This window comes from Salvelinus namaycush, chromosome 5 (assembly GCF_016432855.1).
Source record: "Salvelinus namaycush isolate Seneca chromosome 5, SaNama_1.0, whole genome shotgun sequence".
Taxonomy (NCBI): domain Eukaryota; kingdom Metazoa; phylum Chordata; class Actinopteri; order Salmoniformes; family Salmonidae; genus Salvelinus; species Salvelinus namaycush.
This window is the reverse complement of record NC_052311.1, coordinates 58,561,584-58,633,672: the sequence shown is the minus strand read 5'-3', so window position 1 is coordinate 58,633,672 and position 72,089 is coordinate 58,561,584. Positions and strand designations below refer to the sequence as shown.

General features: G+C 44.4%; 1 protein-coding gene across 1 annotated transcript; it reads right to left on the bottom strand.

Annotated features, from left to right (window-relative positions):
- Positions 1-24,091: 24,091 nt before the first annotated feature.
- Positions 24,092-67,235, bottom strand: LOC120047213 (IgGFc-binding protein-like). The gene is made up of 35 exons (XM_038992744.1): positions 67,209-67,235; positions 63,194-63,326; positions 52,265-53,299; positions 51,561-51,901; positions 50,871-51,444; positions 50,174-50,712; positions 49,441-50,011; positions 48,751-49,286; positions 48,149-48,596; positions 47,695-47,891; positions 47,309-47,447; positions 46,835-47,160; positions 46,143-46,716; positions 45,446-46,050; positions 44,713-45,283; positions 44,023-44,558; positions 43,422-43,869; positions 42,968-43,164; positions 42,582-42,720; positions 42,108-42,433; positions 41,416-41,989; positions 40,719-41,257; positions 39,986-40,556; positions 39,296-39,831; positions 38,695-39,142; positions 38,241-38,437; positions 37,436-37,574; positions 36,960-37,288; positions 36,264-36,837; positions 35,529-36,130; positions 34,854-35,415; positions 34,346-34,665; positions 24,800-25,046; positions 24,500-24,590; positions 24,092-24,146 (listed from the first exon to the last, which is right to left on the bottom strand). Exons 1-35 carry the CDS (start codon positions 67,233-67,235, stop codon positions 24,092-24,094), a joined length of 14,046 nt encoding a protein of 4,681 aa, XP_038848672.1.
- Between the last annotated feature and the right edge of the window lie 4,854 nt (positions 67,236-72,089).

Here is a 72,089-nt window from a genome sequence, read left to right as displayed (position 1 = left end):
TGGAGCGTCGTACTGGTCAGGCACCGTGTTATGCGGTGGAGCGCACGGTGTCTCCAGTACATGTTCATAGCCCGGTGCGCTACATCGCAGCTCCTCGCATCGGCCGGGCTAGAGTGGGCATCGAGCCAGGACGGGTTGTGCAGGCTCGTTGCTCGAGAACTCCAGTGCGCCTCCACGGCCCAGTGCATCCGGTGCCTCGGCCAAGGACAAGGCCTCCTGCATGTCTCCCCATCCTGGTGAGTCCTGTGCCTGTGCTAAGCCCTAACCCTCCTGTCCGGAGCAGCCAGAGTCTCCCTCCTGTCCGGAGCAGCCAGAGTCTCCCTCCTGTCCGGAGCAGCCAGAGTCTCCCTCCTGTTCGAGGCCGCTGCAAGGGTCCCCAGTCCGGGGTCGGCAGCGAGGATCGCCACTCCAGAGGCGCCACCTAAGTGGGTCAAGACTAAGGTGGAGTGGGGTCCACGTCCCGCACCAGAGCCGCCACCTCGGATAGATGCCCACCCAGACCCTCCCCTATAGGTTTAGGTTTTTGCGTCCGGAGTCCGCACCTTTGGGGGGGGTACTGTCACGCCCTGACCTTAGAGATCCTTTTTATGTCTCTATTTTGGTTTGGTCAGGGCGTGAGTTGGGGTGGGCATTCTATGTTTTGTTCTATGTTGTCCTTTTCTATGTGTTTGGCCTGGTATGGTTCCCAATCAGAGGCAGCTGTCAATCGTTGTCTCTGATTGAGAACCATACTTAGGTAGCCTGTTCCCACATGTGTTTGTGGGTAGTTGTTTTCTGTTTTGTGTGTCTTCACCTTACAGAACTGTTTCATTTCGTTCACTCTCTTTGTTTATTTTTGTTATTGCAGTGTTCAGTTTATTTATTAAAATTAACATGGACACTTACCACGCTGCGTTTTGGTCCGATCCTTCCTATTCCTCATCAGACGAAGAGGAGGAGCGTTACAGTGACAATGCAAATTCCTCCCATAAAATGAAAAGTTCCTATTAGTAACCTTTTCCTGCTGGGTCAATGTACGGATCTAGAAAACGAATATACTTAAGGTGGGGATGGAGGAGTACTCTAGGTGTGTTGTATTTGTACATGTACCTTCTGTGGGTGGCTCAAGGTTAGTTGAGCATGCCTTGTTACAACTTGTAACAACTATTTGTTGATGTGCTTGAACAGTTGCTTTTCAAAATGCCTGCATTGCAGCAACGGTAAAATGTTAATGTAATGAACTGTCTCACAGAGTGACTCCAAGTGCCATGTAATGAAATTTGAAATATTTCTGTAATATGCCCCAGACGTTACATCCACCTCGTGGTGTAGGATCAACTTTTCAACCAGTCCAACTGTAACGTGGATAGTACCTTTCCCACAGTTGTTGGGAAACCTTTGACAATAACATTGGGCAAAATGTATGTCCATAAATATCGATTAGAGTAAACATACTCTACATTTCAGTTATGTAAAAACATTTTGTGATCTGACTGCTTACTGTTCACCAGCATACTGTAGTTGTTATGGGGTTGCAAGCCTACGTCTCTCCACATGGTGAAGTTAGAGCAGCTCTTACCATCTAAAATGTGTGAGAGCGATAGTGGGAGAGTGTGGGTGTGGTACTGAGTGCACACAGTTATAGTAATTCCCTTGTCCCATCATGCAAATCATATCAGAAAAGTAATCCTTTCAGTGGGTATCGTAAGTATTCATCCCCCTTGGATTTTTTCAAATTTTGTTGTGTTACAAAGTGGGTTTGAAATAGATTTAATTTAGGACATTTTTCATTGATCTACACAAAATACTCCATAATGTCAAAGTGAAAAGAAAATTCAACAAATTAGTAAAACCTAAGTAACAAAAGTATATACTGAACAAAAATCTAAACACAACATGCAACCACTTCAACGATTGTAGTGAGTTACAGTTCATATAAGGAAATCAGTCAATTGAAATTGTAACGGCTTTCGTTGGTGGAAGGAGAGGAGGACCAAAATGCAGCGTGGTACGTATCCATAATATCATTTAATCGAGAATGAATACAAAATACAAAAAAACAAGAGAATAAATGAAAACCAAAACAGTCCCGTATGGTGCAAACACTAACACAGGAAACAATCACCCACAAAACACAATGAAAAACAGGCTACCTAAATATGGCTCCCAATCAGAGACAACGACTGATACCTGCCTCTGATTGAGAACCATACTAGGCCAAACACATAGAAATATAACATACAGAACAAAACATAGAAAAACATAGAATGCCCACCCCAACTCACGCCCTGACCAAACTAAAATAAAGACATAAAAAAGGAACTAAGGTCAGAACGTGACAGAAAGGAATTAACCCTAACCCTAATCTATGGATTTCACATGACTAGGTATGGGCACACCTGTCAGGTGAATGGATTATCTTGACAAAGGAGAAATGTTCACTAACAGGGATGTAAACAAATTAGCTTTTTGTGCTTATGGAAAGATTCTGGGACCTTTTATTACAGCTCAAGAAACATGGGACCAACACTTTGCATGTTGTGTTTGTATTTTTGTTCAGTATAGTTGCTGCATAAGTATTCACCACCTTTGTTGAGGAAAATTTGTTCAGGAGTAACATTTGGCTTACCAGATCAAAAAATAAGTTAGTATATGGACTCACCAGTCCCCCTTACATACAACATCTATAAGGTCCCTCAGTCAAGTATTGAATTTAAAGCACAAATTCAACTACAAAGACCAGGGAGCTTTTCCAAAGACTCATAACGAAGGGCAATGATTGATAGATGGGGAACAATAACAAATCAATAACACTTAATATCACTTTAAGCATGGTCAAGTTAAGAATTACACTGTGGATGATGTATTAAACCACCCATACACAACAAAGATACAGTCGTACTTCTGAACTGAGCTGAAGGACAGGAATGAAACTGCTCAGGGATGTCACCATGAGGCCATTGGTGATTTTAAACAGCTCTGGAGTTCATTGGAGAAAACTGAAGATGGATCAACAACATTGTAGTGACTCCACAATAATGACCTAAAAGAGTGAAAAGAAGAATACAAATATACAGAATACAAATATTCCAAAACATGCATCCTGTATGCAACAAGGAACTAAAGTAATACTGAAGAAAAAAATACACGACAAAGGAATAGATTTTTTGACCTTAATGCAAAGTCTTATGTTTTGGGCAAATCCAACACAACACATCACTGAGTAACTGCCTCCTTATTTTCAAGCATGGTGGTGGCTGCATCGTGGTATGGGTATGCTTGATATCGGCAAAGACTGGGGAGTTTTTCAGGATAAAAAGAAACAGGATGGAGCCAAGCACAGGAAAAATCCTGTAGGAAAAACCTGTTTCAGTCTGCTTTACACCAGACACTTGGAGAGGAATTCAGCCTTCAGCGGGACAATAACCTACAACATAAGGACAACTCTACACTGGAGTAGCGTACTCCAGCCTACCATGAAGACAGTGAATGTTCCTGAGTGGCCAAGTATAGTTTTGACTTAAATCTGCTTGAAAATCTATGGCAAGACTTGAAAATTGCTGTCTAGCCATGATCCCCAACATCTTGACAGAGCTTGAAGAATTTTGAAAAGAATAAATGGGGAAATATTGCAGAATCCAGGTGTGCAAAACTCTTAGAGATTCACCCAAGAAGACTCACTGCTGTAATCACTGCCAAAGGCGTTTCTTACATGTATTGACTCAGGGGGTCTGTTAGTGTTTTATTTTTCATTCATTTAAAAAACATTTTTTAAATTTCTTCCACTTTGACATTAGAGTGTTTTGTGTAGATCGTTGACAAAGAAATTATAATGAAATCCATTTTAATCCCACTTTGTAACACAATACAATTAGAAGAAATCCAAGGGGGTGAATACTCATATTTTCCCTGTTTTCCATATCGGACTAACAAGAAGTAGTTATGTAAAAAAAACAAAGTAGGCTGGATTACATAGACTTGCAGAGAGAGTAGCAAAGTCTACTGCTAGCAGTATAATACTTTACCAAGAGGGAGTGGAAATATTTCAGAAGGCATCAACACACACATCTAGATTTGTGACATTGAAACACAGTGCTGTAAAAGCTTAAGCTTTGACTTCTCAAACTAGTTATTTTTTCAAGTCTGTTTCATTTCATCTTGTCCTGTTGTATCGTCATGTGGGACCATCAGGTGTCGGTGTGCTTCAGGCTTGTGTCTGAAGTACAAAATGAGTGGCATTGCTAACGCTGCTAAGAGAACTATCCCTAATAACACCAAAGCCGGTCTTCCCCTGGTTGCAAGAGACACCTCACAGCATTCTGTAAAAGAGGAAGAGAAGAGAGAAAGAGACAGGCTTTTTGTTTACCCCTAGCCCCCTTCAAGGAGCCCCAGTTCTCTGTACAGTCATCCTGTGACAGCTTCATCATCAGCGAGTGGGTGAAGCTTTGATTGAGAACCTCCAGTCTCATTTCAACAACGAGTGTACTGTTTGGCCTGACCTCCATGGAGCTGTGGACCTCATAGCGCCCCCTGCTGTCCAGGCTGATACAGCTGTGGCTCTGATTGGAGATGTCTCCTCCAATGGAGTCCGTCCACCCCACATCAGGCTGGGAGAAACCCTGAGAGGAGCTGAGGGTGATGATGAAGCTGTCACAGGATGACTGTATAGAGAGCTGGGGCTCCTTGAAGGGGGCTAGGGGTAAACAAAAACAACAACAACAATACTCATATTCAGCTCTTAACAAATGAGAATTCTGACTGCAAAGGGCTTTAGGCAAGTAGATGACAATAAGCTGATTTTGTGCAGATAGCTTAATACTTTTAAGTCTCTTAATCCCTCATAGATGCAATATTTTTTTTAAATCTGAATGGACAAAAATAAATACTCTCTAACCTGCCACTAAAAGTTGTAGCTTTCCTTGGTGCTTCCCTGTTCATCCATCACATCATAGGTGTATGGGCCCTGGTCACTCAGCTGCACACCACTCAGTCTAAGTGACGCCTTTCCCACAGTGAGCTGGTCTTCAAACAGATGAGTGCGTCCCTTGTAAACATCACTCTGTCTTTCCAGCTAATCTCTCCCATGGTAATAGCTGTGGACTACCTCTGACTATCCACACTGCCAGTTGACAATCACGTTGTTGAGGTTCAAGTTTTTAGACAAAGGGAAAGAGCAGCTAAGGGCGATGTCACTGTCCGGAGCTGCCACTGCTCTGGGTTGTTGACTGGTTGTAGTTACCACTGATGATATATGGTAACACTTTTTTACTTACTGATAATAAACAGTATGGAGACCACGTGCAATCTGAAAGAAAGACAGAGAGACATACACTCTTTGAAATCGGCTTCTAATAATCCATGGACTATGTTAAACATTTGTGGAATCATGTGTTAACACGTACCCCATCTATTGAAAACAAGGAACAAAGAGAGAGTACAGCAGATTGCGCTGGGAAAGTCCCACTCTCTTCTTCTTCAGTGGATTTATATGACGGTCGGAACCAATTTAAAGTTGCTTTACTGCCACCAACTGGACTGAAGTATGGACTAGGGTTGAATATTTTTCAGGTGTTTTACAAACGTTCCATCCCGAGAATAAAACATTTTTCTCCAGGTTATCTGGTATTTCCCGCCAAAACCGGAAGTGTAATTTCAAAGCATATAAATAGTCCTATGTTTTGATTTGATTAGAGATTTAATCTAAAATTCAAGCCTAATGCTACCTAAGCCTGACGAGCCATACATTAAATACATTTTATGAGCACTAAATGAAAGACATTTTATGAGCCCAAGTTAAAAAAAATACCAAATGATTGTGACGTTATCCAATACATATTTGATATATAGGCTACTGCACATTACCACAACATAAAAAAATATATGTTCATAAAATGAAAAACGCTGCACACTGCTGCTCATGCTCCCAGGTGATTTTATTATAACACGTTTTGACCCTTATTTCTTCATCAGGCATGCATATCCCAGGTGGGGGTGGAAGGTCCTATAGGGGCAGTAGTCAGGGACATCACTTCCTGAAACAGGAGTGTTACAAATGCAAGGAGGCTTGTTGTGCAATTAAACTGAACGTCTTTACTTTGATTCAGCATGTTAACAACTCGTACAACACTCACTCATCCAACCCTCACACCTCCATTTACGCACAACGTGCCTGATACATTCTTAAAGCAACAGTATTCAATACTCAACTGAGCTACGACACCATATTTTGAGTTTGAATGGTCTGCCATACAAGTACAAGTTCCAGCGCTCACACTCCCACATGCAAGTCAGGGCCTCCCGCTCTCCCACAGAGTATTTTTGTTCAGTCGGAGAAAAGGCCCGTGAGGCAAAAGCCGCTGGCCGTTCCACGCCTCCATGCAGTTGAGACAAAACAGCTCCAAGGGCGAGTGTAGAGGCATCACAGGTGACAATCATTTGTGCTGATGTGTCAAAGTGAGCCAGTGTTGGGGTCGATGTGAGCTGCACTTTGAGCTCCTGCACAGCATCCCAGTAGTCCTGAGTCCATATCCATGGTGCGTATTTTTTCAGAAGCTGTCGAACAGGAGCAGTTGTCTCAGTGTTGTTTGGAAGAAACCGTAAGTAGTATGTTGCCATGCTGAGGAATGACGCCAGCTGTGCTGCGGACTGAGGCTCAGGCAAGGTGAGAATGGCATCCACATGGGACAGGATGGGGGTGATGCCCTGGCTGGAGAGCCTGTATCCAATGAATTCAATGTCTGACACCCCAAACACACACTTTTTAGTGTTGAGTCTGGCCCCGTTCTCGAAGAGCTGATGAAACACCTGCTGTGTGTTATAAATGCAGTGAGATCTCAACTCATGTGCCAGGGGAACCTGGAGGTATCCTTGCCTCAGGTCAAGTTTGCTGAATAACATGGATCCATAAAAATGGGTTGTGAGCTCCTCAGCGGTTGGTAGTGGGTACTTGCCGGGAATAATAGCTTTGTTCACGGCCCTGAGGTCCATGCAGATCCGAAGATTGCCATTTTTCTTGGGCGCAACGACCAGGTTTGAGACCCATGACGAGGCGTCAATGGGCTCGATGATGTCATTCTCCAGGAGGTTTTCAAGTCCCTTGTCAATGGGCTCCCAACGGGTCAGTGGAACCCTTCACAATGGCTGGATTATTGGTTTGACATCTTTGTTGACTGTATCATTGTCCCTTGCTGAACATGTTGATGCTCTTGTAACATGCCCACTGGAGCCACAATTTAAACAGTCACCCCCCAGTGGTTTCCTGCACATTTTGCACTGGTGCCTCAGAGATGCGCTCTGTAGTTTAAGTAGCTCAGCGAGAGCAACTTCCATTTGTTTTCCAATCTTAAGTGTTTTCTAGTGGTGCATAATGGTGCATAAGTGGTGCATAATCTCCAGTTTTCGTGCATCGGCAGCTCCATGCAGATTGATAGCTACCATATACAACTGAAAGGATTGAAACCAGCGATTCCATGGAACATGTAGTTCTCCAGGGACCGGAAGAAATGGAGATGGTGGAGGTAAGCTAAACTCGGCCATCCTCGTCGCCAAATGTTACAAATGCAAGGAGGCTTGTTGTGCAATTAAACTGAACGTTTTACTTCAAATCAACATGTTAACAACTCGTAAAAAAACTCACTCATCCAACCCTCACACCTCGGTTTATGCACAACTTGACTGATACATTCTTAAAGCAACAGTATTCAATACTCAACTGAGCTACGACACCATATTACTGAACACAACAAGGAGGTAAAAATATATAGCATAGGTTCACAATATCAACATTCAAATTACTAATTTACCCACCCCTGCACAGGACAAAGATTTAGGATCAAAGGCCTGATTACCTGCATGTCCACTAATGTTTTTTACATGTTGAAATGTCCCTGCGGTCTGTCTTACATAGGGAAAACCTGTAGAAGCCTTGAGATCCGGATCAGTGAGCACCGCATAAATATATGGACAGGTGAGACACAAAACACGGTCTCTGTTCATTTTGTACAAGCTGGACATCCTATTAATTATCTGAGATACATTGGAATAGAAATGGTCAAGATGTCACGTAGGGGAGGGAACATTGAGAGGAAACTTCTTCAAAGGGAATCTTTCTGGATACACAGGCTCAACCCACTGTCTCCTCTTGGCCTTCATGAGGAGTTTGACTTAAAACCATTTTTATAGTTCAAAAATGTCCAAATTGTTCTGTGCTTTTAAAGAAATGCCAATTGAATAGTGTATATATATATACAGTAGTAGTTAAACGTTTGGACACAGCTGATCATTCAAGGGTTTTTCTTTATTTTTATTATTTTCTACATTGTAGAATAATAGTGAAGACATCAAAAATATTAAATAACGAATATGGAATTATGTAGTAACCAAAATTTTTAAACAAATCAAAATACATTTAACATTTTTGATTCTTCAAAGTAGCCACCCTTTGCCTTGATGACAGCTTCACACACTCTTGGAATTCTCTCAACCAGCTTCATGAGGTAATCACCTGGAATGCTTTTCCAACAGTCTTGAAGGAGTTCCCACATATGAAGAGCACTTGTTGGCTGCTTTTCCTTCACTCTGTGGTCCAACTCATCCCAAACCATCTCAATTGGGTTGAGGTCGGGTGACTGTGGAGGCCAGGCCATCTGATGCAGCACTCCATCACTCTCCTTCTTGGTCAAATAGCCCTTACACAGCCTGGAGGTGTGTTTTGGATCATTGTCCTGATGAAAAACAAATGATAGTCCCACTAAGCGCAAAGCCGATGGGATGGCGTATCTCTGCAGAATCTCATTAGGCTGGTAGCCATAATGAACTTGTCCTCTGCAGCAGAGGTAACTCTGGGTCTTCCTTTCCTGTGACAGTTCTCATGAGAGCCAGTTTCATCATAGCGCTTGATAGTTTTTGCGACTGCACTTGAAGAGACTTTAAAAGTTCTTGAAATTTTCCGGCTTGACTGACCTCAAGGTAATGTCTTAAGGTAATGATGGACTGTTGTTTCTCTTTGCTTATTTAACCTGTTCTTGCCATAATATGGACTTGGTATTTTACCAAATAGGGCTATCTTCTGTATACCACACCTACCTTGTCACAACACAAATGACTGGCTAAAATTCAATTCCACAAAATAACTTTGAACAAGGCACACCTGTTAATTGACATGCATTCCAGGTGACTACCTCATGAAGGTGGTTGAGAGAATGCAAAGAGTGTGCAAAGCTGTCACCGAGGCAAAGGGTGGCTACTTTGGTTACTACATGATTCCATATGTGTTATTTCATAATTTTGATGTCTTCACTATTATTCTACAATGTAGAAAATAGTAAAAATAAAGAAAAACCCTGGAATGAGTAGGTGTGTGGTACTATATATATTGTCGTGACATGACTTTCATTAATGTGATGACTTATTTATCGAATCAGCTAACTATGTTTAATTGTCACCCGATTAAATTAATCATGTAACAATTAAATCATTAGGAATTTGGGGCACCACGGACGGAAGAAGTTGTTTATAGAGTTAAACTCTAAAGATATGTTATATATCGATAAAAGTCACTTATTAATCATTACCTCATATCAGTCTCATTCTGAACGTTGCATACTTCTTCAATCTGCACAAACCCGAGTCTTACTGATCATTCCGTACCACACACTGATTTGATTATTTATTTACTAGCAAACTAAATGATAACACGGTGTCACGATCGTTATAAGGAGTGGACCAAGATGCAGCATGGTATGTTTCCATCCCTTTTATTAGGAAGAGAAAAACTCAAAGAACAAAAACAATAAAGCGCACAAACAAAACGTGAAGCTGATATAATGCTCACTGGCAACTATACCTAGACAAGATCCCACAAAGCACAATTGGGAAATGGCTACCTAAATATGATCACCAATCAGAGACAACGATAAAGAGCTGCCTCTGATTGGGAACCACACCAGGCCAACATAGACATACAATTCTCCTAGATAACCCACCCTTAATCACACCCCGACCTAACCAACATAGAGAATAAACAGCTCTCTATGGTCAGGGCATGACAGTACCCCCCCCCCACCCCCAAAGGTGCGGACTCCGACCGCAAAACCTGACTCAATAGGGGAGGGTCCCGGTGGGCATCTACCGTCGGGGGCGGCTTCGGACCGCGGACCGTCTCAGGAGGTTCCAGACCGTGGACCGGACTGTCTCAGGAGGTTCCGGACCGTGGACCGTCGTAGGAGGTTCCGGACTGTGGACCGTCGTAGGAGGTTCCGGACTGTGGACCGTCGTTGGAGGTTCCGGACTGTGGACCGTCGCCGGAAGCTCTGGACTGGGAACTGTCGCCGGAAGCTCTGGACTGGGAACTGTCGCCGGAAGCCCTGAACTGTGGAGGCGCCCTGGAGGCCTGATGCGTGGGACCGGTACAGGTGGCACTGGGCTGATGACACGCACCTCAGGGTGAGTGCGGGGAGGAGGCACAGGACATACTGGACTGTGGAGGCGCACTGGAGGTCTAGAGCGTAGAGCTGGCACAACCCATCCTGGCTGGATGCTCACCTTAGCCCGGCAAGTGCGGGGCGCTGACACAGGACGCACTGGGCTGTGAAGGCGCACTGGAAACACAGTGCGTAGATCCAACGCAGGATATCCTGGTCCGAGGAGGCGTACTGGAGACCAGGAGCGCTGAGCCGGCACAACCCGTCCTGGCTGGATGCTCATTTTCGCACGGCAAGTGCGGAGAACTGTCACCGAGCGCACCGGGCTGTGAATGCGCACTGGAGACACACTGCGTATCACTCCATAACGTATCACCGCATGGTGCCTGAACGGTCACACGCTCCTTAAAGCGAGTGCGGGGAGTTGGCTCTGGTCTGAAACCTGGCTCCGCCAAGCACACCGTGTGCCCCCCCAAAACATTTTTTGAGGCTGCCTCTCGGGCTTCCGTTGCGGCCGCGAACGGCCGGTTCAGATAACATGTCAGCTACAGAACTAAGCCGACCTCAGCATGAGATTTGTTTGCGAATGGTATGAACTTTGAACTCTTATTCACTATAGAAGTGATACCTCCTAGACGTTGTTAGCAACAGCAGCTGCAAACGTAAATTAGGACAGACAGAGTATCCAGTCCACCACTCAGCAGCAGCAGCAGAGACATTCGTCAAAGGACAAAGGACCCGGTTGGGCAACACGGCCTTCCATCTACCTACCGAAGCACACCTCACAGTGAATATTTTTATTAATTTGTTAATTTAATTTTTTATAATATTTGGAAAGAATTCCTTACCATAATCTTCATTCAGTGGGAAAGGATGAGACGGAAAGAGAACATCTGCCTAAAATAATTAGCTTCCTCTTTTAAAATATAATTTTGGGGAATCATAGATGACTCCGTCTTCAGTAACGCGTTTCTGCAAATTATTTTTGTTAGTGTTCCTGTATTGGAGATTCAGGAAGAATTTTGTGCATTTTTCTCCATGTTCCATCCTGTTTGCATTATTTTTGTAATAGATTACATTAGATCGTTCTTGAATAAGTTCCTCAAGTTCTTTTTTTTTTACTCTAACTTATTTTGTATCTCTGTAGTATCGTTTTTATTGCTATCTACCTGTACTATTAGTTAATGGATTTCCCTTGTTGATTAGAAACTTAAATAATACGATGGAAATAGGTCCCTAGCGGACTAACACAATATGACACTTGTTACAAAATATGGAGAGTTAGAGAGTTAGAGAGAGAGAGAGAGAGAGAGAGAGAGAGAGAGAGAGAGAGAGAGAGAGAACACTTGGATACATTTGGAAACTACACTCACAGTAATCATAATACCTTGCCACGAACTGCCGCCCGTTTGGGTAAGAATTAATTAATGTATTTACGTGTTGAATGTCTTCCTTCGTTGAGTATCTCTGCTGGACCCAGGTTCCGATGGGCCTTCTCCCAAGCTCTTAAGTCTAAGGCTCTGATTGTTCACAGAGGTCACAATATCCTTCTTCTTAGTTGTCCATGGCTTCAAGGCCTTGTGCCTTGATAGTCTGATGAAGAACTATGCACTTGTTCTGGAAGAGTGGTCTTCTGAAGACGGCTAATCTACCGTGTCGATGATCACCCAGAGGGGTGATTAGAGCAGTGTAGTCGACGATCATTTGAAGAGAATAACCGGATGGTCCTACTTAAATTCACTTTCTTAAATCCAGTACTTAGAACAGCTACTCAACTGTAACATTGATTGTTATAGACTACTTTGTCATCTTCACCTCGTGTAGATTTTCAGGGTCGTGACCAATGTAGACCTAAGCTGCAGCTTGAGTCCTTCTAGTCTGGTATGTTAATTCTTAACTCAATCTTTTATACACTCGGGTAAAAAGGGGCGTTTTCATCATACTGACATGTTCTCTGAGCTCCCTTGGGCATGGCTAGTTACGAGGCAAAGCATGAACAAAACTATGATCTTGTTAGAAAACTAAAATCACATTCCTATCTTAACAGAAATATTCTCTTCATCCTTGATACTTCCTACACAACGTAAAGGAGGTAAACCTGACATACACAGTGTGAAAGCTCTTCAAGTTACAATAAAATGCTTCAGATGTCTCACGTTTTGATGGAGTGTGCAATTGGCATTCTGACTGCAGAAATGTCCAACAGATCTGTTGCCAGAGAATTGAATGTTAATTTCTCTACCATAAACTCCCTCCAACGTCATTTGAGAGAATTCGGCAGTACATCCAGCCAGCCTCACAACCACAGACCACGTGTAACCACACCAGCCCAGGACCTCCACATATGGCTTCTTCACCTGCGCAGATCATCTGAGGAGGGGGAGGGGGGGTGCTGAGGAGTATTTCTGTCTTTAAAAAACAATTTTGTGGAGAAAAACTAATTGTAATTGGCTGAGCTTGGCTCCCCAGTGGGTGGGCCTATGCCCTCCCAGGCCCACCCATGGCTGCGCCCCTGCCCAGTCGTGAAATCCATAGATTAGGGCCTAATTTATTTATTTCAATTGACTGATTGTCACAAACGTCGTAGAGAGGAGACCAAGGCGCAGCGTGATTTGAATACATACTTCTTTTAATAAAGAAATATACTGAACAAACGAAAATACAAAACGAACGTGACCGCTATAAACAATGAGTGCAGACATGCAACATCACAAAGACAATAACCAACAAACCAACCTGGAAAATGGCAACCTAAATAGGATCCCCAATCAGAGACAACGATAAACAGCTGCCTCTGATTGGGAACCAATCTAGGCCACCATAGACCTACATATGTCTAGACTAGACACACACACCTAGACATACAAAAATCCCTAGATAAGACAAAAACACACATACCACCCTCGTCACACCCTGACCTAACCAAAATAATAAAGAAAACAAAGAATACTAAGGTCAGGGCGTGACACTGATTTCCTTCTATGAATGGTAAATCAGTAAAATCTTTGAAATTGTTGCATGTTGCGTTTATATTTTTGTTCAGTATAATTCTGTAACTATCAATTGATTAAGCTATTCACTTTCTGTGCAAAAGAAGATGTTTAAACCCGGACAGCTTTTAGGGAAACACTTGTGACCTTCTCTCGTTGGGTTAAGCCATGTAAGAAGAGTAACCAGGAGTTAAAGCTTATATTCTTCTCTGTCGGTAGGCCTACTCTGTCTGGGCTGGAAAGGTAGGCCTACTCTGTCTGGGCTGGAAAGGTAGGCCTACTCTGTCTGGGCTGGAAAGGTAGGCCTACTCTGTCTGGGCTGGAAAGGTAGGCCTACTCTGTCTGGGCTGGAAAGGTAGGCCTACTCTGTCTGGGCTGGAAAGGTAGGCCTACTCTGTCTGGGCTGGAAAGGTAGGCCTACTCTGTCTGGGCTGGAAAGGTAGGCCTAACTTCAAGATTCCTCAGGATGTAGACGATTTAATTATTTACAAACAGGGACAATTTCGTTGAAAACAAAACACACTGATTTGGTATTGGATAAATATGATAAGATAAACACATAGGCCATTATGTCTATTCTTAGCCTGTAATTTGTTATAAAAGGCAATTTCTTCTCTGACCTGCCAAATTATTTATGCAATGTTTTTACTATAAAGGAAATCTTTCCACCCCTACTCTTGTCCACGGTGGACTGTCAACCCACAACCTTCTGGCTCCAGCCGCAGCCGTGTGCGCAATAAAAATTCCTCCGTTGCCATGTAATGCTTACAATACAAATAACAATTTCTAAAACCTCATATCTAAGGCTCTGGTCTGTCCAAGAAGTGAGGGTAAATGTTAGACATGTTCTCTCCTATCCACTTTATGTTGTAATAATTATTTTGAGTATAGGGGAGGGTCACTTGTTTTTTTTCAAGTGTACAGGGAGGGTTTAGGTAAAAATATTTTGCTGAAGGGAGGCCCATCATTTTCATTTCAGAGAGGTCCGATAACTAGACACAATAGCAATATCTTGCTGGCTTAACAATACACAATACTGATATCTTGCTGGCTTAACCATACACAATATCAATATCTTTCTGGTCTTCAAAACCATCTGAACACACAACTCACAATTCCTATTTAACAGAAGATACACATACATACACATACATAATAATGTACACATATTTTTATCTGCTGTAATTTGTTTGTTACACAAAGCACTCAGTTTGTCCTGTCTCATGTTCTGTACGTGTCTCCGGAGCATCCTGTAGCAGTGCTGAGCCAGGAGAAGATGAAGGTGAAGCCAGGCCAGACTCTCTCAGCGTCCTGTAATGTCTCAGGACACCCTATGCCCACGCTGCAGTGGGTCAGGAATCCCAACAATAACCACCTGGTAACAGTGGTAAGACGGACGTATTTTTTTATTAAAAAGGCTGATGATATGAGATGTTCACACAGTGGCATTAATTACTAAAAACATTGGGGGAGAATCAGGCAGAGAATTTGTTTTTTCCCTCTGTATATTTCTCTCCTCGGAGTTCCTGTCACGGATCCCCCCATTACTGCTGCTCATTCTGTTCACCAGTTCCTGAGGTCGACGTCATCGGCCTTCTAGGCTGCACTGAACTGTGTCATTACGCACATCTGGTTCCAATTCCTCACTAATTGAATTATTATAAATGTGCCCTTTGTTAAACCCATTGGGTTGTCGATTATTGTTCCCATGTCGGTTGGTAGTGTGAGTACCTATCCGTTGTCTCAGCCTGTGCTGTGTGTTTTGTGCATTATGGGTCTCGTCCCGTGTCGTTCTACGAGGTTTACCCTCGCTCTTTTGTTTGGGTACATCCCAGTGTTTTGTATACGTGTATGTGTTGGGTGTATTAAAAACCCAGATGATGTATTCCTGCGCCTGTTTCCAAATCCTTTATACCAGCGTAACAGAATAACCGACCCGACATATGAATACAGCAGGGAAGGCCGAGCTTGAGACCATTGTAGGGACAGTACAGCACCACGAGGACTGTCTCTCCAGACTCGATGTCGCCATGGACAGTGTGCTGGCAACCATCCAGCGCTTGGAGCAGAATGTGCAGTCCCTCCAGTCTCCAGCACCAATTCCGGTACCAGCTCCCACACCACGACCTAACTCCGTTCCATTGGAGCCGGTCCACGGAATATCCCCTGTCCCTCCCGGAGCGCTTCGACATCGCGCCAGCAAGATGCATGCGGTTCCTTCTACAATGCGACTTGTACTTTGCTCACTACGCCGAGGCTGTTTCCGGAAGAGACATGGTTGCCATCGTCATCTCGGCACTGACCGGACGGGCTCTGGACTGGGGTGCCGTGGTCTGGAAGACGGGCGGACCCGAGGTCGAGTCCTACGAGCGCTTCACCCTCCTCTTTCCGCTCGGTGTTTGATCATCCTGTGGAGGGCCGAGAGGGGGGCGAGGGTCTACTCCGACTATGCCAGGGAGCTAGGACCGCCTCTGAGTTTTCCCTGGAGTTCCGGACCATCGCGGCTTCCACCGAATGGAACGAGTTAGCTCTGGTCACCGTTTTCCGCAGCGGACTGCGGGAAGACGTACAGCTGGGGTTAGCCTGCCGTGATGACAGCCTGACCCTCAGCCTGCCCTGCCCTGCCGGAACCTGAGCCTGCGGTTTGTGGGGCCGTTTAAAGTCCTGAGGAGGGTTAATGAGGTAACGTACCATTTACAACTCCCTGTGGATTACTGCATTAACCCAACCCTTCATGTGTCTCTCCTAAGGCCAGTGGTGCCTGGTCCCCTTGCTGAGGCTGGACCCAGTGACGCCCCACCTCCGGACATTGAGGGAGGTCTGGCGTACTCGGTCCGTGAGGTCCTGGATTCGAGGCGTCTGGGAGGGGGGACGTCTCAAGTACCTCATCGACTGGGAGCGGTACGGCCCAGAGGAGCGGTGCTGGGTTCCTGCGGTGGACATCCTGGATGCTTCGCTGACTAGGGATTTTCACCGTCGGCGCCCGGACCAACCCGCACCCTATACCTGTGGTTGTCCCCGAGGCCGGTGTCTTCTCGCTGCTGGTGTAGCGTTTTGGGGGGGGGTACTGTCACGGATCCCCCCGGTACTGCTGCACATTCTGTTCACCAGTTCCGGAGGTCGACGTCACCAGCCTTCTAGGCTGCACTGAACTGTGTCATTACGCACACCTAGTTCCAATTCCTCACTGATTGAATTTGTATAAATGTGCCCTTTGTTTCCCCATTGGGTTGTCGATTATTGTTCCCATGTCCGTTGGTCGTGTGAGTACCTATCCGTTGTCTCAGCCTGTGCTGTGTGTTTTGTGCATTATGGGTCTCGTCCCGTGTCGTTCTACGAGGTTTACCCTCGCTCTTTTGGTTGGGTACATCACAGTGTTTTGTACACGTGTTTGTTTTTGGTGTATGAAAAACCCAGATGATGTATTCCTGTGCCTGTCTCTAAATCCTTTATACCAGCGTGACAGTTCCTGTCTGGTTGTGTGTGTGTTTGGACACAGGATGCTGGTGGAGGTCGAGTGAGAATGGAGGATGGCTATGTCCTGGTCATTGACAATGTGACTCCCTCAGATGGAGGGCTGTACAGCTGCATTGCTATCAGTCCTGCTAGCAACGCCTCCACAGACTTCCGCCTGCAGAGTAAGGCCACTCTTGACCTTCCTACTCTGTTATGATAATACTAACACAACATTCCACTGGACACAGACGTCAGTTCAACGTTTAGTTTGATTTACATTGAGTTGAGTTGTTTCTAACGTGAATTCAACATGGAAATCAACAAAAAATGTCAACATGTCCTTGGATTTAGGTTAATAGTTGGCAGTGTGGAGTGCAATAGAGATTGCATTATCTGTGGATCTGTTGGGACGGTATGCAAATTGGAGTGGGTCTAGGGTTTCTGGGATAATGGTGTTGATGTGAGCCATGACCAGCCTTTCAAAGCACTTCATGGCTACAGACGTGAGTGCTACGGGTCGGTAGTCATTTAGGCAGGTTACCTTAGTGTTCTTGGACACAGGGACTATGGTGTTCTGCTTGAAATATGTTGGTATTACAGACTCAGACAGGAAGAGGTTGAAAATGTCACAGAAGACACTTGCCAGTTGGTCCGCGCATGCTCAGAGTACACATCCTGTTAATCCCTTGTGAATGTTGACCTATTTAAAGGTCTTACTCACATCGGCTGCGGAGAGCGTGATCACACAGTTGTCCGGAACAGCTGATGCTCTCATGCATGTTTCAGTGTTACTTGCCTTGAAGCGAGCATAGAAGTTATTTAGCTAGTCTGGTATGCTTGTGTCACTGGGCAGCTCTCGGCTGTGCTTCCCTTTGTAGTCTGTAATAGTTTGCAACCCCTGCCACATCCAACGAGCGTCGGAGCCAGTGTAGTACGATTTGATCTTAGTCCTGTATTGATGCTTTGAATGTTTGATGGTTCGTCGGAGGGCATAGTGGGATTTCTAATAAGCTTCCGGGTTAGAGTCCCGCTCCTTGAAATTGGCAGATCTAAACTTTAGCTCAGTGCGGTTGTTGCCTGTAATCCATGGCTTCTGGTTGGGGTATGTACGTACAGTCACTGTGGGGACGACGTCATCGATGCACTCACTGATGAAGCCAGTGACTGATGTGGTGTACTCCTCAATGCGATCGGAAGAATCCCGGAACATATTCCAGTCTGTGCTAGAAAAACAGTCCTATAGCTTAGCATCTGTTTCATCTGACCACTTTTTTATTGGCCGAGTCACTGGTTCTTTCTGCTTACATTTCTTCTTGTAAGCAGAAATCAGGAGGATAGAATTATGGTCAGATTTTCCAAATGGAGGGCAAGGGAGAGCTTTGTACGTGTCTCTGTGTGTGGAGTAAAGGTGGTCTAGAGGTTTTTTCCCTCTGGTTGCACATTTAACATGCCTGCAGAAATTTGGTACAACGGATTTAAGTTTCCCTGCATTTATGTCCCTGGCCACTAAGAGCGCCGCCTCTGGATGAGCGTTTTCCTGTTTGCTTATGGTGGTATACAGCTCATTGAGTGTGGTCTTTGTGCCAGCATTGGTCTGAGGTGGTATGTAGACAGCTACGAAAAATACAGATAAACTCTCTAGGTAGATAGTTTGTTCCACAGCTTATCATGAGATACTCTACCTCAGGTGAGCAACCTCAAGACTTCCTTAGATATCATGCACCAGCTGTTGTTTACAAATATACATAGACCGCCACCCCTTGTCTTACCAGAGGCTGCTGTTCTGTCCTGCCAATACAGTGTATAGCCCGCCAGCTGTATGTTATTAATGTCGTTGTTCAGCCACGACTCGGTGAAACATAAGATACTACAGTTTTTAATGTACCATTGGTTGTTTAATCTTGCTTGTAGGCCATCGATTTTAAAAATATTTTCAATGATTGCACATTGGCCAATAGAACGGATGGCATTGGGGGTTTACTCGCTCGCCTACGAAATTTTCAGACAGCAGCCTGACCTCTGCCCCCTTTTTCTCGGTCTTCTCTTCACGCAAATGACAGAGATTTGGGCCTGTGTTCGGGAAGCAGTATATCCTTCACATCGGACTCGTTAAAGGAAAAACCTTTTTCCAGTTCGTGGTGAGTAATCACTGTTCTGATGTCCAGAAGTTATTTTTGGTTATAAGAGGCGGTAGCAGCAACATTATGAACAAAATAAGTACAAAAATAAGTTACAAACAACGCAAGAAAAATAACAAAATAACACAGTTGGTTAGGAGCATGTAAAACGTCAGCCATTCTCTCCAGCGCCATTCAAGATATTACAGAGTTTACATGTCCTTACCCCCCTCTCTGTCTTTCTCTTAGAATAAGGTGGACGAGGACTGGAGGGAGAAGGACCTGCCGTCCAACTCGACAGTGATCAACCTCCATGACCTGCAGTATAAATCAGACTACCACATGGAGGTGCTAGCCGTCAACTCCTACGGCTCCTCCAGCCCAGCCAAGCTGAACTTCAACGTCCCACAACCTGGTAAGCTGCTATAACATACTGTAGTAGTGAATTAAAGCTTGAGACCTTCCGAGAGGTGGGACAAATTCTGGATTGAGCTGAGTAGCGTAGTGCTGCCACCACCTTTTGAGTAACCGGTTTGTCTGAGTGAAGGATACACCAGAACTCAACAACAATATAGCAAACAATTATATACTTTATTAAACATTTAATTTCATAAGACAGCGTGGAATATCTCAGAGAGACGCCCTACTATACTTCTGCTGTCTATGCAACTGAGACTGAGTAAGAAGAAGACTGTGGTGTAAGGCACACATAGGCTATGAGCTTAATTACACACTAGGAGGTGACACTGCACACAAAGGTGGGAACATGCAGTTACACGGCAAACTGGATATCAAATACTCTTAAAGCATGCGACTTCACTGCAGACAGGTGCATGGACCAATACAAACAGCCAAAAGTCCCACATGATAGTGATGAAGGCACATATAGGACCCAGCCCTCTTAAGCTACAATAACTGTTCTGTCCTCCCTTCATAACCCAGGCTATAATTTGAAAATCTACTCCTAACAACTAAACACATTTAGTAGGACTCGGCCAAATGAATAGGACACGAACATGACACTAAAAATTTAAAACATTAAAAAACATTTAGTTTGTCTAGCTGACGAGACGTTCCCGTGGGGTCTGAGCATGTGCACCCTTTCTGAACCAGCAGTTATGACAAGTTGCAGGCCAACAGTAGGTACATATCTAATGTGCACTGAGTAGCCTTAGCCTTAAGCAACAACCCCAAAAAAAGCTTTCTTATCTGATTGTCGTCGGCAGCCCTACACAGCAGGGAATGAAACCCTCCCACCATTATAGGGTGAATGCAATATAGTTGCAAGGGCTACAGAGCCTCACGTTCATCGAAGGACCAGCTCTTCCGCTACCACGTTTCTGCGCTCTCACCTTATAATAGTTTTTACAGAGTCCCGGGCAGAGCTTGCAAACAGGCACAGGTGCCAGAAATGAGTTCATGATTTGGTGACGTCATTCCTTGTGAGCTGTTTCACAGCTTTATCACAGTCACATACTGGAAAAGGACTATTGCACAATAAAGTAAAAAATCTCTGAAATAAAAACAGTTACAGAACAGAGCAGCCAGAGCAGGATAAATTATAATACTGAGTTTAATTATGATTATCTCTCCTTCTCAGTGTCTCTCCTTCTCTCCCTCCCTTTCATTCCCTCCCTCACTCCTTTCCTCCTGTCGCACCCTGACCTTAGTTATCTATGTTTTATGTATTATTTTGGTCAGGTCAGGGTGTGATGAGGGTGGGTATGCTTATTTCCCTTGTCTAGGGTTTTTGTATGTCATGGGGTGTTTGTTAGTCTAGGCATATTGTAGGTCTATGGTGGCCTGAATTGGTTCCCAATCAGAGGCAGCTGTTTATTGTTGTCTCTGATTGGGGATCCTATTTAGGTTGACATTTTCCATTTTGGTTTCGTGGGTTCTTGTCTATGTGTAGTTGCCTGTTTCAGCACTCTTGGTTATAGCTTCACGTTCGTTTTGTTATTTTGTTAGTTTGTTCTGTGTTATTTCTTCATTAAAAGAAGAATGTATACATATCACGCTGCGCCTTGGTCTCATCAATACGACGAACGTGACACCTCCCTCCTTCCCCTTCCGTAGCCAAGATGAACAAGGGTGGGATGGGGAAAGGGGCTGTGGCAGGCATTGTCATGCTCCTCTTTTTGGTGCTACTTATTGCTGTGGACGCCACCTGTTGCTATATCAACCGCTGCGGCATGCTGATGTTCCTGGCTGTCAAGCTGTTTGGGCAGAAGGTCCCTGGGAAGAAGACTGTGGAGGAGGGTGACGGCACCTGTAATGGGTAACGCTATTCTCTAGGCTACTGTCTGCCTGTTCCTCAATGTAACATATTCAGAGGGTTGTAGTGTGGTTGTGTGTTTCTCTATATGAACCCCCCTGAGTCTCAGTTTATGTGTGTCCTTCAATGCAGAGACTTGAAGTTGAATAGGCTTGGCATACCGAGGGATAGCATCCCAAAACTGCAAACACAAAATGGAGCAAATAATGGGTTGCAGGCGGAGGTCACGTGCGACAAAGCACCCCTCACCAAATTCGAGTAGGTGGCCGATGACGATGTCAGAGGAGTGGACACAGCCCACCCTCGCCCTAAACGGGCTATGATCCATAAAAAATGGCAAAAAGAGGCACCTCCACACTTACAAGTCAGCAAGTGTGTTTGATCACTGACTAATTAAATTATAACTAATTTACCCATGTGCAAAGTGACACCCGTAGCCATTTTTTGATACCCATTTTAATTGTTAGGTAGCCACCACCCACTTGCCACTGCTAGAGTCTTTCATGACTTGAGCTGACGAACACGGGAATACCCTCTCAGAATGAATAGGCTTATTAGTCTTATTTTCCTGTATTTGCATGTGCATATTTAGTTACTGAGCTAATGACTCATTAAATATTTCCATGCCTAGTTGTTTTGAGTTGTATTTTATTTCTAACCTGACCTATCAGGAAAATGTCCCCCATTGGAGATCCTGCCACAGAGGCCTGAGTTACTGAACAGGAAGTGACATCCTAGTATCTGAACAATGGAACCTGTAAATGCCAAAGGAGGAAGTATTGTGAGTTGGGGGTCTTAGTTAAATGTTTTTGGAGAGTTCCCAGGACAGTCCAAGTTGAGAAAGAATAAGGATTCGGAAAGTTATCTGGGAACTGTAATGTCTAACATCAACAGATGGTGGTAATTTCATCCAGCCCTGTGTAATCTCATGTTAAGTGTTACATTTCCTTCCTTTTATATTCAGGTACTGTCACGACTTCCGTCGAAGTCGGCTCCTCTCCTTGTTCGGGCGACGTTCAGCGATCGACGTCACCGGCTTTCTAGCCATCGCCGCTCCATTTCTCATATATCCATTTGTTTTGTCTTGTTTCATACACACCTGGTTTTCATTCCATAATCACACTGCATGTATTTAGTCCTCTGTTCCCCTCCATGTCTTTGTGTGTAATTGTTTATTGTTAATGGTGTTTGTTCACGCTCTATACCTTTGTTTCATGTTCCGGGTTTTTTGGGCACTTAGATGTCATTTTTGTGCCTATTTTTTGACCGGAATAAAAGTGTGCCTGTTTACTCTACTCTGCTCTCCTGCACCTGACTTCACCTCCCTTATATGTACATTCATGTTATATTTCAGTACTTTCATTGTAACAGCAGATTTCCTCCTCTTCGTCTGAAGAGGAGGTGTAGCAGGGATCGGACCAAGACGCAGCGTAGTAAGTGTCCATGTTTTTAATATAATCAACTGAACAAGACACAATACAAAATAACAAAAGTAAATCTAACCAAAACAGTCCCGTGTGGCACAAACACTGACACAGGAAACAAACACCCACAAACCAACAGTGAAAACAGGCTACCTAAATATGGTTCCCAATCAGAGACAATGAAAAACACCTGCCTCTGATTGAGAACCATATCAGGCCAAATGACAAACCTAAACATAGAAACACAGAACATAGAATATACCCACCCAGCTCACGTCCTGACCAACTAAATAAAGACTAAACAAAGGAAATAAGGTCAGGAACGTGACATTCATGTTATATTTCAGTACTTTACGGCTGCTGTAAATTGTCAGGGAGACCTTCGTAGTTTATTCATTGAATCATAACTCATTATTTATTGAAGTCTATATTCACTTTAATTTGCAAAGAAATCTGTAAATGACATACCATTATTTGATAAGGACAGTTTATCCTAACATATTAACATATTTCCACATTGAATATACAGCATAATCTCATTAAGAAATAACGACGTGTCAAAATTACATCTCTTCAAGTGTTGAAATCATGAGAAATATACATAGCTCTTTTATATTACAGAGCAATATGATATGCTTATTTTTTTATAATCTGTTAAATGGCATACCCTGTGTACTCATGTAATCATTTTATGTTTGTATTTGTATAATTATCCACTTTTTTACTATTTATTTTGTATATTGTACACTGTACATCTATATTTGTATTTACCTAGTAGTTATTACTATATTACAGATACTACGTAATGTAAGCCTGTTGTTGAATTGTTGGATACATGTTTTTGCAAGTTATTATGCAATTGTTTTGATACACATTATTTTACTTGTGGAATTTACTTTGAGCGCCTCACTCACTCTGTGGTTATTTACCTGTGTGAAGGAGCAGGCCTGATATTGAGCTCTGCGTAGTTCATGTCATTAGGATCAGTGATCGGCTTGGCTGACCGTCTCATGTTTTCATAGATGTCCTCTGGTCTAGACAAGGTTGCTTTCTGTAACTAACAGTCAGAATACAGTCAAAATACTGAGCACTGGCCCCTGACATAGAATGACTCTCTTTCTACTCATTGGCATACTTTAACTAACTCAAAGTTGAATGGGATTGATTTTCACGTTTACCATTCACTTTTATATGAGCTGGGTTTAATTTTCTAAGAAAAACAGAACAATAAATGCCATGTGTAAGGTTTGTTTCACAATGACAATATAGCCCATTGCATCACTTTGAAGTGACACTCCACAGTTACCGATTTAGTCATTTCCTTTCAGACAACAGGGCCTAGTGAGCAGATTGACTGTGTTGGTGAAGGGCTGTAGAAGCAGACAACCACAGTAAGGCCACTGTTAGTTCTTTACTTTCCTCTGAACACCTACCTGGGGACTGGTTTGGTCGGAAGCTTCATCTCGGCCCTGTTCCAATTCCGTCTGTGGAGGATAAAACAAAGAGAGAATTCAGCCATACTAAATAGCCTGTCATGCTTCTCAGTAACTTTCCACTGTGGGCCAACCAAACCAACAGTTGGTGGTTGTCGATGCCAGTATGGTATATCTTTTGAAAGAACATTTGGAAATAAAGAAGTTGTGTAAGTCTCAGTTGTGACATGATTACGACATCAAGCCTGTAGACAGTGTATTTTCATTTGTATACACAGCTAAAGACGGAGAGGAATGGGGCAAATATAATTCTGTACATTTCTAAATAAGATAGGGGAGAGAGGGCCCTTCGGTGCACTATAATATATGTTTAGTTCTTTATAAGACATTTTCAAACCACTCACCTTTTTATGTAAATGTAGAGCACCACAATCCCTGCTGTGACAAGGAAGAGAGCCTCCAATGCTGCCAGGACCACCATTAAATGGGCTGATTCTGGAACACAAGAGAAAGAGAAAATACACAATTAAAACTGATCAGACCATGGTTTTGAATATAAAATATTTACTCCAAAATATTCCACAGATGACATGCAACATCATATACTGTAACTTCATATCCCTGTCTGCCATTGTTTTGTTGAGATACACAGGGCAGACATCACAACAGCGTGACATACAAGAAGTGCAGAAGTGTTGCAGTACCTTTAACTTTCAACTCCAGTTCTGTAAAGTTCTGTGATCCAAGGGCATTCTGGGCCAAACAGAAGTACAGTCCACTGTCATCAGAATCTATTTCTTTGAAGGTGTGTTCTTTCCCCATCCCTAATCTTAGTGAAGTTAGCGTTCCTGTCCTCTGAAACCAGGTGTAGGTCTCTGCTGCAGGGTTGGCGTTATTGTTGCAGGTCAGAGTCAGACGACTGCCTTTCACTACCTCGGGGCTCGGGGTGACCTGAACAGAAACGTCCGTTGGAGCATCTGGTAGCAGACGTACAGAAAACAACATTGGTCTGTGTGTATTAATTTGATTGTATGTTAGTAGTACTGCATTTATACATTAATACAGACAATGAAACAACAAAGCCATCTCAGATGTACATTGGCCACTGAGAAGAGAAAACAACAACTTGAAGATAGCTGACTACTGAAAAATATTGCTGACTTACATCTCACATCCAGCAGTATTGTTGTAGACATGCCTTGCCCCAGACCACAGGAGTAGCACCCAGTGTCATTAGAGGAAAGTGGACCTAGGGGATACTGCCCACCAGGGAGTGGGTGGCCATCTTTAAACCAGGGATGCAAACTAGTCACTTTTTGGCGAAATTTGCCGTTTTGAATCCAAAATAGGTGACCTATGTGATTCGTGTAGATTCGATGAGAAAAGTTTGGGGGGGTTGGATCACTACTGGCTGTAAGCAAACGAGTGACGCACATTTGGAGCAATACTGGCTGTATCCAAGGCTCAGTCAATCGTTTACATAACAACAGAATGCAGCATGCGACTGAAGAAAGAAGAGACAACCAATGTACTAGTTACAGCATCAACGCGCGCTCTGCTTGCCAGTAACAGCAGCGTGTCCCCTGAACGATAACGAAGAGGTAACGTTAGGTGAGAAGCCTGACCACGGAGAAGGGGGTGAGAAGGTGATGAAGCGTACTTCATGAGCTGTAACTGAAAAACTACTGGCATTTGCAAAGTTTGTGGTGAGGGAGAAAGTGTGGTGGAACAAATATTAGCACTGTTAAGTATCTTGCTAGCTGGATTGAATTCTCCGTTAGCTAGCCAGAGAAATGTTGAGCAACATTAGCCAACTTCTCTGATCAAATAATTGAGTTTATGGTGTGACAATTAGCTTGCTAATAAAGTCAGACAGCTAACGTTAGCTAGCTAACGATACAACATCAGATGAGCTAACATTAGTAACCTAACCAATTCGCTATACTATTAACTGGTAAACGACTCCTTGTCGTTCCGTAAATTATAACACATGAGTTTGCTTACGGGACCCTGGCAATCTGTGTGAAATGTTAACTAGCTAATGAACTAACTACTATCTGTTAACTAATGTTTTCCCTCTACAGTATGTGGTACATTTTTAGAATGAGAGAATTAGGTGAAAATGAGGCATTGCTTGTTAAACAAGTGGATTCAGGGATCAAGTGGAGCTGGAGCTGGGCCTGGCTTAAACTGGATGCCACTATGAAGGTGAAAGGAACACCACATACTTTCCCTCTTTCTCACTTTACTGGCACATTGTAGAACAGATGTCCACAGGCAGAACGTGTACAATGTAATAATGTGCAGTGTAGCCCAAAGATATTGTTTTTGTTGTGTTTAACTTGACAGTAACACGTGTGTGTGTGTGTGTGTGTGTGTGTGTGTGTGTGTGTGTGTGTGTGTGTGTGTGTGTGTGTGTGTGTGTGTGTGTGTGTGTGTGTGTGTGTGTGTGTGTGTGTGTGTGTGTGTGAGGGGTTATTTTTGCACACATGTAGCCTTGTGCACTTGATCGATGTCTATAGTGGCCACTATAATAGAGCAAAAATAGAATGCCTGTTTGTTTCATTCTATTTCTACTTTAACTTCTTATGGCTGCAGGGGCAGTATTGAGTAACTTGGATGAAAGGTGCCCAGAGTAAACGGCCTGCTCCTCAGTCATAGTTGCTAATATATGCATATTATTATTAGTATTGGATAGAAAACCCTCTGAAGTTTATAAAACTGTTTGAATTATGTCTGTGAGTATAACAGAACTCATATGGCAGGCAACAACCTGAGAAGAAATCCAACCAGGAAGTGAGAAATCTGAGGTTGGTCGATTTTCAACTCATCGCCAATTGAAAACACTGTAGGATATGGATCTGTTTGCACTTCCTATGGCTTCCACTAGCTGTCAACAGTCTGTAGAACGTTGAATGAAGCTTCTACTGTGATGTTGAGCCGGATGGGAGCTGTTTGAGTCAGTGGTCTGGCAGAGAGCCAGGTCCTGGTCACACGCATTCCACATGATATCGACTTGCGTTCCATTACTTCTATAGACACAAAGGAATTCTCCGGTTGGAACATTATTGAATATTTATGATAACAACATCCTAAAGATTGATTCTATACTTAGTTTGACAAGTTTATTCGACCTGTAATATAACTTTTGGAAGTTTTCATTCGACGTTCGCCTGTACCTGCACAAGCGTTTGGATATGTGTACTAAACGCGCTGACAAAAGTAGCTACTTGGACATAAATGATGGACATTACCAAACAAAACGAACATTTCTTGTGGAAGTGGGAGTCCTGGGAGTGCATTCCGACGAAGATCAGCAAAGGTAAGTGAAGATTTATAATGCTTTTTATGAGTTTTGTTGACTGCACAATTTGGCGGGTAACTGTATGGCTTACTTTTGTGGCTGAACGCTGTTCTCAGATTATTGAATATTATGCTTTTGCCATAAAAAAAATAGAAATTTGACACAGCGGTTGCATTAAGAACAAGTGTATCTTTAATTCTATGTAAAACATGTATCTTTAATCAAAGTTTATGATGAGTATTTATGTTATTTGACGTGGCTCTCTGCAATTTCTCAGGATATTTTGGAGGCATTTCTGAACATGGTGCCAATTTAAACTGAGGTTTTTGGATGTAAATATGAATTTAATCGAACAAAACATATATGTATTGTGTAACATGAAGTCCTATGAGTGTCATCTGAAGAAGATCATCAAAGGTTAGTGATTCATTTTATCTCTATTTCTGCTTTTTGTGACTCCTGTCTTTGGCTGGAAAAATGGCTGTGATTTTGTGGTGACCTAACATAATCGTTTGTGGTGCTTTCGCTGTAAAGCTTATTTGAAATCGGACACTTTGGTGGGATTAACAACAAGATTACCTTTAAAATGGTATAAGATACATGTATGTTTGAGGAATTTTAATTATGATATTTCTGTTGTTTGAATTTGGCGCCCTGCACTTTCACTGGCTGTTGTCATATCATCCCGTTAACGGGATTGCAGCCATAAGAAGTTTTAAGATGGTTTTTTTCCAAGTGCAATATTTATGTGTGTGGTCACAAGCATTCTATTATAAAGGCTGTCATGGCTAACTGCAATATTAGTGTATTGTTTTTTTCTCAAGACTTGAGTGTCATTTGCAGTAAAGTCTAGGCAACAAATAACATTGGATTGCTTTCTTTACATTTTTTAGCTGTGTTAGGTTCACATTAACCACTTTTTATTTTACACACAGAGACTGGTCATGCAGATCATATTCTTTGTTGTTTAATTAGTTAAAACCTGCATTTCCCCCTAGCAGGGATGTTTTGCGTGTTTCAGTGAAGGAAAAAAAAGTGTCACCTTTTTGGGCCCTCAGCAGTTTTCATCCCTGTTTTAAACCAGAGGAACTCCATTTGAGGAGGTTTACAGGTGGAGGTACAGGCCAGGGAGACATTGTCTCTCTCTTTAACAGGTCCATTTTCATTTAACTTTAGGGATAAGACTGACATGAAGAAGAAACATGTATAACAAATATAGGACATGTTGAAGGGTTAATAACTGGCCACCCTACAATAGGTAATACCTTAATTGTTTGGTATGATGACATGTACATAAAATCTAGATTTACCTGATATTTTCAGGTCCACACCCAATGATCCTGTAAATCCCTGAGGAGCGTGATTACTTGTATTTGACTCAAATCTGGAGAAAAATCTGCCACTGTCATCTTCAGAGTTTCAGTGTGCAGTTATTGTCTTGGTCATAAAACTCTGTATCTTGTCTTAATCAGTCCAGATGTGTTATACACTCCATCTCCTTGCTGTGAGCCGTCTAGTTTTGTATCGCCTCTCGGAGTGAACCATATCTTTCTTCTAACTAGCTGGGTAGCTGGGTAGCTGTATATACAGTCCAATACCACTGATGAGCCTTTTGATGCACAGATAACGGTAGTCCTGTCCCTGTCACGGTACCAAACAGACCAGGTCTGGGCCAGTGTGCCTGAAAACAGCGATTGAAAACATCATTGTCCTTGTGATGAGAAAAAACATATATAATTAACTGAAACAAAGATAAAACGTACATGGCAGGGAGAGTAGCGTTAACTGTAGAATGTATTGACAGTGCTGTGGTGGCTTATTTCTGCTTTACCAAATGAGGAGAGTTACAAACTTCACACACCAGTCAGAGTTATACTTAAACTACATCTTTAATAATAAGAGCTTTGCAGAAGCAATTTGACTTTCAATGATGGACCATTTCTAATGAACCATTGGAAGTGACTACAGAAAATTACAAAGATCTTTTATCACCAAGATACACCCCTCTCAACCTACATGACAAACCACAGATCTTAGGAACTCTTCACAAAGGGAATTTATAATTGAGAAAGGAGTATCCCTTAGCCAGATAACATTCACTATAAATTATCGCTCAGTTTGGTCCATAAAACGAGGTTCTAATCTCGTTCCTGGTACTTCATAGCACAGAACCTGTCACGCTTCTTCTACAATTGAACCCAGAAGCAGACTAGGACAAGGAGAGTAGGACGAAGGTGAGTATTTATTTACAAGTTTAAACGTAGTGGTAGAAAGATCCAGGTGGCGGAGCGGGCAGTGGAGGTGAGTTGATGGGAGTGAATAGGCAGATCCAAGGGAGTAACAGAAGCCACCGACGACCAGGCAGGAATGGGGTGAGTGTTCCTGGTGAATGACTGTAGACAGAACAAACGGAGGTAAGTTCAAGGCAAGCAAGACGTACAAAACAACAAAACAAACTCTATCAAACTGGAGGCTGATACGCTGGCACAACATACTGTTCATGGCTAATGATCCGGCAGTGAATGGATGTCAGGTCAGTGCTTATGAAGTGGAGGGGTGATGATCAGGACCAGGTGTGCAGATAGCTGATGGGATACAGGTGCGGGTACTCAGAGATCTTCCAACTAGCTACGTCGCCCGGCAACCAGACAGGGTGCGTTCCAGGACACCGGAAAAAACACTCCAGGACAGAACACAGGCAAAAACAGACTCAGGAAGCGGGATTTGTGACAGTACCCCCCCTCCGACGAACGCCACCGGGCGTACTACCCGGAGCGCCAGGGTGGAGGCGGTAGAAGTCACGAAGCAGGTCAGCATCAACGATCTGATGCCGAGGAATCCAACTCCTCTCCTCAGGACCATATCCTTCCCAATCCACGAGATACTGGAATCCTTGACCCCGCCGTCTGGAGTCCATGATGCGGCGCACCGTGTAGGCAGGACCACCTCCGATCATCCGAGGAGGAGGACGAGGAGAAGGACGAGGAGAAGGAGGCAACCCCGTGACCAATTCCAGAGCCAGATGCGACCAAGGTCGCCGGGGAATAGGTAGGGGGTGAAGAAGTCCAGAGCTGGGCCGATTGGTACTCTTATTCTGCGCACAAACAGGACAAGCGGCAACAAACCTCCGGGTATCTTTTCCCATGGCAGGCCACCAAAATCGTCTGCGCAGTAGCGCCATAGTCCGAGCAACGCCAGGGTGACAAGCTATCTTGCTGGCGTGGAACCACTGAAGGACAGCAGGACGGACCGACTCAGGCACGAACAACCGACCGGGTGGACCGTTACCGGGGCCGGGCTGCGTCCGAAGGGCCGCCATCACATCCTCCTCAATCCTCCATGTAACGGCTCCCACGACAAAGTTCTGGGGAAGAATCGTCTCAGTCTTGACCCCACTCTCCTCCGTCTTGGAGAACATCTGGGACAAGGCGTCCGCCTTGCCGTTCTTCGACCCAGGTCGGTGGGGAGGAAGTGACAGAGCCTTCTGCTTACTGAACACTTCACCCAAATCGTGATATGTTTCTGGAACCAGGGACAAATCAGGGGGAGCAGACTCACTGACCTGACTGAGAACAGCATGAGAACAGGCAGTCCTAAGGCAGTTAGCATGACACTCAATGCTCCAACTAGTTACCTTACCCGTCACCCAATCAAACGAGGGATTGTGTTCTCTCAGCCAGGGGTAACCAAGAACCAGAGGAACATGGGGCGAAGGCAAAATGAAAAAAGAAATAACCTCTGAATGATTCCCCGACAACAACATCTTAACCGGTTCAGTCCTCGTAGTGATCCGTGCCAAACTACTGCCGTTCAGAGTGGTTGCTTCAATGGCTTCCGGTAATTGTTCCTTGGAAAGCCCCAGCTGTTCCACCAAGTCGGCATCAATAAAGCTGCCATCGGCACCTGAATCGATAAAAGCGTTCATCGCTAAACTCTGATTCTTATTCATGAGGGTCGCAGGAAAACGGGGTCTGACAGGGTTCTTGGAAGGTTGAAACTGGCTCGCTAAAAGTCCTCCCACACTTAGCGAGCCGGGCAGTTTAACGGACGCTGAGGACAAGCGGAGATGTAATGTCCCGAGCTACCACATTAGAGGCAGCTGTTGGTCTCACGTCTACGTTGGCGCTCATCCTTAGTTAACCGGTACCGCCCCACTTGCATGGGTTCAGGATCTGGCGGCAAGACACCTCCACTAATCCCGTGTGGAGAATAATGATCCACACGTTCCGGTCCACCTCCTGACCCGAATGGTAACCGAGTAGCTGATTGATTGGACGGACCCCACTGCTTCTCCCTCCTTCTCTCTCGGACTCTATTATCCACCCGAATAGATAATTTGACCAAACTGTCCAGGTCACTAGGCTCTGGATAGGAGATCAGCTCCTCCTTGAGTTGCTCCGACAACCCCTGGTAAAAAGCCGCTTGTAGTGACTCCTCATTCCACCCACTCTCCACAGCCAATGTCCGGAACTCAATCACAAAGTCTGCCACGCGACGAGCTCCTTGGCGAAGAGAGAACAAACGCTTATCTGCGTCCTTACCTCGGACTGGATGGTCAAAAAGCTTTCTCATCTCTGCCGTGAACTCCTGGTATGACGCCATGCAGGTGTCCTGTTGTTCCCAAACAGCTGAAGCCCATTCCAGAGCTCTACCACGCAGCAGTTCAATAACAAAAGCTATCCTAGCCTTATCTGTGGCGTAAGAGTAGGGCTGCAGATCAAAAACTAAACCACACTGCATAAGAAATGAACGGCATCCTCCCAAATCCCCTTCGTATTTATCAGGCGTCGGAACATTGGGCTCACGGAAGGAAACAGCTCCAGGAGCGGCAGGTGAGAGGGGTGAAGCAGGTGGTGGATGATCCGCCGGCAAACTGAGCCGAGCCTGGATACTCGTCAGACTAGCAGAGAAGTTCTGAACCGAAAACGCTAACTCCTGTAGCGCCGTACTGTGTTGTCCCAATATCTTCTCCTGATTGGAAATGGCATGGCAAACGGAGTCCAGGTCCGCTGGGTTCATGTTTGGCCGGATCGTTCTGTCACGCTTCTTCTACAATTGAACCCAGAAGCAGACTAGGACAAGGAGAGTAGGACGAAGGTGAGTATTTATTTACAAGTTTAAACGTAGTGGTAGAAAGATCCAGGTGGCGGAGCGGGCAGTGGAGGTGAGTTGATGGGAGTGAATAGGCAGATCCAAGGGAGTAACAGAAGCCACCGACGACCAGGCAGGAATGGGGTGAGTGTTCCTGGTGAATGACTGTAGACAGAACAAACGGAGGTAAGTTCAAGGCAAGCAAGACGTACAAAACAACAAAACAAACTCTATCAAACTGGAGGCTGATACGCTGGCACAACATACTGTTCATGGCTAATGATCCGGCAGTGAATGGATGTCAGGTCAGCGCTTATGAAGTGGAGGGGTGATGATCAGGACCAGGTGTGCAGATAGCTGATGGGATACAGGTGCGGGTACTCAGAGATCTTCCAACTAGAAAAAACACTCCAGGACAGAACACAGGCAAAAACAGACTCAGGAAGCGGGATTCGTGACAGAACCATTACCTCATCCAATCTGGAATGCTCTTTAGGTTTTATCACCCAAAGACATCGTAAATATCCTCTGTCAGTGCTATCTCATAGAGGCCCATCCTCAGTGGAACACGCACACACACAATAGTTAACAGAATACTCTATTCTGTCGAATAAAACAACCATTATAATGTAATACAAGCATTATAACATAATCTTACAAGCATTATAACATAATCTTGAAATTTTCCACGACAGTGCATAGCAGCTTTAGCCCTGTAGGAAAGAGAGTTGTATTCCAGAAAATATATAATCAATACAATCTTTGATCCAAGAACATAACACACAGCAGAGCAGTTTGTACTATCTGACCAGCAGTGTCCGTTTGTGGAGGAGTACTGATGTCAACATAAAACATCTATTTAGCTGAAATTACTGTCAAACTTCTGCTGTTTGGAGAGAAAGAAATTCCAATAGCCACAACAATACCATAGCCAAACCACCAAACTGATTTGTGTTATTTTGCAATAACACCCACTGGGCAAAAACTGGTTGAATCAACGTTGTTTCCAAGTAATTTCAACCCCCAAAAATCTATATTATGACATTGAATCAATGTGAAAAACTGATTGAATTTGCAAAAAAGTCATCAATGTAAGGTCATTGTCTTTTTTTCACCAAACTTTTAACCGAAAATCCAATAACATGGTGACACGTGTTGCTGATTTCACGTTGAATTCACATCAGTTGACAACTCAATACCTCACAAGTAATAATTCAAAACTAGACGTTGAACTGACATCTGTGCCCAGTGAGCAGAGGCAGTATATAATATGGCATGGCATAGACAAGATTAATATACTCAACAGTTTTGTTTGAATGAATTACTTGAGAGGTTTTGAGTTACCTGTTATCTGATTAAACCAAAACTGTAGTAATTCCACCATTACTACTAAATGCTGGATAAACAGATGACACAGACTCATTTTGCTGCTATATGTTTATTATTAGACTTTTGAAAGTTGTAAAGGATAGACAGAGATACACGCATACAGAGATAGTCTGATCACAATTATGGGATTATATTTGGATTATAACGAATACAGAGTTCAATAACAATTCCATGCATGAGTACTCATAATCCCTCACAACAGTATATGGTTGGGAATATGTTATCACATACAGAAGGTAATTTGAAGGTAATTTTACTATTTTATGTTGAAATGCTTTAGCCTACAACCTGGACATGAAAGGGAAGTTTTTAAAGGATATTTTAGATCCATGAGATCTTATTTGAAAATTAAAATGTTCTAGCCTCCAAACTTGATATGTACAGGTTTTCCATATTTGTTAAGGAGTTTTTCAATCCATGACTGGTTGTTTGAATCTTTGCTACTGATAATGTAACAGCCCCTGACCCCCTTCACCACCGCACAAGTGGTCTTTGGACCGCAGGGCGCCACCTCACAGGCCATCTCGCCGGAGTTACAGCTGCAGCGGTGGTGGCAGTTCTCCTCCTTATAGAAGACCTCGCCGTTCACAAAGTAGCGACCCTTGTGGTGACAGCCACAGTTCTTCACGTGGACACACTTGTCATCACTCATCAGGAAACCAGGTTTGCATTGACAGCCCTCCCCTGGAGGAGTGGTGCATCCTGGGGCGGAGGTCATGGAGTAGCATGTGGCCGGGCACCCGGAGGCCGAGAGGCTGTAGACACTGTTCTCTGGACAGGGGAGGTCTGAAAACACACAGGGAGAAAGAAAGGTCTGTGGAATCATTTACAATTTTACAGTTTCAGGATTTCATTTAAAATGTAGGGTTTCGAATTTGCAGTCTTATTTTACTGTCCGATTCCTGTTTAAAGAATTTATGAATTGCAACTCATCATAAACCTGAAGAGTAGTGTTAGAAAACCAGAGGACTTACGGCAGAAGTCTTTACTCCTCCAGGCCTCAATTTTCCCTCCTTTCTCCTGACACTCTTCCACATAGTTGGTGATGATGTCACAGGCTGCCGTCAGTAGGCCGTTGTTGAGGATCATGTCATAGATGCAGTCTTCTTTGTACTCATCAGAGTCCACTCTACCATTGCAGTCTCTGAGGGGACCACCCTTATCCACAATGACATCACAGGCGCTGACATATTTGGGCTTTATAAGGGGGATGTCTACAACGGCACAATCTTTGCACTCGTGGGAGCAGCCCGGTACATCAGCTACCCAGTAACTGTTTCCAAACTCCTTGGGACTCATGGGCTTTTTCCCATTGGGCAGAAGCAGGTCGTCATCAGGGTTGTCATTGAGGTTGCCACAGAGACCACAGATGGCGTTGTGGTAGGTGCTCGGGACCTTCACCCTCACCTCGCTGGACCAGTCGAAGGAGACCTTGAGACCGAAATGAGTCTCCAGCACAGCAAAACGTCTGTTTCTGTAGATCTGAACCTCAGTGTTGTTGGAGTAGTATGGCAGAGACGTCAGGACATCGTTCACCTAAAATACAGTCCAGTAAAAATAGAGAGTGGAATGGATACTATTCCGTAAGAGTGTTTTTTTTTCTTCAAAACAGTATATTATACAAAATAGATAGGACCTTTAATACTCACCAGAACTTTGCCGTGATAATCACCTGTGATGGTGTAACTACTTCCCAACACAATGACAGTCACCACCTTGGCGTAAGAGACTCTGGTGCTGCCCCTGTTGTTGTTCTCCAGAGTCACCTCAAAGCTCTCCAGATCGGGATCTTTGGAGCAGACCCCCGCCAGCTTGTAGATACAGTTTCCCTGGAAGTCGAAGCGCTTCCCATCAAAGGTGCGGAAGTGGGGGTCCCCCTGTGCTGAGCAGGTCTTGAAGCTGAGGGGGTAGCAGTCCTGAACCCCGTTGACCACTGCACAGTGCTCACTAGCCTTGCACTTCCTAGGCATACACACCAACTGCTGTGTGGCTCCGTAGCACAAACACTTACTCTGACATGTATTGCCCTCCCAGAAGGTTTCTTCAGGCAGGTAGTAGTGGTCATTGTATGTACAGCCACACCCTGACTCCTTGACGACACAGTGTTCACCACTGAGCACGTAACCCTTATCGCACTGGCAGCCCTCCACACAGACTTTGGAACAGATCTCGGGGACATTGGGAATGGCACAGGTAGCAGGGCAGGCAGTGCCACATTGCTCATAGTGGCTGTGGTATGGGCAAGCCAGGGCTGTTCGAGTTGAGAAAAAACAAACATCACAAATGTAGTCCTAAAACATTCTGCAAATTCATTATACACATTATACACATTTAGGAATGTCTGAGTTCATAAATGTGATGTTTTGTTTTAGCTGAGTACTTACGGCAGTTGGAGGCCTTTCTCCACAGCGGTGAGACTACAACCCCAGCCTGCTGACATTCGGCCACGTAGTTAGCCAAGGCCTCACACAACACCTCCTGACGACCCTCATTCAGACACACATCATAGAGGCAGTCTGAGGCAAACTTCTTCACCTGCACTTTCTTATGACACTGGTGAAATGGGCCCCCTCCATCTGTCATCAAACCACAGTACTGTGGTCCAGTGTAAAGTGCCCGGTCTGCATCTGAGCACGTGGGGCAGTTGCCGTTACAGACATGCCAGCAGAATGGATCACCGTCAGCAATGCTCCAGGATGCCACCCACGCCGTGGTATTTGCCGAAAGCACACCTGTGGGAGTGGTGAAGTCATCTGTTTTGTTACCATTGTAGTTGCCACAAATGCCACCGAGGTTGTCGTAGTAACTGCTGCTGATGGTCACCATGAAGAAGGCGGTCCAGTCAAAAGTGATCTTCAGGCCAACATCTGTCTGGATGGTCCCTTGGATACCAGACTCTGTGATTTGGATGTTGCCAGACTCCAAACTCACAGGGAGGTCAGACCTAATGCCATCAATCTGAGACAAGAGAGAGAGAAGAGGATTTAAAGAGGACTTAAAGTGGATGAAGAGCATAGAAGATTCTTACATTCAACTTCATCATGGAAAATCTGTATCAAATATAACTGGAAGCCACCCACCTCCACTGTCCCTCTTTGGCCAGTGAGAATGGTGATCCTGTGACCACTCAGGTCTATGTTGGCTGATTTGAGGAAGGAGCCTTTGGAGTTGACTCGCAGCTCGTTCTTAGTCTGGATGCTGAACTGAGGCAGGGAGGGATCTTTGCCCGTCGTATTCACCAGAATGTAGGAGCAGGTACCCATGAAGGAGAAGGGCTGGCCATCGAACGTGCTGTAGTGAGGGTCACCGAACAACCAGCAGTAGGCCTTGGACTGGGCCACACATATCGCCTTATTGTTCATCACCACACAGTTCTCTTTCTCACGGCACTCAGTGTCCTCACAGGGGTCTGACAACATGTGCATTAGAAATGTTAACATATCTTGCTCATAGTAATATCAAAATAGAACATCAACAAAGTCCATCATTCTACATCCAAATGTACTAACATAAAGCCATATCTGTTTGGTTTAATTATTATTCATGTATTTTTTACCTGTGCTGTAGCAGTCCATGACTCCATTCTTCATCCCACATTTCTGGCCCTCTTTGCACTGGGAGTTCTTGCAGGTGAACACTCCTGCTGCACAGCTGCAGGTCTCAGAACAGTTGCCCAGCATCACAGACTGGCCAGACTGAAAACCAGCAAGACATCTGTTGGATTCTGGGTTAATCTTGGAACATTGCTATCCTAGAGACTTGTTTTTACATCAGAAGGTAATGGTTATCTGTAGGAGCGAGAGAGCTTTGGAATGTGTCGGGTGTACGGGAGGAAGTCACAGGATTGCTATAGGGGATACGGATGGACATCTGTGGATTAGGCAAATGAGGGGTTGAGGTCAGGTCAGATCCCCTTCAGCGAGAAATTATGGTTTATTACCCCATTACTTCCTCTTCTTGTCGAACAATAATCGATGTAAGGATTGGAGAGAAGGAGGAGTGCCTATATTGGAGTTTATAGACTTGTGGTGGTTGAAACAACTTTTGTCTAATGCAGCTTGATATGATCCTCTGGGCAAAATAAACTTGGTTAAGCATTCATAGTGTCCGTAGAGTTTTTTTACTCTGGGAATTAGAACCTAACACATGTAAATTATATCATGGAGTTTACACTATGGTGGAAACCATAGGATGATTGTAAACAATAAATATTTACCAAGGATAGGGACTGATAATATTATCTGCATTTAGTGTAGAAAAGATATAGGCCTATATTTGTAATAATCACTTTAGGATAACATAGATTTGTTTATATATGATATGGCAATGTATTTGTCAATACACAATAAACCAGTAATCACCTTGTAATAGTGTCCATCAACCACACAGCCACAGTTCTCCAGTAGGACACACTTGCCACCATCAAACACAAATCCGTTGTCACACTGGCAGCCCTCCTGGCATAGTGGGCATTTTGGAGACTCACTGAGAGAGTCACAGGTAGAAGAACAGGTGTCGGCACACAACTCATAGTGACTGTTAGCTGGACACGTCAGAGCTAGAGGACAGATGGAAATGGGAGGAGATGCATGTTATCAAAAAACTTAAATCAGCTTCAGCTTCAATAGTTTTTCAGCAGACCATTAGGTCAGAGAAATATTGCACACTAAGATAAACCAGGATAAGGTAAATTAACTTTAAATATCAAAATTCACTCACGACAAAACTGGTCAGATCTCCAGCTGCTGACAAGTCCACCGGATTCCTGACAGAAAGTCACATATGTCTGTAAGTGGCGGCACAGGGCATCCCCACCCTCTCCCTCCTTCATGCACTCCTCAAAGTGCTCTTGTGGTGGCACCACAGCATGGCATTGGGCAAATGGACCCTTGGTTGACTTTATGATGCTACAAGCCGGTGGGGATTCACTGGTGGGAGGACACTTCAAGCCACCGTCACATCCTGTCTGACATTTGACCCCTTCCTGAACCACCAACCACCCTGCTGCAAACTTCTCCACAGACGGCTCCTGCAGCCCACTGGGCAGCAGGAAGTCATCCTCCTTCTTGTCATTATAGTTCCCACAGAGACCACCGGTAACACCTTTGTAAGTGGATGGAAGATGTATGATGGCGCCAGCAACTGTGTCGTAGGTCACCATCAAGCCAAAGTCTGTTACCACGACAATGTTAATGCCGTTCTGGAAGGCCCTGACCTTTCCATCTCCGAGTGACAGTGGGAGATTTGCTGTTACGTCATCCACCTGTGAAAGGAGAAAAGATTGAAAACATCAGTTTTCTAATCAAGTGTTGCTTTTTAATACTGAAATGAATAGATCAAGACAGAAAACTACCATTATTTCCCATATAACTTTGGGAGACATAGATATCTTGTATTTGTAGGCCTGTATGTCAACCCTCCTGGTGACCATTGCATCATCCATTTTGGTCAACTGCTGCACTGACACAACAAATGGAGCCATCGATCCGTCTTTCTCCACAACCTCTGACATTTTGTACACACAGTCCCCGTGTAGGCTGAAGCAGCTGCCATCGAACGAGTGGAATCTCCTGGCCCCGCTCACATGGCAGGTGCCCGTGCTAATGGGTACACAGGCTTGCACCCCATCTTGGACCTGGCACTTCTCATTGGGACCGCAGGCAAATTTTACATTACACTCCACATCTCCATTCTTGTTACACACACAGCGCTCTTTGCACTGGCCGTTGGGGAAGAACACCTGGCCCATCTGGTAGTACTGGCCTTGGTGAACGCAGCCACATTCAGCCAGCAGCACACACTCGCTGTCGCTCAGTATGAACCCTTCGTCACAGACACATCCCTCAGTGCACAGGGAGTTCTCACAGCTCTCAGGCTCATCGAGGCCACTGCAGGTCTGGGGGCAGCCTGAGGCACACACCTCATAGTGGCTGTTGGCCTTACAGGAAGATGCTACAACACATTAGGTCAAACATGATAGAATTTAATGTTGGAACCAGAAGCTGTTCGCTAGACAAATCACTTCTGACTTATAGTAATGATCAAAATTGTTACAGTAGTTGTTTTGAAATATACATCTGATGAGGTGTGTCTGTGCACTACTTACGACAGAAGCTGTCCGACCTCCACTGTTCCACCTTGGCAGGGGCATCCTGGCAGGCAGTGGTGTAGGTGCTGAGGGCGTTACAGAGGGCAGAGGCATGGCCACGATACAGACACATATCAAACACACAGTCCTCATAGTACTCTCTGGGGTCCACCTTGGCGTGGCAGTGCTTGAACGGACCTTTTTTTTCTGTGATCCTGCCGCAATATTTCCCTGTTTGGTAATCAAGCATCAGGCTGTGGTCACAGGTGGGGCACTTCTTGCCGTCGCAGTCGCTGGAGCAGCCAGGGTCGTTCCCCACTTTCCAGCTGTCCCCGAATACTGTCGGGGTGTTAGCAGGGCTCTTGTCTGGTTTGAGGAGATTGTCGTTCCGTTGGCCATTCCAGTTTCCGCAGAGCCCTCCGATGAGGTCTGAGTAGGAGCTGGGGAGGGTTAGGGAGACGTGGCTGTTCCAGTTGAACTTCAGTGTCAGGCCAAATTTGGTCTTCACCACCCCGAAATACCCACTGCGGAAGATGGACAGTTGACCATCTTCTACATCAAATGGCAAGTTCACATACTGGTTGTTGACCTGGGAAGAGAGAAAGAAACTTGAATGAAACATGAAGGATGATAATGTCCTGATATTTCTTCTTACATTAAGTAGTATAATCATAAAAGCTCATTGACAAAATAAACCCAGAAGGCAATTATGTCATTCATTTGGAATGGATAACATTTTAAGGTAGCTTACCAATACTTTGCCAGGGTTGTCCCTACTCATGATGATGATGTTTTTGAAGACAGTGATGGTGACTGTCTTTGTGTAAGACACTGCCGTGTTCCTCCCCCTATTCTGATTCTTTACAAGCACCTCAAAATGTGTCAGAGATCTGTCGTCTTTGCTGACCAATTTGGAGAGAACGTAAGTACACGTTCCCTGGAAGTCAAACCTCTTGCCATCAAACGTGCGGTAGTGGGGGTCGCCTGAACCTTGGCAGGTGGCATACGATGTTGGGTAGCAATCTCTCTTACCACTCTGCAGGCCACACACCTCTGATTTCTTGCATGCTGTTGCTTTGCATTCAACCTTGGCTGTTCCTGGATTGCATTCACACTGCTTTGTGCATTTGTCATCTTCCCAGAACTTCATTCCTGACGGGTAGTATCGTCCTTCATAAGAGCAGCCACAGCTCTCCTTGGAGATGCATTTGTCTCCACTGAGGACAAAGCCCTTGTTGCATTGACAGGTCTCCACACAGGGTTCCTTGCACTTTGCTTCGGCATCTAGATCTGAACAAGAGGCAGGGCAAGCTGTGCCACACGCCTCGTAATAGCTGTTTGATGGACATTCCAGTGCTGCAAATGTGAAATTAGAAAATATATGTAAATAATAGTGAAAAGTGCAATCTAAAAATCTTTATGAAATGTCTGGAAAGAAAGAAACTCACGGCATCCAGTGATTGTCCTCCACTCAGGGCTAATTTTGACCCCCTCAGCCAAGCAGGCATCATTGTAGCTTTTGATGTTCTCACAGAGGAACTGGTAGATGCCTTTATTGATGCAGACGTCATACACACAGTTGTCCATGAACACGCCTGGGTCCAGGACCTTGTGGCAGCTTGCAAATGGGCCATCTTTTTTGGCCAAGAGACCACATAACTTCTCTCCCTTGTATTTCTGTTGGAGAGTCGGAGTGCAGCTAGGACATTCCCCTTGGCAGTCATCATGACAGAACAAGTCGCCATCTTCAGTTCTCCAGCTCTGGGCAAACTTCACCACTGTGGGTTCCTTGTTACCTTTGGGGTTAGTGAACTCGTCGTTGTGATCCCCGTTGTAGTTCCCACAGAGCCCACCCAGGGTGCGGAAGTAGCTGCTGGGGACAGTGATGTAGAACTTCATGTTCCAGTCGTACATAACCTTCAGGCCAAAGTTTGTCTTCAGAACAGCATAGCTGCCACTATACACCACCGTTAGGTTTCCCCCGGCTAGGGTCACAGGCAGGTAGACATTCTCACCATTCACCTAAGAAAAGATCAATAAGCATATGGAAAAACCACTCAGTTCACCTCCTGGATTGACCAAATTTACCATGGAACCGACCCCAACTCTGATCATTTCCCTCTGGTCTCTTGTTACTTACCTCAACCTTCCCTTTATGCGTGCTGATCACAACAGTCAGCCCATAGACCGTGACTGAGACTTTCCTCACGAAAGACACCCTCTTGTTCCCTCTGTGGTTGTTCTTGGTCAGGACAGTGAACGGGGTGAGACCAGGTTCAGATTTAACAACCGTGGCCATGACGTAAGAGCAGGTGCCCTGGAAGTCAAACCGCTCCCCATCAAAGGTGAGGTAGTGGGGGTCACCCACAGCCCTGCAGGTGGCCTTGGACTGGGCCACACATACCGCCTTATTGTTCATCACCACACAGTTTTCTTTCTCACGGCACTCAGTGTCCTCACAGGGGTCTGACAAAATGTGCATTAGAGATGTTAACATATCTTGCTCATAGTAATATCAAAATAGAACATCAACAAAGTCCATAATTCTACATCCAAATGTACTAACACAAAGCCATATCTGTTTGGTTTAATTATTATTTATTTATTTTTTTACCTGTGCTGTAGCAGTCCATGACTCCATTCTTCATCCCACATTTCTGGCCCTCTTTGCACTGGGAGTTCTTGCAGGTGAACACTCCTGCGGCACAGCTGCAGGTCTCAGAACAGTTGCCCAGGACCACAGACTGGCCAGACTGAAAACCAGCAAAACATGTCAATGATATCATTGAGTGTTTATACTATGGTGGTAACCATTGGATGATTGTAAACAATAGATATTTACCAAGGATAGTGATTGATTATATTATTTCCACTTTATATTTGCATTTAGCGTAGAACAGATATAGGCCTATATTTGTAATAATCACTTTAGGATAACATAGATTTGTTTATATATGATATGGCAATGTATTTGTCAATACACAATAAACCAGTAATCACCTTGTAATAGTGTCCATCAACCACACAGCCACAGTTCTCCAGTAGGACACACTTGCCACCATCAAACACAAAGCCATCGTCACACTGGCAGCCCTCCTGGCATAGTGGGCATTTTGGAGACTCACTGAGAGAGTCACAGGTAGAAGAACAGGTGTCGGCACACAACTCATAGTGACTGTTAGCTGGACACGTCAGAGCTAGAGGACAGATGGAAATGGGAGGAGATGCATGTTATCAAAAAACTTAAATCAGCTTCAGCTTCAATTGTTTTTCAGCAGAGCATTAGGTCAGAGAAATATTGCACACTAAGATAAACCAGGATAAGGTAGATTAACTTTAAATATCAAAATTCACTCACGACAAAACTGGTCGGATCTCCAGCTGCTGACAAGGCCACTGGATTCCTGACAGAAAGTCACATATGTTTGTAAGTGGCGGCACAGGGCATCCCCACCCTCTCCCTCCTTCATGCACTCCTCAAAGTGCTCTTGTGGTGGCACAACAGCATGGCATTGGGCAAATGGACCCTTGGTTGACTTTATGATGCTACAAGCCGGTGGGGGTCCACTGGTGGGAGGACACTTCAAGCCACCGTCACATCCTGTCTGACATTTGACCCCTTCCTGAACCACCAACCACCCTGCTGCAAACTTCTCCACAGACGGCTCCTGCAGCCCACTGGGCAGCAGGAAGTCATCCTCCTTCTTGTCATTATAGTTCCCACAGAGACCACCGGTAACACCTTTGTAAGTGGATGGAAGATGTATGATGGCGCCAGCAACTGTGTCGTAGGTCACCATCAAGCCAAAGTCTGTTACCACGACAATGTTAATGCCGTTCTGGTAGGCCCTGACCTTTCCATCTCCGAGTGACAGTGGGAGATTTGCTGTAACGTCATCCACCTGTGAAAGGAGAAAAGATTGAAAACATCAGTTTTATAATCAAGTGTTGCTTTTTAATACTGAAATGAATAGATCAAGACAGAAAACTACCATTATTTCCCATATAACTTTGGGAGACATAGATATCTTGTATTTGTAGGCCTGTATGTCAACCCTCCTGGTGACTATTGCATCATCCATTTTGGTCAACTGCTGCACTGACACAACAAATGGAGCCATCGATCCGTCTTTCTCCACAACCTCTGACATTTTGTACACACAGTCCCCGTGTAGGCTGAAGCAGCTGCCATCGAACGAGTGGAATCTCCTGGCCCCGCTCACATGGCAGGTGCCCGTGCTAATGGGTACACAGGCCTGCACCCCATCTTGGACCTGGCACTTCTCATTGGGACCGCAGGCAAATTTTACATTACACTCCACATCTCCATTCTTGTTACACACACAGCGCTCTTTGCACTGGCCGTTGGGGAAGAACACCTGGCCCATCTGGTAGTACTGGCCTTGGTGAACGCAGCCACATTCAGCCAGCAGCACACACTCGCTGTCGCTCAGTATGAACCCTTCGTCACAGACACATCCCTCAGTGCACAGGGAGTTCTCACAGCTCTCAGGCTCATCGAGGCCACTGCAGGTCTGGGGGCAGCCTGAGGCACACACCTCATAGTGGCTGTTGGCCTTACAGGAAGATGCTACAACACATTAGGTCAAACATGATAGAATTTAATGTTGGAACCAGAAGCTGTTCGCTAGACAAATCACTTCTGACTTATAGTAATGATCAAAATTGTTACAGTAGTTGTTTTGAAATATACATCTGATGAGGTGTGTCTGTGCACTACTTACGACAGAAGCTGTCCGACCTCCACTGTTCCACCTTGGCAGGGGCATCCTGGCAGGCAGTGGTGTAGGTGCTGAGGGCGTTACAGAGGGCAGAGGCATGGCCACGGTACAGACACATATCAAACACACAGTCCTCATAGTACTCTCTGGGGTCCACCTTGGCGTGGCAGTGCTTGAACGGACCGTTTTTGTCTGTGATCCTGCCGCAATATTTCCCTGTTTGGTAATCAAGCATCAGGCTGTGGTCACAGGTGGGGCACTTCTTGCCGTCGCAGTCGCTGGAGCAGCCAGGGTCGTTCCCCACTTTCCAGCTGTCCCCGAATACTGTCGGGGTGTTAGCAGGGCTCTTGTCTGGTTTGAGGAGATTGTCGTTCCGTTGGCCATTCCAGTTTCCGCAGAGCCCTCCTATGAGGTCTGAGTAGGAGCTGGGGAGGGTTAGGGAGACGTGGCTGTTCCAGTTGAACTTCAGTGTCAGGCCAAATTTGGTCTTCACCACCCCGAAATACCCACTGCGGAAGATGGACAGTTGACCATCTTCTACATCAAATGGCAAGTTCACATACTGGTTGTTGACCTGGGAAGAGAGAAAGAAACTTGAATGAAACATGAAGGATGATAATGTCCTGATATTTCTTCTTACATGAAGTAGTATAATCATAAAAGCTCATTGACAAAATAAACCCAGAAGGCAATTATGTCATTCATTTGGAATGGATAACATTTTAAGGTAGCTTACCAATACTTTGCCAGGGTTGTCCCTACTCATGATGATGATGTTTTTGAAGACAGTGATGGTGACTGTCTTTGTGTAAGACACTGCCGTGTTCCTCCCCCTATTCTGATTCTTTACAAGCACCTCAAAATGTGTCAGAGATCTGTCGTCTTTGCTGACCAATTTGGAGAGAACGTAAGTACACGTTCCCTGGAAGTCAAACCTCTTGCCATCAAACGTGCGGTAGTGGGGGTCGCCTGAACCTTGGCAGGTGGCATACGATGTTGGGTAGCAATCTCTCTTACCACTCTGCAGGCCACACACCTCTGATTTCTTGCATGCTGTTGCTTTGCATTCAACCTTGGCTGTTCCTGGATTGCATTCACACTGCTTTGTGCATTTGTCATCTTCCCAGAACTTCATTCCAGACGGGTAGTATCGTCCTTCATAAGAGCAGCCACAGCTCTCCTTGGAGATGCATTTGTCTCCACTGAGGACAAAGCCCTTGTTGCATTGACAGGTCTCCACACAGGGTTCCTTGCACTTTGCTTCGGCATCTAGATCTGAACAAGAGGCAGGGCAAGCTGTGCCACACGCCTCGTAATAGCTGTTTGACGGACATTCCAGTGCTGCAAATGTGAAATTAGAAAATATATGTAAATAATAGTGAAAAGTGCAATCTAAAAATCTTTATGAAATGTCTGGAAAGAAAGAAACTCACGGCATCCAGTGATTGTCCTCCACTCAGGGCTAATTTTGACCCCCTCAGCCAAGCAGGCATCATTGTAGCTTTTGATGTTCTCACAGAGGAACTGGTAGATGCCTTTATTGATGCAGACGTCATACACACAGTTGTCCATGAACACGCCTGGGTCCAGGACCTTGTGGCAGCTTGCAAATGGGCCATCTTTTTTGTCCAAGAGACCACATAACTTCTCTCCCTTGTATTTCTGTTGGAGAGTCGGAGTGCAGCTAGGACATTCCCCTTGGCAGTCATCATGACAGAACAAGTCGCCATCTTCAGTTCTCCAGCTCTGGGCAAACTTCACCACTGTGGGTTCCTTGTTACCTTTGGGGTTAGTGAACTCGTCGTTGTGATCCCCGTTGTAGTTCCCACAGAGCCCACCCAGGGTGCCGAAGTAGCTGCTGGGGACAGTGATGTAGAACTTCATGTTCCAGTCGTACATAACTTTCAAGCCAAAGTTTGTCTTCAGAACAGCATAGCTGCCACTATACACCACCGTTAGGTTTCCCCTGGCTAGGGTCACAGGCAGGTAGACATTCTCACCATTCACCTAAGAAAAGATCAATAAGCATATGGAAAAACCCCTCAGTTCACCTCCTGGATTGACCAAATTTACCATGGAACCGACCCCAACTCTGATCATTTCCCTCTGGTCTCTTGTTACTTACCTCAACCGTCCCTTTATGCGTGCTGATCACAACAGTCAGCCCATAGACCGTGACTGAGACTTTCCTCACGAAAGACACCCTCTTGTTCCCTCTGTGGTTGTTCTTGGTCAGGACAGTGAACGGGGTGAGACCAGGTTCAGATTTAACAACCGTGGCCATGACATAAGAGCAGGTGCCCTGGAAGTCAAACCGCTCCCCATCAAAGGTGAGGTAGTGGGGGTCACCCACAGCCCTGCAGGTGGCCTTGGACTGGGCCACACATACTGCCTTATTGTTCATCACCACACAGTTTTCTTTCTCACGGCACTCAGTGTCCTCACAGGGGTCTGACAAAATGTGCATTAGAGATGTTAACATATCTTGCTCATAGTAATATCAAAATAGAACATCAACAAAGTCCATAATTCTACATCCAAATGTACTAACACAAAGCCATATCTGTTTGGTTTAATTATTATTTATGTATTGTTTTACCTGTGCTGTAGCAGTCCATGATTCCATTCTTCATCCCACATTTCTGGCCCTCTTTGCACTGGGAGTTCTTGCAGGTGAACACTCCTGCGGCACAGCTGCAGGTCTCAGAACAGTTGCCCAGGATCACAGACTGGCCAGACTGAAAACCAGCAAAACATGTCAATGATATCATTGAGTGTTTATACTATGGTGGTAACCATAGGATGATTGTAAACAATATATATTTACCAAGGATAGTGATTGATTATATTATTTCCACTTTATATTTGCATTTAGCGTAGAACAGATATAGGCCTATATTTGTAATAATCACTTTAGGATAACATAGATTTGTTTATATATGATATGGCAATTTATTTGTCAATACACAATAAACCAGTAATCACCTTGTAATAGTGTCCATCAACCACACAGCCACAGTTCTCCAGTAGGACACACTTGCCACCATCAAACACAAATCCATCGTCACACTGGCAGCCCTCCTGGCATAGTGGGCATTTTGGAGACTCACTGAGAGAGTCACAGGTAGAAGAACAGGTGTCGGCACACAACTCATAGTGACTGTTAGATGGACACGTCAGATCTAGAGGACAGATGGAAATGGGAGGAGATGCATGTTATCAAAAAACTTAAATCAGCTTCAGCTTCAATTGTTTTTCAGCAGAGCATTAGGTCAGAGAAATATTGCACACTAAGATAAACCAGGATAAGGTAGATTAACTTTAAATATCAAAATTCACTCACGACAAAACTGGTCAGATCTCCAGCTGCTGACAAGGCCACCGGATTCCTGACAGAAAGTCACATATGTCTGTAAGTGGCGGCACAGGGCATCCCCACCCTCTCCCTCCTTCATGCACTCCTCAAAGTGCTCTTGTGGTGGCACAACAGCATGGCATTGGGCAAATGGGCCCTTGGTTGACTTTATGATGCTACAAGCCGGTGGGGGTCCACTGGTGGGAGGACACTTCAAGCCACCGTCACATCCTGTCTGACATTTGACCCCTTCCTGAACCACCAACCACCCTGCTGCAAACTTCTCCACAGACGGCTCCTGCAGCCCACTGGGCAGCAGGAAGTCATCCTCCTTCTTGTCATTATAGTTCCCACAGAGACCACCGGTAACACCTTTGTAAGTGGATGGAAGATGTATGATGGCGCCAGCAACTGTGTCGTAGGTCACCATCAAGCCAAAGTCTGTTACCACGACAATGTTAATGCCGTTCTGGTAGGCCCTGACCTTTCCATCTCCGAGTGACAGTGGGAGATTTGCTGTAACGTCATCCACCTGTGAAAGGAGAAAAGATTGTAAACATCAGTTTTTCTAATCAAGTGTTGCTGTTTAATACTGAAATGAATAGATCAAGACAGAAAACTACCATTATTTCCCATATAACTCTGGGAGACATAGATATCTTGTATTTGTAGGCCTGTATGTCAACCCTCCTGGTGACCATTGCATCATCCATTTTGGTCAACTGCTGCACTGACACAACAAATGGAGCCATCGATCCGTCTTTCTCCACAACCTCCGACATTTTGTACACACAGTCCCCGTGTAGGCTGAAGCAGCTGCCATCGAACGAGTGGAATCTCCTGGCCCCGCTCACATGGCAGGTGCCCGTGCTAATGGGTACACAGGCCTGCACCCCGTCTTGGACCTGGCACTTCTCATTGGGACCGCAGGCAAATTTTACATTACACTCCACATCTCCATTCTTGTTACACACACAGCGCTCTTTGCACTGGCCGTTGGGGAAGAACACCTGGCCCATCTGGTAGTACTGGCCTTGGTGAACGCAGCCACATTCAGCCAGCAGCACACACTCGCTGTCGCTCAGTATGAACCCTTCGTCACAGACACATCCCTCAGTGCACAGGGAGTTCTCACAGCTCTCAGGCTCATCGAGGCCACTGCAGGTCTGGGGGCAGCCTGAGGCACACACCTCATAGTGGCTGTTGGCCTTACAGGAAGATGCTACAACACATTAGGTCAAACATGATAGAATTTAATGTTGGAACCAGAAGCTGTTCGCTAGACAAATCACTTCTGACTTATAGTAATGATCAAAATTGTTACAGTAGTTGTTTTGAAATATACATCTGATGAGGTGTGTCTGTGCACTACTTACGACAGAAGCTGTCCGACCTCCACTGTTCCACCTTGGCAGGGGCATCCTGGCAGGCAGTGGTGTAGGTGCTGAGGGCGTTACAGAGGGCAGAGGCATGGCCACGGTACAGACACATATCAAACACACAGTCCTCATAGTACTCTCTGGGGTCCACCTTGGCGTGGCAGTGCTTGAACGGACCGTTTTTGTCTGTGATCCTGCCGCAATATTTCCCTGTTTGGTAATCAAGCATCAGGCTGTGGTCACAGGTGGGGCACTTCTTGCCGTCGCAGTCGCTGGAGCAGCCAGCGTCGTTCCCCACTTTCCAGCTGTCCCCGAATACTGTCGGGGTGTTAGCAGGGCTCTTGTCTGGTTTGAGGAGATTGTCGTTCCGTTGGCCATTCCAGTTTCCGCAGAGCCCTCCGATGAGGTCTGAGTAGGAGCTGGGGAGGGTTAGGGAGACGTGGCTGTTCCAGTTGAACTTCAGTGTCAGGCCAAATTTGGTCTTCACCACCCCGAAATACCCACTGCGGAAGATGGACAGTTGGCCATCTTCTACATCAAATGGCAAGTTCACATACTGGTTGTTGACCTGGGAAGAGAGAAAGAAACTTGAATGAAACATGAAGGATGATAATGTCCTGATATTTCTTCTTACATGAAGTAGTATAATCATAAAAGCTCATTGACAAAATAAACCCAGAAGGCAATTATGTCATTCATTTGGAATGGATAACATTTTAAGGTAGCTTACCAATACTTTGCCAGGGTTGTCCCTACTCATGATGATGATGTTTTTGAAGACAGTGATGGTGACTGTCTTTGTGTAAGACACTGCCGTGTTCCTCCCCCTATTCTGATTCTTTACAAGCACCTCAAAATGTGTCAGAGATCTGTCGTCTTTGCTGACCAATTTGGAGAGAACGTAAGTACACGTTCCCTGGAAGTCAAACCTCTTGCCATCAAACGTGCGGTAGTGGGGGTCGCCTGAACCTTGGCAGGTGGCATACGATGTTGGGTAGCAATCTCTCTTACCACTCTGCAGGCCACACACCTCTGATTTCTTGCATGCTGTTGCTTTGCATTCAACCTTGGCTGTTCCTGGATTGCATTCACACTGCTTTGTGCATTTGTCATCTTCCCAGAACTTCATTCCTGACGGGTAGTATCGTCCTTCATAAGAGCAGCCACAGCTCTCCTTGGAGATGCATTTGTCTCCACTGAGGACAAAGCCCTTGTTGCATTGACAGGTCTCCACACAGGGTTCCTTGCACTTTGCTTCGGCATCTAGATCTGAACAAGAGGCAGGGCAAGCTGTGCCACACGCCTCGTAATAGCTGTTTGATGGACATTCCAGTGCTGCAAATGTGAAATTAGAAAATATATGTAAATAATAGTGAAAAGTGCAATCTAAAAATCTTTATGAAATGTCTGGAAAGAAAGAAACTCACGGCATCCAGTGATTGTCCTCCACTCAGGGCTAATTTTGACCCCCTCAGCCAAGCAGGCATCATTGTAGCTTTTGATGTTCTCACAGAGGAACTGGTAGATGCCTTTATTGATGCAGACGTCATACACACAGTTGTCCATGAACACGCCTGGGTCCAGGACCTTGTGGCAGCTTGCAAATGGGCCATCTTTTTTGGCCAAGAGACCACATAACTTCTCTCCCTTGTATTTCTGTTGGAGAGTCGGAGTGCAGCTAGGACATTCCCCTTGGCAGTCATCATGACAGAACAAGTCGCCATCTTCAGTTCTCCAGCTCTGGGCAAACTTCACCACTGTGGGTTCCTTGTTACCTTTGGGGTTAGTGAACTCGTCGTTGTGATCCCCGTTGTAGTTCCCACAGAGCCCACCCAGGGTGCGGAAGTAGCTGCTGGGGACAGTGATGTAGAACTTCATGTTCCAGTCGTACATAACCTTCAGGCCAAAGTTTGTCTTCAGAACAGCATAGCTGCCACTATACACCACCGTTAGGTTTCCCCTGGCTAGGGTCACAGGTAGGTAGACATTCTCACCATTCACCTAAGAAAAGATCAATAAGCATATGGAAAAACCACTGTTCACCTCCTGGATTGACCAAATTTATCATGGAACCGACCCCAACTCTGATCATTTCCCTCTGGTCTCTTGTTACTTACCTCAACCTTCCCTTTATGCGTGCTGATCACAACAGTCAGCCCATAGACCGTGACTGAGACTTTCCTCACGAAAGACACCCTATTGTTCCCTCTGTGGTTGTTCTTGGTCAGGACAGTGAACGGGATGAGGCCAGGTTCAGATTTAACAACCGTGGCCATGACGTAAGAGCAGGTGCCCTGGAAGTCAAACCGCTCCCCATCAAAGGTGAGGTAGTGGGGGTCACCCACAGCCCTGCACGTTGCTTTGGAGATGTGGACACAAACCCCCTTTGTACATTCTTCCTTTTCTCTGCATTTGACCTTCTCACAGGGGTCTACTGGTGGAGTGGGTGGGGCAGTGCCTGAGGGAGTACAGAAGCAACGTTCAAGACTAATTCTAGTTTTCATGCAGTGCATTTGTTTTGTTGTGTTGCATTGCATTGTGTTGTTTAATAGTTGTCCTATTTAATGAGGGAGGTGTTGAGGTGCAGTTAATAGGCCAGTTAAGTGGATGTGTCAATTAAACAGCGTACCTTTGGAACATACTCCTGTTGTAGCATAGCCGTCTCTTGGCATGCCACCATAAACGTAAACAGCCATGAGGGAGTCGCCTTTGATGGAGAAATGCTTTTGCTGCTCTCCCAATGGAATATTTACCCACATGTACTTAGGGTCTGAGTTGAATGATGTCCATTGGAGAGACTTCACACATGTATTTTTCTCACAGACTTTAACGGTGTTGATCCCTTCCCCCTCGGAGACAATGACCAATGTGCTCTCGAATTTGCTCTGCGTGTCCACCGACCACTCGTTGGCCAGATCAGACATTGGGAGGATGTTGGTGAGGAACGGATCGTAGGGCTTGTTGTTGCTGAAGTACATCACCATGACTTTCTTATCACTTCTGATGATCAGCGGAAATTTGGGTTGAACAGAAACCACATATGCCTGCCCCGCATTCAGCTCTTTAGCAGTGGATACCTTTCCCTCAAAGATCTTCACTAGAGTGTTGTCCTCTGAGGCCACAATGTTGACAAAGTCTGTTGATTGGGTCATGTGCATGGAAGGAACCAGGTAATTGGTGGAGAGGCTCTGTACTGGTAGCAGTTGTTCGTAGACGTGATTGCAGCGGCCTCCATCTGCAACGCACTCGTGTCCCCCCAGGACCGCCACAGGGAGCTTGGCTTTGACCCTGGTCCCAGTGAAAGTGGTGTCGCTTTGGTAGAGGTAGACCTGGTATGGGTCCATGGTAACAATCACCGCCTGTCTTTGCTTCCAGGAATCCACGCCACTGAGATTTATGTTGGAGACAGGGATGATCGTGATCTTGTTGGGCTCTTTTCCATTGATAATAGACATAAGCTTGTGCATGTTGCTTGGACCCTCATCGGGGGTGAAGACCACATAGTCAGTACCCAGCTGGTCAGTTGGAAAGACCACACTGCTGTCTCCGGTCGAGAACTTGTAGTTGAAGGCCACCACCGAGATGTCAGAGTTGGAGGTGACCTGCACTGTTTTGGTGGAAGCTCCTGGACCCCCAATTTCAGCATTACCAGGTATGGCAATCCATTTGGTGTTCTGTTTCTCTATTTTCACTGAGGTGGAGAAGCCGATTGCATTGACCTGAATTTGAACAACGGCTGGATAATCCTGTGTGGTTATGGCCAGTTGAAGACTCTGATCATCATGGTAGCTCAGCAAATAGTTAGGCATAAAGGCAGTAATGAACTCCCGCCCCACTGGGCATGATCCGCTGACCACTAAAACATAAAGGAAGAAAGACAATTTTACAGATGAGCACCTGCATTCTTTTTGCAACCATTTGACTAATGTAATATCAGTATAATAATGAATCTTATACTATAGCTTAAATACAGTACAATTGTCTTGCTCCGACTGCTCTTGTTGAATTCACTGACTGTCAAGTGTCAATTTAGTAAAGCACAAAATAATTTGTTTTGCTTGAATGACATGATCGTATACAAATGTTTGTGTACATAACAGTACAGATGCTGTCGCTTCCCCCTGCATAGCTTTATAACTAGTATTACATGTCTATAATATAGTGTGCCCTGCAGAATAAACAACATAAATGTACTATCTAATTAGAGGAGGCTAGAAAGATTTCATTTGCCAAGCTACAGTACTGTATTTATGTTTCACCATAATGTTAGATATTAACAAATGATCAACTTGCTCAATTCTGATAGTGATTACATGACATGGAATATCGAAAGGTAAACTGTGATTCTTACCTATGAATAGGCTGACAGCCACACAAAGCTCGAAAGTTGTCCCCATGGCTGGAAACTAAAATGCACAGTCAACAAATGACATGGGGAAAAAATGGAAAATGGATGTAAAAACGAAATTAGTTTTGTTTTAGATTATATTATAGAAAAGCTAATGACAGGAGAGAAAACATATATAATTCATTTTAAATGCATTTACTTTCATTCATTTATATCCATCAACAAATTACATAATATCTTCTAAATATAACTGAGTTTGCATTAATACATTGTACATGTATCTACAAAGATAGGAAATAGTTTATTTCAATTCACTTTCAGCTCTGTAATAATTTGATCTTCAACTGAATCTATTCACCATTTTTTCTAATCTAAAAGACTGATTTGATGTCCATACTTTACCTGTTGGTGGGACCATGAAGGATATAACAGACAGGGAGGGATGTGAGGGTGTCTTATATTGTGAAGAGGATGGGTAAAAAAAAAACACATCCTTGACAAAATATTGAATTACCGTACTTATTAAGTCAACATAGCATATGCATGACTGTAATGCATATATTGACAACTACGTGTCTGAAGTTTCCATCTACCCAAAACATTTACATAGTATTTTTCCCCATAAGCAATACTTTTAAAAGAAATTGGAAACAAACATCTGTTTCATAAAATGTTACCTCAATCTACCTCAATATATATAAAATAAAACATATTAATGGATTTATTTAAGCAGGTTTGTCACATTTAGATTGTGTAAGAGAGACCTGGTAAATAATATTGTCAAACATTTTTCATAGACTCATTTACTGTCCTACTGACCAGAAACAATTATTTATTTTCTTGCAATAGAATATAACTTTTTTTTAAAGTCCCACTTTATATTAAGTATCACATAATGGTATTATAGCAGCATAATGTAACTAGTGTGGGTGGTTGTTACATAGTACTATCAACTATTATACCTCTTATAAGGCATGTAAACCATGTAATTATTACATCGTTTTTAGCATCACTGTGTAGTGATGTAAATAATAATTTGTTCTTAATTGACTTGGCCGGTTAAATAAAGGTAAAATAAAATACAAATTGGGACCATGTAAAATAACAATGTACTTTCAAATTATTCAAATTATCATGTGCTTTTAATTTATTGTTTTAAGGCAATATTTAAACATGGATTAGAAGAAGTGCTCATCACTTACACATGGATGTTTTAAGTGTATGTCAACAGAACAAGGCTTAAATGAATGTCAATAGGAGGCGGGCGAGGAGAGCTTACACAAATAAAACATGGATACCATTACAGAAACATTGTTATTGAAACAGGATATGAGAGCCACATCTTTATTTACTGGCAGCTCGATCAAGAAGAGGGTGACATAGGTCTGAACAAGAATTGATTATAGAACCATGAGGATTTTGGGGGTGTGACGAGAGGGGTGAGGGGAGGATTTCTTAAATACACATAATATCATGGGTGTGTTTGTATAGTTTAAGGGGGAGGTGAGTATCTGAAATGCATTACAGAGCTGCTAACATATTTATTAAACCCTAACTTTAAAATGTACCCTCTTTTTTTCAAAAAAAAAATTCACCTTTACTTAACCAGGTAGGCCAGTTGAGAACAAGTTCTCATTTACAACTGCGACCTGGCCAAGACAAAGCAAAGCAGTGCGACACAAACAACAACACAGAGTTACACATGGAATAAACAAACGTACAGTCAATAACACAATATAAAAAGTCTATATACAGTGTGTGCAAATGGCGTAAGGAGGTAACGCAATAAATAAGCCATAGTAGCGAAGTAATGTAACGCTCGTCGTTAGGTGGAAGAGAGGATGACCAAATCGCAGCGTGGTACGTTTCCATATTTATTGGAACACTTATTAAACACGAACAAAACAATAAACAGAACGAAACCAACGACGCTAACAGTCCTGAACATGTGAACCTAGTGAAAACAAAGAACGCAACGAACAGGAACAATCACCCACAAACAAACAGTGAACACAGCCTACCTAAATATTGTTCTCAATCAGAGACAACGTAAAACACCTGCCTCTGATTGAGAACCATATCAGGCCAATCAGACACACCTAAACCAATGAAACACAAAACATAGAATATACCCACCCAGCTCACGTCCTGACCAACTAAACAAAGACTAAACAAAGGAAATAAGGTCAGGAACCTATAGGGGAGGGTCTGGGTGGGCATCTGTCCACGGTGGCGGCTCTGGCGCTGGACGTGGCCCCCACCCCACCATAGTTAATCCCCGCTTCCGTGGCCTCCTCCTATTAACGACCCACCAAAATAACCCCACTGTACTGATGGGCGCCTCTGGACAGAGGGGCAGCTCCGGACTGAGGGGCAGCTCCGGACTAAGGGGCAGCTCCGGACTGAGGGGCAGCTCCGGACTGAGGGGCAGCTCCGGACTGAGGAGCAATTCCGGCATCGCCGGCGTGACAGACAGCTCTGGCAGCTCCTGGCTGACTGACGGCTCTGGCAGGTCCTGGCTGAATGACGGCTCTGGCAGGTCCTGGCTCGCTGGCGGCTCTGGCAGCTCCTGGCTGGCTGACGGCTCTGGCAGCTCCTGGCTGGCTGACGGCTCTGGCAGCTCCTGGCTGGCGGGCGGCTCTGGCAGCTCCTGTCTGGCGGGCGGCTCTGGCGGCTCCTGACTGGCGGGTGGCTCTGGCGGCTCCTGACTGACGGACGGCTCTAGCGGCTCCTGACTGACGGACGGCTCTAGCGGCTCCTGACTGACGGACGGCTCTAGCGGCTCCTGACTGACGGACGGCTCTGAAGGCTCAGGACAGACGGGCGGCTTTGAAGGTTCAGGACAGACGGGTGGCTTTGAAGGCTCAGGACAGACGGGCAGCGCAGGCGGCGCTGGGCAGATGGGCAGTGCAGGCGGCGCTGGGCAGACGGACAGCGCAGGCGGCGCTGGGCAGATGGGTAGCTCAGACGGCGCTGGGCAGACGGACAGCGCAGACGGCGCTGGGAAGACGGCAGACTCTGGCCGGCTGAGGCGCACAGTAGGCCTGGTGCGTGGTGCCGGAACTGGTGGTACCGGGCTAAGGACACGCACCTCAAGGCTAGTGCGGGGAGCAGCAACAGGGCGTACAGGGCTCTGGAGACGCACAGGAAGCCTGGTGCGTGGTGTTGGCACTGGTGGTACTGGGCTAGGGCGAGGAGGTGGCGCCGGATATACCGGACCGTGAAGGCGTACAGGAGCTCTTAAGCACCGAGCCTGCCCAACCTTACCTGGTTTAATGCTCCCCGTAGCCAGGCCAGTGCGGCGAGGTGGAATAGCCCGCACTGGGCTGTGCTGGCGAACCGGGGACACCATGCGTAAGGCTGGTGCCATGTACACCGGCCCGAGGAGACGTACTGGAGACCAGATACGTTGAGCCGGCTTCATGGCCCCTGGCTCGATGCCCACTCTAGCCCGGCCGATACGTGGAGCTGGAATGTACCGCACCGGGCTAAGCACACGTACAGGAGACACCGTGCGCTTTTCCGCATAACACGGTGTCTGCCCGTACTCTCGCTCTCCACGGTAAGCACGGGGAGTTGGCGCAGGTCTCCTACCTGACTTCGCCAGACTCCCCTTTAGCCCCCCCCCCCCAAGAAATTTTTGGGGCTGACTCTCAGGCTTCCAGCCTCGCTTCCGTGCTGCCTCCTCATACCACCGCCTCTCGGCTTTAGCTGCCTCCAGCTCTTCACGAGGGCGGCGATACTCTCCAGCTTGAACCCAAGGTCCCTTACCGTCCAGAATTTCTTCCCAAGTCCATTCCTCCTGACATCGCTGCTCCTGCTGCTGCTGCTGCTGCCGCTTACCACGCTGCTTGGTCAAATCAAATCAAATTTTATTTGTCACATACACATGGTTAGCAGATGTTAATGCGAGTGTAGCGAAATGCTTGTGCTTCTAGTTCCGACAATGCAGTAATAACCAACAAGTAATCTAACCTAACAATTCCACAACTACTACCTTATACACACAAGTGTAAAGGGATAAAGAATATGTACATAAAGATATATGAATGAGTGATGGTACAGAACGGCATAGGCAAGATGCAGTAGATGGTATAGTGTACAGTCTATACATATGAGATGAGTAATGTAGGGTATGTAAACATAAAGTGGCATAGTTTAAAGTGGCTAGTGATACATGTATTACATAAAGATGGCAAGATGCAGTAGATGATATACAGTACAGTATATACATATACATATGAGATGAGTAATGTAGGGTATGTAAACATTATATTAAGTGGCATTGTTTAAAGTGGCTAGTGATACATTTTTACATAATTTCCATCAATTCCCATTATTAAAGTGGCTGGAGTTGAGTCAGTATGTTGGCAGCGGCCACTAAATGTTAGTGGTGGCTGTTTAACAGTCTGATGGCCTTGAGATAGAAGCTGTTTTTCAGTCTCTCGGTCCCTGCTTTGATGCACCTGTACTGACCTCGCCTTCTGGATGATAGCGGGGTGAACAGGCAGTGGCTCGGGTGGTTGTTGTCCTTGATGATCTTTATGGCCTTCCTGTGACATCGGGTGGTGTAGGTGTCCTGGAGGGCAGGTAGTTTGCCCCCAGTGATGCGTTGTGCAGACCTCACTACCCTCTGGAGAGCCTTACGGTTGTGGGCGGAGCAGTTGCCGTACCAGGCGGTGATACAGCCCGACAGGATGCTCTCGATTGTGTATCTGTAGAAGTTTGTGAGTGCTTTTGGTGACAAGCCAAATTTCTTCAGCCTCCTGAGGTTGAAGAGGCGCTGCTGTGCCTTCTTCACAACGCTGTCTGTGTGGGTGGACAATTTCAGTTTGTCCGTGATGTGTACACCGAGGAACTTAAAACTTTCCACCTTCTCCACTACTGTCCCGTCGATGTGGATAGGGGGGTGCTCCCTCTGCTGTTTCCTGAAGTCCACAATCATCTCCTTTGTTTTGTTGACGTTGAGTGTGAGGTTATTTTCCTGACACCACACTCCGAGGGCCCTCACCTCCTCCCTGTAGGCCGTCTCGTCGTTGTTGGTAATCAAGCCTCCCACTGTAGTGTCGTCCGCAAACTTGATGATTGAGTTGGAGGCGTGCATGGCCACGCAGTCGTGGGTGAACAGGGAGTACAGGAGAGGGCTCAGAACGCACCCTTGTGGGGCCCCAGTGTTGAGGATCAGCGGGGTGGAGATGTTGTTACCTACCCTCACCACCTGGGGGCGGCCGTCAGGAAGTCCAGGACCCAGTTGCACAGGGCGGGGTCGAGACCCAGGGTCTCGAGCTTGATGACGAGTTTGGAGGGTACTATGGTGTTAAATGCTGAGCTGTAGTCGATGAACAGCATTCTCACATAGGTATTCCTCTTGTCCAGATGGGCAGTGTGCAGTGTGGTTGCGATTGCGTCGTCTGTGGACCTATTGGGTCGGTAAGCAAATTGGAGTGGGTCTAGGGTGTCAGGTAGGGTGGAAGTGATATGGTCCTTGACTAGTCTCTCAAAGCACTTCATGATGACGGAAGTGAGTGCTACGGGGCGGTAGTCGTTTAGCTCAGTTACCTTAGCTTTCTTGGGAACAGGAACAATGGTGGCCCTCTTGAAGCATGTGGGAACAGCAGACTGGGATAAGGATTGATTGAATATGTCCTTAAACACACCAGCCAGCTGGTCTGCGCATGCTCTGAGGACGCGGCTGGGAATGGGTGGTATATGGGGCTTTGGTGACAAAACTAATGGCACTGTGATAGACTGCATCCAGTTTGCTGAGTAGTGTTGGAGGCTATTTTGTAAATAACATCGCTGAAGTCAAGGATCGGTAGGATAGTGTCGTTGCTGAATCAGAATTAGTTAGGTAACATAGATAAATAAGATGTTTTATTTATCTTCATATTATGCTTATGTGGGATACTTGTCAGTTGTGAATGTCTCTTTTGGAACTATACTGTCGGCAGTTGCATTTTCCTTTCTCAGCTAGGGCTTAGTCACTTGGGGCCCAGAGAGGGGAGAGGTCAGGCTTGTCTTCATATGTCAATGTATCTGTTAAACCATGTGATGCTATGAAGAATATCAGAAGGGGAGGAGGACAGAATGGAGGCTTGTCTTCTTAAGGGAATGTGTCTGTAACTATTGTATGTCCCCTCTGAGGTTGCCCTTATCTTGACCTAGTATATGACCTAAGAGGCTCACTGTCCTCTCTGAGCTTATCCAGGAGGGGGTGTATTTGAGATGGGAGTATCTGAAATTGACAATTGATACATGCCATTGGATGAGGTAATGTTTTCGTACCAAGCACGAGATTGGAACCTCGTCTAAAGAGACCAAACTGAACGATAATTTATAGCTAATGCTATAAATTATGGGATACTCCTCTTTCAAGTAAAAGGTTCTTTGTAATGTTCCTAAGATCTGTTGTTCGTCATGTGAGTTGAGAGGGGTGTGTCTTGGCTATAAATGATACTAAGAATTGTTTTGTAGGGACTCTCAGAGAATTCATTTATAGACACTGAATTGATCTGTGAGTCAAAATGGCTATGGTGAAGCTCATATATAATTAAAGATGGACTTTATAATATAACTCTGACTTGTGTGTGGTTTGCTCTCATCACGTAGTAATACAGGAAATTACCACGACAATAGTCAGTTTTACGAAGGTATGTTTGGCACCGTGAGTGAAGGAGGCTTTGTTGCGAAATAGGAAACACCTAGGTATTTGTAGTTGTCCACATATTCTAAGTCAGAACCGTCCAGAGTAGTGATGCTAATCGGGCGGGCGGGTGCGGGCAGCGATCGGTTGAAGAGCATGCATTTAGTTTTACTAGCGTTTAAGAGCAGTTGGAGGCCACGGAAGGAGTGTTGTATGGCATTAAGCTCGTTTGGAGGTTTGTTAACACATTGTCCAAAGAAGGGCCAGATGTATACAGAATGGTGTCGTCTGCGTAGAGGTGGATCAAGGAATCACCCGCAGCAAGAGCGACATCGTTGATATATACCGAGAAAAGAGTCGGCCTGAGAATTAAACCCTGTGGTACCCCCATAGAGACTGCCAGAGGTCCGGACAACAGGCCCTCTGATTTGACACACTGAACTCTATCTGAGATGTAGCTGGTGAACCAGGCGAGGCAGTCATTTGAGAAACCAAGGCTGTTGAGTCTGCCGATAAGAATACGGTGATTGACAGAGTCGAAAGCCTTGGCCAGGTCGATGAAGACGGCTGCACAGTACTGTCTTTTATCGATGACGGTTATGATGTCGTTTAGTAATTTGAGCGTGGCTGAGGTGCACCCGTGACCAGCTAGGAAACCGGATTGCACAGCGGAGAAGGTACGGTGGGATTCAAAATGGTCGGTGATCTGTTTGTTAACTTGGATTTCGAAGACTTTAGAAAGGCTGGGCAGGATGGATAAAGGTCTGTAACAGTTTGGGTCTAGAGTATCACCCCCTTTGAAGAGGGGGATGAAGAGGGGGATGACCGCGGCAGCTTTCCAATCTTTAGGAATCTCGGACGATACGAAAGAGAGGTTAAACAGACTGGTAATAGGGGTCCAGATTGCAACAATGGCGGCGGATAATTTTAGAAAGAGAGGGTCCAGATTGTCTAGCCCAGCTGATTTGTACGGGTCCAGGTTTTGCAGCTCGTTCAGAACATCTGCTATCTGGTTTTGGGTGAAGGAGAAGCTGGGAGGCTTGGGCAAGTGGGTGTGGGGGGTGCGGAGGGTGCGGGGGGTGCGGAGCTGTTGGCCGGGGTTGGGGTAGCCAGAAGGAAAGCATGGCCAGCCGTAGAGAAATGCTTATTGAAGTTCTCGATTATTGTGGATTTATCGGTCTTATAACCAACATTAGGCCAACATGGCATTGCAGCTCACAGACAAAACACTCCTCTTGCTTAGTTTCTTTGACACTTTGAATGGATGGGCACAGGTTGGCCTCATCCCTGTCATCAATATAAGTAAAGTACATTATATGCATGTATGGTTTTTCACTCTAGCTCTGAGGGTGATGGTGTCAGAGGGCACCTTTTTGAACTGCTATCACTAGGGTTGTATGTCATTCTTTATCTAAGTGACAATGCAAATTCTTGTTTTCAAAATGCCTGCATTGCAGCAACGGTAAATTGTTAATGTAATGAACTGTCTCACGGAGTGACTCCAAGTGCCATGTAATGAAATTTGAAATATTTCTGTAATATGCCCCAGACGTTGCAGTTACATCCACCTTGTGGTGTAGGATTAACTTTTCAACCAGTCCAACTGTAAGGTGGATAGTACTTTCCCCACAGTTGTTGTTACCATGCCAACTTTGACAATAACATTGGACAAAATGTACAGTACCAGTCAAAAGTTTGGACACACTTACTCATTTAGTTTTGACTATTTTCTACATTGTAGAATAATAGTGAAGACATCAAAACTATGAAATAACACATATGGAATCATGTAGTAACCACAAAAAAGTGTTAAACAAATCAAAATATATTTATATATTTTAGATTCTTCAAAGTAGCCACCCTTTGCCTTGACAGCTTTGCATCCCAAAAAAATCTAAGTAGGCTGGATTACATAGGGTTGCAGAGAGTAGCAAAGTCTACTGCCAGCAGTAATCTATAATACTTGACCAAGAGGGATTGGAAATGTTTCACAAGGCAACATCACACACACACCTATATTTGTGACATTGAAACACAGTCCTGTAAGCTTAGACTTTTGTAACTAGTTTTTGTTCATGACGTATCAAATCTCTGTTTCATGAGCCTCATCTTGTCCTGTTGTATCGTCATGTGGGACCATCTGGTGTCGGTGTGTTTCAGGCTTGTGTCTGAAGTACAAAATGAGTGGCATTGCTAATGCTGCTAAGAGAACTATCCCTAATAACACCAAAGCCGGTCTGCCCCTGGTTGCAAGAGGCACCTCACAGCATTCTATAGAAGAGGAAGAGATGAGAGAAAGACAGGCTTTCAGCTTCTCCTCCCAAAGACCTGTTCCTCTAGTAGTACTGCCTGAACCTTTCATTGAGGTCATTGTAAACAGTTCATCTCATGGGAAGTTGCACTCTGCAATGGTGTTATTCTTGCATGCAGTACATCTATACAAAATGCTCATATGACTCATTTTCCCTCATGAAGTGAAATGTCAAATCCTTATTTAGGATTTTGACTACAAATTTTGTCTAAATTCATACATTGTGGAATTTGTGTAGGAGTAACACACTATCAGGGTTTAGCCATTAGTGATTATGAAATTGATTCATATTTCATCACTAAATCAGTGATCCATACTTGGTCACATTGCTCTATCCCTAAACCTGTTAGTAGGTCGTAACTTTACCTGGAAGTGGGTGGAGGGTGAGTGAGCGGGTGAAGGTTTGATTGAGAACCTCCAGTCTCATTTCAACAATGATGGTGAGTACTGTTTGGCTTGACCTCCATGGAGCTGTGGACCTCATAGCGCCCCCTGCTGTCCAGGCTGATACAGCTGTGGCTCGGATTGGAGATGTCTCCTCCAATGGAGTCCGTCCACCACACATCAGGCTGGGGGAAACCCTGGGAGGAGGTGAGGTGATGATGAAGCTGTCACAGGATGACTGTATAGAGAGCTGGGGCTCCTTGAAGGGGGCTAGGGGTAAACAAAAACAACAACAACAATACTCTTATTCAGCTTTTAACAAATGAGAATTCTGACTGCAAAGGGCTTTAGGCAAGTAGATGACATTAAGCTGATTTTGTGCAGATAGCTTAATACTTTTATGTCTCTTAATCCCCCATAGATGCAAGACTTCTAAAATATCTGAACGGATATTTTAGAATATCTCATCACAGGTGTATTGGCCCTGGTCATTCAGCTGCACACCACTCAGTCTAAGTGACGCCTTTCCCACAGTGAGCTGGTCTTCAAACAGATGAGTGCGTCCCTTGTAAACATCACTCTGTCTTTCCAGCTGATCTCTCCCATGGTAATAGCTGTGGACTACCTCTGAATCCCCACGCTGCTAGTTGATGACCAGGTTGTTGAGGTTCAGGTTTTTAGACAAAGAGAAAGAGCAGCTAAGGGTGATGTCACTGCCCGGAGCTGCCGTTCTCTGGGTTGTAGACTGGTTGTAGTTACCACTGATGATATCACTGATATATGGAATAGGTGGAAAGAGAGAAGGATGATGTGGGAGAGAGAGAGAGAGTTGTATTGGTAATGTAATGCGCTGTTTGGAGGGTTCAGAGTGGACGGTCAACTATAATGAAAGTTAAGACTAACTATCTCGCCGACAAAACTCAACTCCACACGATGGAGTTGAGCGGCGACTAGTGTGGGCGGACTGGAGCTCCGACGTCACATAAAATTGTTTGTTAGAAAAACGACTGATTTTAGCATCCAAAGAATAGCCCGCAATTACACAGACAAATGTTGTGTGTAATTGCGGCATATATCAGGGGTCCTGAAATCAGTCTTTTGATAAAAACGTCATTTTATGTGACATCGGAGCTCCAGTCTGCCCACACTAGTCTCAGCTCAACTCCATCATAAATTGTGGAGTTGAGTTTAATCTACTAAATTAAGACCAGACAGAGGCAGCATACAGGAGCTCTACAAAATGGGTCTTTATTCTCTAGAAGCAACCACCATCTCAATAATTTCACATGAAAGACAGGAATTCATAGACAAATGTATTTTTCCTTTATTTAACTAGGCAAGTCGGTTAAGAACAAATTCTTATTTTCAATGACGGCCTAGGAACAGTGCCTTGTTCAGGGGTAGAACGACAGATTTTTACCTTGTCAGCTCAGGGATTCGATCTTGCAACCTTTCGGTTACTAGTCCAACGCTCTAACCACTAGGCTACCTGCCGCCCAAATGCCAGGCATTAGCCTACTAATTAAAATGTTCCTTACCTCCAATTCTCGCTCTTAATAGAGCTGGGTTGATAAACTGTAGGCCTACTTATGTTACTTTTCTGAGTCAATTCGGGTAGCATTAAATGTCCTTTTTTTTAAGAAACACAAGTTATTTCAATCTCTAGAGACCAAGTTTGGGAAACCCTGGTCTATAGGCCTACTTGGTGAGTGGCAGTGACTCCTGCATTTAAAGTATTTGCCCGTCCCACTTTCGACTGCTGTCGCGAGCCACTAAAAACTCCCTCGCACTTTGCACACTACATAACATGCAAATTGGTCAAATCATGAGCTCTCGTTGTACATCAAATAGCCTAGGCCTAGCGCTGGAAAGTTGTTGTAGGACATTAGCCTTCATTTAATGATAGATCAATTATCCTACATGTATAGCAACAATGTATTTTTTGAGGTCCCACTTCCTCAGGTGGTGAATAATATAGCCTATAGTATATAGGCTCAAAGACGTCAGCAAATTCTATGAAGATCAAAACATTTATCTGATGAATCTGGATCCTATTTTGGCAGGTTGAACATCAAAATATCATGCATTCCCTGGATATGTTAAATGAAACAGATTATTTATAAATACCAGACTACCATCTAAGTTGACATAGCCTACTGTACTGAAAAAAAATTCTAGAGCCCTGCCGCTAATAATGTCATGTAAAGTAACTGTCCATTAAAAAAAGGATTTCATCATTGTTGGCCATTTATTGTTAACGAGCAAAATAGTTACATTTATCACGATATGACTTTTTGCACAACCATTCTCACTTATTACAGAAATAATTGCAGAAAATCAATCATTGTTCCAATATTGTATCCCTACTTCTTTGCTGTGTAACCAAGAAAGGACGGAATGGATGAAATTACACAATCCATGATATCTGTTGTCCTAGGCTTGTTTAGGCATGTATTATTTGTTTTCATCAAACAGTGTTGAATATGTAGTAAACAAATAACAGACTTGAGTACAGCACACTAATGCACTAATCATCGACCTGTCCAAGGCTTTCGACTCTGTCAATCACCACATTCTTATCAGCAGACTCAACAGCCTTGGTTTCTCAAATGACTGCCTCGCCTGTTTCACCAACTACTTCTCAGACAGAGTTCAATGTGTCAAATTGGAGGGCCTGTTGTCCGGACCTCTGGCAGTCTCTATGAGGGTGCCACAGGGTTCAATCCTCGGGCCGACTCTTTTATCTGTATACATCAATGATGTCGCTCTTGCTGCTGGTGATTCTCTGATCCACCTCTACGCAGACGACACCATTCTGTATACATCTGGCCCTTCTTTGGACACTGTGTTAACTAACCTCCAGACGAGCTTCAATGCCATACAACTCTCCTTCCGTGGCCTCCAACTGCTCTTAAATGCAAGTAAAACTAAATGCATGCTCTTCAACCGATCACTGCTCACACCTGCCCGCCCGCCCAGCATCACTACTCTGGACGGTTCTAACTTAGAATATGTGGACAACTACAAATACCTAGGTGTCTGGTTAGACTGTAAACTCTCCTTCCAGACTCACATTAAGCATCTCCAATCCAAAATCAAATCTAGAATCAGCTTCCTATTTCGCAACAAAGCATCCTTCACTCATGCTGCCAAACATACCCTAGTAAAACTGACCATCCTACCAATCCTTGACTTCGGCGATGTCATTTACAAAATAGCATCCAACACTCTACTCAGCAAATTGGATGCAGTCTATCAAAGTGCCATCCGTTTTGTCACCAAAGTCCCATATACTACCCACCACTGCACACTGTATGCTCTCGTCAGCTGGCCCTTGCTTCATATTCGTCGCCAAACCCACTGGCTCCAGGTCATCTATAAGTCGTTGCTTTGGGGGTCACCATAGCAGCACCCACCCGTTGCACGCGCTCCAGCAGGTATATTTTACTGGTCACCCCCAAAACCAATTCCTCCTTCGGGCGCCTTTCCTTCCAGTTCTCTGCTGCCAATTACTGGAACGAACTGTAAAAATCACTGAAGCTGGAGACTCATATCTCCCTCACTAGCTTTAAGCACCAGCTGTCAGAGCAGCTCACAGATCACTGCACCTGTACATGGCCTATCTGTAAATAACCCATCCAACTACCTCATCCCCATACTGTTATCTATTTTATTTATTTTTGCTCCTTTGCACCCCAGTATCTCTACTTGTACACTCATCTTCTGCACATCTATCACTCCAGTGTTTAATTGATATATTGTAATCATTTCGCCACTATGGCCTATTTATTGCCTTACCTCCGTTATCCTACCTCATTTGCACACACTGTATATAGACTTTTTCTACTGTATTGTTGACTGTATGTTTGTTTATTCCATGTGTAACTCTGTGTTGTTGTTTGTGTTGCACTGCTTTGCTTTATCTTGGCCAGGTCGCAGTTGTAAATGAGAACGTGTTCTCAACTAGCCTACCTGGTTAAATAAAGGTGAAATAAATAAAATAAAATAAAAAGTACACATGTGATCATTGATGAGGGATGCCATTTACCAACACATGAAAATACTTTGTTTTGACTTACCGGTAATAAACAGTACTTAGACGACATGCAGCCTGAAAAACAAATATATACAGAGAGACACATACTGTTTGAAATTGGCTTGTAATAATCCATGTACTGATTTTATCCTTTAAACTTTGTGGTAAAACAATTACATTTTAGCGCATACCCCACGTGCTGAGAACGAGGTACAAAGGAAGTACAGCAGTAGGCTAATTCTTTTTGCTCCGGATGGGCGGGTTTTGCACATTTTAAACCATTCCATTGGTCCTTAAGTGAAATCTCAAGAGAGAGGAACCTAACCATAAACATATGTACCGTGAATAGCCAGTGGTGTAAAGTACTTAAGTAAAAAATACTTTAAAGTACTACTTAAGTCGTTTTGGCGGGGGTGACTATTTATATTTGACAACTTTTACTTTACTACATTCCTAAATAAAAGTATGTACTTTTTACTCTATACATTTTCCCTGACACCCAAAAGTACTCGTTACATTTTGAATGCTTAGCAGGACAATATTTCTTTATTTACTGTCCTATCATGATGGAATGGTCCCCAACCCTATACCCTAGACACCCACCTGAGAGACCCATACACTAAGGATAAGTCCTTATCTGTTTTATAGGCCTACTGTAAGTAGGCTATATGCAGCCAAATCAGAAAGATGAATGTTGGCAGAGACCTACTAAAGCAGCACCTCAAGATGCTGAGCCTGCCTGGCAGGGTTGGTCCTACAAAACCAAAGCCCCCTGATGGGAGAGCGTATATACAAGGAAATTCTCAAAGCTGCTAATGAGAACCTTGATGACCTTGTACCTAGCCGGTGGGGATTCCAGTGGGGTGCCCCCACCCAGGCAGTGGCAGTGCTGGCAACGCTAGATGCAGTAACCCATGGGGATGGCGTCACTCTCGAACATTCAGAGGGGGGTCATATTATTGTGGCCCGAGTGGCACAAAATCATCAAAGGTCTGACTGCACAGAGATGCTTGGAAATATGGTCACAACGGGGGACCATGTTGTGGGTGTTTCAGGGGAAGGGGGTATATCTGATCTCCATCACCTAGGACGTGACAATGGTTAATCAAATCTCCCCATTTCTGCCCATTTTTGCTACTATTTGCATGCCTCCTCATACAGCTGCAACTGTATATGCATTCGGAAATCAAGACCTTTCTTGAGTTGGGCTCTAGGATGGTGCAACTGTTGAGCATCTGAGTGTATGGTTGTTTGTGGGGGAAAGGGGTTTTGTGTGTGTGTGTGTGTGTGTGTGTGTGTGTGTGTGTGTGTGTGTGTGTGTGTGTGTGTGTGTGTGTGTGTGTGTGTGTGTGTGTGTGTGTGTGTGTGTGTGTGTGTCACAACTGTTGCGAGGGAGTAAAGATGTTAGGGACAATATAGGATGAATCACAATAATTGTTTGCTAAAATAACAATTGCTTGCCAAAATGTAATTTTTATAATGGTAAGAGGTAACAATCCTTTGCATAAACTGCCTAAATTACTACACATTAATTATATTTAATACAAATGCTAATTATGGACATTAAGATAAGCAGAATTTTTACGAATATATATATTTTTTAATAGCTTTTTAATATTTAATTTTTTTTTAATAATACAAATCGAGGTGAGGGTGATGAAAATGCTTTTGGCGGTTGATCTGCTTCTGTTCTATGGGTGGCACTGTGTGATCTTTTCGAAGGATGGGTCCCGGTCTCTTCGGGGCCATGGGATCCGGGGGGGGGCGTCGAGGGGTGATCTGCCAGTCATAGGGATGACAACCCAACTCGGGATGAGGGGATTTAGTGGGTGGAATAGTGGGGACCAATTGGAGGTTTACTTAGTAGCAATGCAAATATCATGGTACAGCTATATAGACACTCAATCATCATGTTACTTTTTAATGGTACATTTAAAAATATCTTAAGATGAAGAGAATTGAAACTTGTCTCATTATGGTAATCAGTGAAATAAGTATAGCCAGTTATAATTGTAATGGCTTAGCAGATATGAAAAGATGATCAGTATTTACATGGCTAAAAGAGAAGGAATATAATATCTATTGTTTAAAGGAAATTCATTCAACAATTTTAGATTAAGTTTTGTGTGAAAAGGACTGGGGGGGGCAAAACATATTTCTACCATAGTCAAAGAAATTCAAAAAGGATGATGATATTAATTAACAGTAATTTTGATCCAAAAGTGCAAATTGTCCAAACAGATCATCAAGGTAGATGGATGATTTTAAATATGTTATTGGACCATAAGCAGATATGGCTTATTAACCTATACGGTCCAAATAATGATGATCCAAGCTTCTTTGAAAATATATATAGTCGTTTATTAACACCTACAAGCAACACAAGACTATTATTATGGTGGGAGATTATAATACGGTTTTAAATACCTCTATGGACCATATGGTCATTGTACATTTTGAAGACCCATTTGCGACCAAGCTTTAACTTCCTGACTGACGTTTTGAGATGTTGCTTCAATATATCCACATAATTTCCTCCCTCATGATGCCATCTATTTTGTGAAGTGCACCAGCCCCTCCTGCAGCAAAGCACCCCCACAACATGATGCTGCCACCCCCGTGCTTCACGGTTGGGATGGTGTTCTTCGGCTTGCAAGCCTCACCCTTTTTCCTCCAAACATAACGATGGTCATTATGGCGAAACAGTTCTATTTTTGTTTCATCAGACCAGAGGACATTTCTCAAAAAGTACAATCTTTGTCCCCATGTGCAGTTGCAAACCGTAGTCTGGCTTTTTTATGGCGGTTTTGGAGCAGTGCTTCTTCCTTGCTGAGCGGCTTTTCAGGTTATGTCGATATAGGATTCGTTTTACTGTGGATATAGATACTTTTGTACCTGTTGCCTCCAGCATCTTCACAGGGTCCTTTGCTGTTGTTCTGGGATTGATTTGCACTTTTCGCACCAAAGTACGTTCATCTCTAGGAGACAGAATGCGTCTCCTTCCTGAGCGGTATGATGGCTGTGTGGTCCCATGGTGTTTATACTTGCGTACTATTGTTTGTACAGATGGATGTGGTACCTTCAGGCGTTTGGAAATTGCTCCCAAGGATGAACCAGACTTGTAGAGGTCTACCATTTTCTTTCTGAGGTCTTGGCGGATTTCTTTTGATTTCCCCATGATGTCAAGCATAGAGGCACTGAGTTTGAAGGTGGGCCTTGAAAGACATTCACAGGTACACCTCCAATCGACTCAAATTTTGTCAATTAGCCTATCAGAAAATTCTAAAGCCATAACATAATTTTCTGGAATTTTCCAAGCTGTTTAAAGGCACAGTCAACTTAGTGTATGTAAACTTCTGACCCACTGGACCTGTGATACAGTGAATTAATTATAAGTGAAATAATCTGTCTGTAAATAATTGTTGGAAAAATTACTTGTGTAAAACTATAGTTTATTAACAAGAAATTTGTGGAGTGGTTGAAAAACGAGTTTTAATGACTCCAACCTAAGTGTATGTAAACTTCCGACTTCAATTGTATATTACTCTTACAGAATTTCCAAGTGGGCGAGGATATTGGAAATTTTATCAAAGCCTACTGGATGATAACTTGTTTTTAACTAGGACAGAAGAATTGATAACTGACTTTTCCCGACATAACATAGGTACAACAGATCCCCTTATTGTATGGGACACTTTTAAATGTGCCTTTAGAGGCCATGCAATTCAGTACTCATCTATAAAACAAAAGAAATTTAGGTCAAAAGAGTCCGTATTAACAAAGGATATCGAAGGACTAACAGTACAGATAGATATCAATAAAAACTGTACCATAGAGACTCAGAGTAAGTTAGAGGACAAACTAAAATAATGGAGGAACTTATTCAAGAAAGATCCAGTGTAACATATTCTAAAAATGAAGCGAGCGGGATGGAATATGGGGAAAAATGCACCAAATTCTTTTTCAATCTTCAACATAGAAATGCTACCAAAAATAACAATATTTTGAAATTGGAAGTAAAGTTCTTTAAGCATATGTTTTCATTTGTTTCCTCCATCTCCACTACCCGAAGCTAATTTAATGCATTTTTCCCCCTATTAATAATGAAAAATTAACATCTGTACAGAAAGACTCATGTGAAGTCTGGGAAAAATGCAGTCCGGGAAAACTCCAGGGCTGGATGGCATACCAGTGGAGGTATACCAATTTTTTATATATTTATACTCAGAGGACCGTTATTAGCATGTTTTAACCACTCCTATATAAATGGTAGATTATCGGACACTCAACAAGAAGGTCTGATTTCATTATTACTGAAACAGGATCCAAGTGGTGTGTGTATATATAAAGATCCAGTCCATGAAAAAAAATGGAGGGCTCTTACACTCCAGTGTTGTGATGCAAAAATTCTAGCTAAATGCTTAGCGCATAGAATTAAAAAAGTTTCGTCAGATATTATTCATCCTAATCAGACAGGTTTTTTACATGGACGGTACATTGGAGATAATATAAGACAAGTATTGGAAACAATAGATTACTATGAAATATCTGGAAAACCAGGCCTGGTTTTCATAGCTGACTTTGAAAAGGCTTTTGATAATGTACAACTGGAGTTTATATATAAATGCCTGGAATATTTCAATTTTGGAGAATCTCTAATAAAATGGGTTAAAGTTATAGTAATCCTAGGTGTAAAATAGTAAATAATGGCTACATCTCAGAAAGTTTTAATCTGTCAAGAGGAGTAAAACAAGGTTGTCCACTATCGGCATATCTATTTATTATTGCCATTGAAATATTAGCTGTTCAAATTAGATCCAACAATAATATTAAGAGATTAGAAATCCAGGGCTTAAAAACAAAGGTGTCATTGTACGCTGATGATTCATGTTTTCTTTTAAATCCACAATTAGAATCCCTCCAC

What these genes read in the sequence shown, in the direction of transcription:
- LOC120047213 (XM_038992744.1), bottom strand. Translation starts at nt 67,235, where the DNA reads ATGTCGTCTAAGTACTGTTTATTACCG. An exon ending in CATGGAGGTCAAGCCAAACA is followed by an intron (nt 53,300 to 63,193) that starts GTACTCACCATC and finishes TTTATGTTTTAG; the next exon opens with TGGTCAGCGGATCATGCCCA. An exon ending in GTGCATGAAGGAGGGAGAGG is followed by an intron (nt 43,165 to 43,421) that starts GTGGGGATGCCC and finishes TCTGTCCTCTAG; the next exon opens with CTCTGACGTGTCCAGCTAAC.